At 37.4% G+C, this 54,963-nt stretch overlaps 5 protein-coding genes across 5 annotated transcripts; 3 read left to right on the top strand and 2 right to left on the bottom strand.

Annotated features, from left to right (window-relative positions):
- The first annotated feature begins 13,050 nt into the window (after nucleotides 1-13,050).
- LOC133316918 (uncharacterized) lies at nucleotides 13,051-19,523 on the top strand. The gene is made up of 4 exons (XM_061518715.1): nucleotides 13,051-13,430; nucleotides 15,129-15,750; nucleotides 17,570-17,852; nucleotides 19,221-19,523. The coding sequence occupies exons 1-4, from the start codon at nucleotides 13,319-13,321 to the stop codon at nucleotides 19,269-19,271; spliced, it is 1,068 nt and encodes a 355-aa protein (XP_061374699.1). The 5' UTR covers nucleotides 13,051-13,318; the 3' UTR covers nucleotides 19,272-19,523.
- A 6,943-nt stretch (nucleotides 19,524-26,466) lies between these two features.
- LOC133316922 (uncharacterized) lies at nucleotides 26,467-26,871 on the top strand. The gene has a single exon (XM_061518718.1). The coding sequence runs from the start codon at nucleotides 26,467-26,469 to the stop codon at nucleotides 26,869-26,871; it is 405 nt and encodes a 134-aa protein (XP_061374702.1).
- A 13,198-nt stretch (nucleotides 26,872-40,069) lies between these two features.
- Nucleotides 40,070-43,817, bottom strand: LOC133316921 (uncharacterized; the record flags this gene model as incomplete). The annotated part of the gene is made up of 3 exons (XM_061518717.1): nucleotides 40,070-40,316; nucleotides 43,518-43,634; nucleotides 43,722-43,817. Coding segments are annotated over 3 exons (285 nt in total), but the record flags the coding sequence as incomplete, so codon positions are not given.
- Nucleotides 43,818-50,765: 6,948 nt separating this feature from the next.
- LOC133316920 (uncharacterized) lies at nucleotides 50,766-51,287 on the top strand. Its single transcript, XM_061518716.1, has 2 exons — nucleotides 50,766-50,857; nucleotides 50,953-51,287. Exons 1-2 carry the CDS (start codon nucleotides 50,839-50,841, stop codon nucleotides 51,285-51,287), a joined length of 354 nt encoding a protein of 117 aa, XP_061374700.1. The 5' UTR covers nucleotides 50,766-50,838.
- A 612-nt stretch (nucleotides 51,288-51,899) lies between these two features.
- Nucleotides 51,900-53,225, bottom strand: LOC133316923 (uncharacterized). The gene is made up of 2 exons (XM_061518720.1): nucleotides 53,008-53,225; nucleotides 51,900-52,912 (listed from the first exon to the last, which is right to left on the bottom strand). Exons 1-2 carry the CDS (start codon nucleotides 53,015-53,017, stop codon nucleotides 52,080-52,082), a joined length of 843 nt encoding a protein of 280 aa, XP_061374704.1. The 5' UTR covers nucleotides 53,018-53,225; the 3' UTR covers nucleotides 51,900-52,079.
- Nucleotides 53,226-54,963: the final 1,738 nt, after the last annotated feature.

Here is a 54,963-nt window from a genome sequence, read left to right as displayed (position 1 = left end):
CCCCCGCCATAGTTGGTCTACGAGGGTCTTCACCCTAGACGACGCCCAACAAGCGAGATGGTTCTCACCCTCGCCGCAGTTGGACTGGGACGTCCTCACCCCCAGCCAACGCCTAGCAAGAAGCTTAATTCACTGGAGAAGAGGCAAGAAAAATAAAGCGGTTCTTTAGACAAAGCGTGAAAAATGACAAAGGTAAAGGAAATCCACTCGTTGATATTAATAGTCTCTACAACATAAGGCCGCTGTTGACATACCAACCACGCCAAAAAAAAAAAAATGCCTGACCGGTCGCCAGAGCATCTTAAACATCCCGATCCTGAACGGACGGGTCCCCTTCAACTACTGGGGCAACCGCCACCGACGCCTGAACCGTTTCATCCTGCCCAGCAATACCAACAGGATCGCCTGACGTTACACGCCCAGCACCATCTCGCGTATGATCACTGTCCGTGTCAGTCATGGGAAGCACGCCGCGAGCTCCTTCATCGTCATCAGTCTCTGGCGACGTTTCAATCACCTTCACCCCACCACCTTCAAGGCGCTCTACAATCTGGCCATCCTCTACATCATAAGACGGATCCAGGCCAGTCAAATTGACACCAGGATACCTCACGGCAACCTGCTTGAGGGCGTTGTTGAAAGAATCATACATCAGATCTGCCAGAGCCTCTTCCAGCTTCCCCACTTGCGCAATAGCCTTCTTATAGTCGTCATCCCTGGCGTGAAGGCTCCCGTGCGCGGAAAATAAATCTGAAGAGAGTTGATCTCGCTCTGCTGAAAGAGTCTCCTTTTCCTTCTTCAAATTCTCCACTGACAGACTCAGGTTGTTTTTATCGGCGGTCAATTGTTTCACCGCATCCTCTGCCGTTTTTAATTGCGCCATCAACGATTTTGAAGAAGCTTTCCCGTCAGCAACTTCTTTGCCAAGGCGCCCTACGTCAGCAGTCAAGCTATTCACCTGCCCCCCAAGTCAACAATAAGATCCTCTTGTCGGGTGCATAGTTCCTCAAAATCCAGGGTAATCTCTTGTTGGCCCAGGAGGCGGCCAATTATTACTTGGGTGCAGTCCATGTATTGCTGGCGGTCGAAACGCGGGGGCATTACCATCTTGGGACGCCTGATGTTGGGGAAGCCGTCGGCGAGGTCCCTCTCTGACAACCTGAGCGCCCTGCTCACAAGGATTTCTGGAAGAGGGGGTGAACCTACAGCCTCAGATGGCTCAACAGGGTGGTCACCTCCCCCAGCCGGATCGCCTTCAGAGGCACCATCCCGGGTCAGACCGCCCCCAGAACGCTCAGAGCGCCCTGCCTGGGAAGATCTTGGTGGTGTTAAGCTCGCTGTCGCGCCTTGTAACCCAGAACCAAGTGTTGATTCACTTGCAGAAGAGTGGCCAGTCACGCCAGTGGGCTCTCTAATAATAGGGCGGTTAGCCCGCTTCTCAAGTTCACCAGCAGGGATGTCAGCAGCAGACCGAACTTTCTTCTTTTTGTGGCGGACCTCTACGGCTTTACCCTTGTCCAAGCTTTTCCTTTTTGAGGGAAGGATGGTCTGAGTCTGAGGCGCTACGCCCTGCTTGGCCCTCACTTTAGCGGCGGCATCACGCGCAAGTTTCAACGCATCGGTTGCCATGTTTCCAACTACAAACAATAAGATATGAGTCAGTATAAACACAAGAAAGGGTAAACACAAGAAGTCTCAGAATAAATCGCCACAAAGTTAAAGAAAAAGGAAAACTTTGAACGCCACCACACCTCCATGACACAACACTTGCTTCGTGGGCCACCTGTCAAGACCCCCCTTTACCTCCAAAAACCAACCGATCGCCCTTACCTCCCCAGGAGACAAGACCCTTAGAGCAAACGAGTACTGACCGGCCGGCGTTTCATAATGAGCCTTAGTCCAGTACAGGGGAAACCGGCACTCCCCACTCGACGGATCAACAAAGAAAGGGAGCTCGCCCTCGCTTAGCACTGGTTCAATCCAAAAGAAGGTACGCGTCCAATTTTTGTAAGAGTTGGCGTACTGGGCAAATATTGATCCAATCGAGTTGCCCGCCTTCAAAGAAACCCAACCAAGCTTCGTCTTCTTGGATGGTGACACTTGAAAGCAGTAGAAAAATGATCGTACAGAATAGACCATGTCAAAATACTTGCATATACTCTCAAAAACTCGGACAAACGCCCAAGCGTTGGGATGCAGTTGTGAAGGCGCAACCTGTAAGTGAGATAACACCCCCATCTCGAACTCGGATAACGGAAACCTCACCTTCTGATCAGTAAAGTGCGTTTTGTACACCATAAATCGCCATCGTAATCGCTGCTCCACAAGAGGCGCGTCACAAACTCGACGATCAGCGCCGACCGCGATCGGTTGCCACTTCGCCTCCATGGCGCCATTTTCAGTTATACTAAAGCTAGGCTCACCTTTATAGTGACTGCGTAAGATGCTCTTGTCAGAGTAGCTTGAAGAGGTTGAGGCCACCACTGAGTCAACCCAATCCCGCGCCCCGAGACCATCGTCCGACGGAACAGTCGCCATAATTCTGGAAAATCCTTGAGAGTCCTACCTAGGAGCGACAAACACACAGTCAATCTTCTAAACTTCACTGACGCCAGGAAGACCATTGCAAAAGGAAACGAGATACTCCAACCCACCCTATCAACATCCTTGTCACCTCCAACACCCCCCGCGCCAAGAACAACGAAAAGGAAAAAAGAAAAGTTATACAGTTAACTCACCATCAGAATCCGAGGTATCTGATGAACTTGAATAAAAATCTGAATAGCTCAGGTTAGAAGGCCACCAAGCAGGCGGTATCTTATAAAGCCCTATATCCTCAAAAATGGCGTCCCACACGCCATACCTTGTAAGGCGACCATCCTCCGGGTGATATCTACCCAAACGATTTTCTGTGGACTCATCATACATGCGACGATGGAAAGATTGGGGAATGGGGGGAATTAGACCATGAGAGGAACGACGGGCGACTGGAGAATGGCGAGGGTGGAAATAATATTCTAAGGGACGGTTTTGACGCAGGCGGTTGATGTTGGATACAGGCTGAATTAACCGCCCAACTCCAAAATCAGAACGCCGAGAAACGCGACGGCGTGAAGCGAGCATCTGCCTCCTAGAGGCGGCACGAGAACGCCCACCAGATCTGGAGCTCTTCTCACCAACCAAATCATGGCGCCCTCTGCGGCGCCCACTACGGGGTATTAAACACGACGCCTCACCAGCATACGGTAGGATAAGACCTAAAACTCTCTCAAGAAGAAGATTTTGAATCTCCTTTTCGCTAAAACCCAGAAGTTCGGGAACCTTCCCGTGGGGAAACCTCTCAACCCCAGGAACTAAGGGACGACTTGGGGCGCAACTAGCAAGACACTCTCGCATAGCTGGCCCCACCGCACTATCCCTCAGTGCCTCAAAGGCCTCGTCAAACTCCTCTTCCTTAATTTCTACTTCCAATTCAGGGCGTATGAGGCCTGGGATAGGTTCTACCTAACCATCGGTATAGCAGAAAAAAGAGAAGAAGACAACCAGAAAGGAGAATAGAAACGACAAGAGAAGAAGAACTATACCTGAGAATCGCAGGAAAGAAAAGAAAGAAGACTGGCACTATCACACCAAACTGAGGATAGGGAATAAAGGCTCTGAGCAATGCGCAAGAGTGTAGGTTTCGCGTAAGGAAGAGCCCTAACAAGGGGGCTCCCCCCTTTTTATAAAAAAAAAGGGGGGGAAAGAGAGAGACCTCACTTAACCGTACGATGGCATGCTCATCGTGCGGTTACGCAAATCACACTAGTCTCACACAGACACGTGTAAGTAACCCACACTTAACCGTTCGATGGCATGCTCATCGTGGGATGAGCGGTTACGCAAATCACACTAGTCTCACACAGACACGTGTAAGTAACCCTCACTTAACCGTGCGATGGCATGCTCATCGTGTGATGAGCGGTTAAGGAGAGGGGGCAAAACGGTCACTTTAAAGGGACAAATCACCAGTCGCGTCGCATTAATGCGCCGAACCCTATAACGCTTGGATGCCTGCATTAAATAGTAATGATGGGATAACTCATCATTACGGCTCCTCGGAAACCGAAAAGCCTCTTAAAGTACCTTTAAGAGGTAGCTTTCCGTTTCCATCACCTACCAATCCCCGTCATCAATGACCGTAGGACAGTTATCACCAATAGCAATCGCCCGTGCTCAAGCATTTCACATCGCCAAGCGATGGGTCGCCAAGCATTTCACATCGCCAAACGATGGGTCGCCAAATCCTATCTACCAAGGCGCCAACTTATACCCATAAAGCGCCAGTAACTCCCCCTTTAAGGACGCACACCGCCCTGACAAGAACGTTCGGAGTCTTTAACTTGGCACCACCCCACGGCTGCTACCAAGCTGGGGGGCACCTGTTCTGGATGGCCCGAATACTGGGGCGGCCCAACTACACAGGCCCAACCCTCAGCTGGCCCAATCACTCAAGCCCAGCCTCAGCCTTGCCCCACGTCAGCCCTTAGGGCTGACATGGACCCCCTCAACCCCCAACGTAGCAGCAGGCCCAAGGCATACACCAAAATGTCCCATCTTGGAACGCTAACCGTTGAAGGCGACTACGACAGAAACCACAAAGGGAAACTCCCCCTTTGCCCGGCGCTGACACCGCCAGAGTGCAGAGGGCGCAGCACTGCCACAATGACAACGCCAGCACGCCTAACACTGCACCATGGGAGTAAATCCCAAGGAGAGTTGACCTCTCCCTCACCAACCCGCTCCATTTCCCTTATAAATAGCCCTCCTGGGCACACCTTAGTGGTATCTTTTATGTACTGTTGTTATGCCCATTTACTTCCAAGTCATTCTCTTGTTATTAATCTGCCCTTGCTATTAGCTTGCTTGCCTCTTGGAACTATACCTACTAGTCTGGTCATTACCTCGCCTAGTGGTATAATCCATATAGTAACGTTACCCTATAGGGTACATAGTGGGCTCACAGAACCTAACGGTACAAATATTTTCACAAAAAATCGTTGATTTCATTATTACTTATAGTTTGGAGTTATGTATAGATATTGATTTCAAAATTGTTTATGATTATGAGTACACTGATATTTTATTAAGAGTATGAAAAATATGCATTGTTTATATTATGAATAATGGAGTATGTATAATGGCATGATTTTCGCTGCTGCCGAATGAATTTTTTATACAGGCATTAGTATGAAGATTTGCATCGTTTATGTTTGTAAAAATTGCAATATGTATATTTGAAGTATGGATTGTATTGTCTTATATATACTTATTGTTAATTTTTAGTGATGCAATATATTGTGATTATGATATGAGATTGATCTGTTAGTTATTTTCACACATTATGTCATAGTTTGTTAGTGGCCAAACTAATAGTGTGTAGATAACATAAAAGTTATTTATTTGTGTCATTATGGTTATAATGTGTTAGTCACCAAAGTGGCCAAACTAGAATGTTATCGCATGCATAAAGTTGTCATTTATCTATGTACTTATGAAGTACCAATTATTGAAATAAATTGGATAAATTGACATTGCTGATTATATGAAATGAGGGGTTTACCCAAAGGTAAATCATATTCTATAATTAGTGACATTATGTGGCAAATTAGTATTTTGATTAAATATGTTTTGATTATCGAATGATGATGGATATATTTAGTAAAAAAAATAAAAAAATTATCTATTAATGTTTTGGTATTTAGTTATGATGAGTATATTGTAGTATCTACCCAAATGAGTGCTACTTTATGCTTGTATGATTTTATTTGAATCGCATTTATGATTATTCATGAACTTTTCTGTATGTTATTTCAATTGCAGCTTTTTCCATGAATTCACAAGCTTCTTATGTTACTATGTTTGTTGGTGAGAATTGCTCAGAATGGCGTGAACAAGTCAATTTTCACTTAGGTATTATGGATCTTGACTTGGCACTCCTTGAGGATGAACTCACTGCTATTACTGAAACCAGTAATGAGGAAGAGAAATCTCAGCATAAGGCATCAAATCGAAGTAACAGGTTGAGCCTTATGTTCATTAAGATGATTGTTGCCAATAACATTAAGCCAACCATTCCACAAACACAAAGTGCAAAAGAATATATAAAGTTTGTGGAAGAATGCTTCCGTTCAGCGAACAAGTCACTTGCTAGTACTCTTATGGCACAGCTCACAACTATGAAGTTTGATGGGTTGCGAACTATGCAAGAGCACATTATTGAGATGACTAATTTTGCAGCAAAATTTAAGACCTTTGGACTTACTGTTGAGGACTCATTCTTGGTTCAATTTATTTTGAACTCGCTACCTTCTGAATATGGCCATTTCAAATTAACTATAACACTATTAAGGACAAGTGGAATGTTAATGAATTGGCCAGTATGCTTGTTCAGGAAGAAGGGCATTTAAAGAACAATGTGAGTCACTCTGTTAATCTCGTGGGTCAGAAAGCTGGGAAATGATTGAAAGCAAGATCAAGACACTTCAAGAAAAAGAAAGCACCTCTGCAAGATGGGCAGGAGAAAGAAAAGAAGGAACTAAAGGACATTAGGTGCCACTTCTGTAAGAAGTCTGGGCACTATCAAGTTGAATGTCCCAAATGTATATCATGGTTCGAAAAGAAGGGTAAGTATTAATCTTTCATAAGTTTCGAATCAAATTTAATTGAAGTTCCTAATAATACTTGGTGGCTTGATTCTGGTGCTACAACTCATGTTTCCAACAACTTGCAGGCATTCGTTATGATCCGAACTATAAATCCAAATGAATATCGTTTTCTCTTTATGGGAAACAGAAAGAAATCTTCGATTGAAGGCATAGGGACATATCGTCTGGTCTTAGATAGTGGCTATCATTTAGCCCTATTATGCACCCTTTATGTACCTTCATTATCTAGGAACCTCATTTCAGTTTCTATGTTGGATGTTAATGGTTTTAAACTTATGTTTGGATCTAGTAATTTCAATTTATATAAGAATATTGATGTTGTTGGTTTTGCTATTCTAATTGATGGTTTATATAGATTGAAATTGAATGAGTCTTATGCTGAATCACTGCTTAGTGTTGTTTATAATGTTGGATTTAAGCGTAACATGGAGAATGAGAATTTTGTTTTCCTGTGGCATAGAAGCTTGGGTAATGTATCCAAAGAAAGAATAATCAGATTGGTGAAAAATGATATTTTGCCAAATTTAGATTTTACTGATCTTGAATTATGTGTGGATTGCATTAAGGAAAAACAAACCCAAAATAATAAGAAAGATGCCACAAGAAGCACCCAACTTCTAGAGATTATACACACTGATATTTGTGGACCTATGGACACTCCAACTTTTAATGGAGAAAAATATTTCATTACTTTTATTGATGATTTTGTACGTTATGGTTACATCTATTTGCTTTCTGTAAAATCTCAATAAGTAAATGTCCTAGAGACATTCATTAAGGAGGTTGAGAGACAGTTAGATAAAAAGGTGAAAATCGTAAGATCAGATAGAGGTGGTGAATATTATGATAAATATAATGAATCAGGACAATGTCTAGGTCCATTTGCAAAGTTCCTCGAAGAGATGGCATATGTGTACAGTATACTATGCCAGGCATACCACAACAAAATGGTGTGGCAGAAAGGCGTAACCGAACATTAATGGATATGGTCAGGAGCATGATTAGTAACTCCTCGTTACCCAAAATTTTGTGGACTTATGCGCTTAAAATTGTGACCTACTTGCTGAATAGGATTCCTAGTAAGGCAATTCAAATGACTCCTTTTGAATTGTGGACAGGAAGGAAACCTAGCTTAAGGCACCTGCATGTTTGGGGTTGCCCAGCTGAAGCAAGGATTAATAATCCACATGAATGAAAGTTAGACTCTCGAAGGATTAGTGGATACTTTATTGGTTATCCTGAGAAGCCCAAAGGGTATGTATTTTATTGTCTGGACCATAGTCCGAGAATTATGAAAACTAGTAATGCAAGATTCATTGAGAATAACGAAGTTAGTGGGAGTTATAAAAGGGAAATTATGGAAATAAAGGAGACCGCGGTAAATGTTTCATTGCCTATAATTGTTACTCCATCTACTAAATTCCCTAATGTTGTTCCAGTTGTTGTAGAATAAGATGACAACACTGAACAACATTTGAATGAAGAAGTACTCCCAGCAGATGCTAACTTGCAGAATGCTAATGCACAAGAACCACATGAAATAGAATTAAGAAGATCCGAAAGGGAACGTAGGCCAGCTATTTCAAATGATTATGTGGTTTACCTGCAGAAGTCAGATTATGGCATTGGAATCAATAAAGATCCAGTTTTGTTTTCACAAGCCATAGAAAGTATAGAATCCGATAAATGGATTGAAGCTATGAAAGAAGAGCTAAAATCCATGGATCAGAATGATGTCTGGGATCTCATCGAATTACCTAAAGGTTCCAAAAGAGTCGATTGTAAGTGGGTCTTTAAGATGAAACACGACTCTAATGGTAATATCGAACGATATAAAGCTAGACTTGTTGCCAAGGGTTATACTCAGAAAGATGGCATTGATTATAAAAAGACATTTTCACCTCTCTCGAAAAAGGATGCATTAAGGATAATTATGGCATTGGTGGCTCATTATAATTTAGAGCTACATCAAATGGATGTGAAAACAACCTTTCTTAATGGTGACCTTGAGGAGAAAGTTTATATGGATCAACCTGAAGGTTTTTCCATGGAAAATGAAAGAAAATTAGTGTGTAAACTCAAGAGGTCAATATATGGGCTTAAGCAAGCATCCTGACAATGGTATATCAAGTTCAATACCATTATTACATCTTTTGGATTTGAGAAAAACACTTTTGATCGGTGTATTTACCAGAAGATCAGTGGGAATAAGTTTGTTTTCTTAGTTCTTTATGTTGATGACATCTTACTTGCTGCAAATGATTTGAGTATATTGCGTGAGACTAAAGAATTTCTCTCAAAGAATTTTGAAATGAAAGATATGGAAAATGCGTCCTATGTGATTGAAATAGAAATATTCAGTGATCAATCACAAGGATTGTTGGGACTATCTCAGAAAGGATATATTGAGAAAATTCTAGAGAGATTTAATATGGGTAAATGCTCACCTGGAGTTGTTTCTATACAAAAAAGTTATAAATTTAGTCTCATGCAATGTCCAAAAAATGATGTTGAACGGAAAGAGATGGAATCAATTCCATATGCCTCTATTGTGGCAGCTTAATGTATGCTCAAACCTGTACTCGGTCGGATATCAATTTTGCAGTCGGGATGTTAGACACATATCAAAGTAATATAGGAATGGAATATTGGAAAGCTACAAAGAAAGTTTTAAGATACATTCAAGGCACGAATGATCACATGCTCATGTACAAAAGGTCCAATGAATTATAAGTAATTGGATATAGGGTTGGCAAAACGGGCCAACCCGGCCTGGGCCGGCCCAACTTGCATTCAACCCAAAAAAATGAGCCGGGTTAGGGTGGCTAAAAAAAAGAGCCAGAAAACCCCACCCAACCCAACCCGAGTCGGGTTAGGGTTGGCTCGCGGGTTGGCTAAAAAATATGGCTCATGCGTTGGCTTGAAAAAATAGTTCGCGAGTTGGCTCGAAAATTGGCTCTCGGGTTGGCTTGAAAATTGCTCGCGGGTTGGCTCATTTTCAACTTATTTAAATGACCCTATAATATTAATGCATCAACTATGTGGCTTCCATCAGCTTAAACAAAGGGTTACAAAATGAGAAATAAAAGCAAAATATTTTATTTTCGAATTTTCTTCACAACAAATTTGCATCAACATCAAGAAACAATCAGAACCACTTGCTACCAAGTGGGTAAGACATTTGAACCAAACAGAGCCAGGACAACCTAACAATATAAAATGGCAGGGATTGAGAAGATTAGGGACTTAGGTTTAGAGAAGGAAGAAAACTGATGACAACATGTGTGGGTTTTGTCCAATTTTGTATATTATAATTTGTATTTTTTTATAAAAAAAAAACTCAACTCGCGAGCTGGCTCGTTTGACCCGCGGGTTGGCTTATTTTTTCACGAGCTGGCTCGGGTCGGGTCGGGTTGGCAGCTCATTTTTGTCAACCCAACTCGGCTCATTTTTGGCGGGTTATGAGCCAACCCTAATTGGATGGGTTGGCTCGTTTTTGCCAACCCTAATTGGATATACTTACTCAAATTTTGGTGGATGTCTTTATAGTAGAAAGTCAACCTTTGATTACTGTTTTATGTTTGCCCAAGGAGCCATATCATGGAAAAGTGCTAAACAGACTATCGTTGCTTCATCCACTATAGAGGCAGAATTTGTGGCATGTTTTGAAGCCACATCTCATGCATTATGGCTGCGGAACTTTATTTCAAGGCTTGCAGTTGTCGACACTATTAGCAGGCTGCTGAAAATTTACTCTGATAATTCTGCAATAGTATTCTTTTCTAAGAACGAAAGATACTCTAAAGGTGCCAAACATATAGAGTTAAAGTATTTTTCTGTTAAAGAAGAGGTTCAGAAACATAGAGTGTCAAATATGCACATCAGAACCGAACACATGATGGCAGACCCTTTGACGAAAGGGTTACAACCAAAGTTATTTAAAGAACATGTTGAAAGTATGAGCCATGGTTGTATTAAAGATTATTGATGTGTGACACTCTGAGCTCACCTATGTGTTTCTGACATACATTATGTTTCCTTGTTATTTATAGTAGTATACACATTATGAATTTTGATAATGAAGTCTTTATAAGACATTATGTGGACCATTATGTTTCCTATATTATGAATGTTATATGACAGATTGTTGGTGTTGTAGTATATGGAAGGGAATGTACTGAATTAATAGTGCACTACCGCCATAACTCACACTTGACAATTTATCTTTTTATGATGACTAACGTTAGAGATGAACATGTATATTATGATTAATCGAGCTAAGTGGGAGAATGTTAGAAATATTAAGAGTCAATTATAATATTAAAAGGATTTTATTATAATTATAGTATTAAGACTCTTAATATTACCCATCAAACGTTATCTGGCTCAATTAATTACTGATGCATTTGATCTCAATCATTGATTTGGTATATGACGGACGTATCAAATTATAAGTTGTATATATATATATATGTGTGTAGGCGTAGGATCCTTTGACACCGGTGTCAAATTTGAAGTTTGACACCTCATTTGAGAGTTGTTAGATAAAAAAAGATCAATGGTATTACATGCTTACAACCTTAATGTCATTCTTTCCATCAGAATACATATCAAAGTAAAGAAGACTTAGAGAGAGAAACTACCCCAACACAATTGCTCACAAGATAATGACTGCTGTTAATCCTTCATCGTCGTTTCCGGATATATATATTTTCAAAATTCTTTATCATGTTCTTATTTTATAATTTATGAACATGCAAACTTACGATCTCAACTTCCATACTTAGCTTAAAAAATTAGGAAAATGTACATGACTTCTCACACTCGGGTTTCAGGTAAGATATACACTTTAATATTTTTATTATTTTTTAATTCGGAATCATTATTTTAGTTAATATAATTCTATTTTTTCTTAAAGTTAATGATTAATTAAAATTAAACACACCATTATTAGTCTGCATTGAAATCAAATTTAAATAAGAAAATAAAGAGATGATTGATTATTAAAAAAAAAATTAAGAAAAAATTAAATACCAAGTAGTAAATTATCTTTTTATTATACCCAAATTCTACGACGATGACCTTTTATATGTAGGGATAGGTTATTCTGCCTACTCCCTTCTTGTCTACCTTTTGCCTACCCCTTTGATCACTGTTGGATTACAATCTAATCCAACGGTCCATAATTGCGAAATAAAATAACCTTTTTTTTTTCTTTCTCTCTCCTCACTTCTTCCCACACCCTTTCTCTCTCCTCTCATTTCTCTCTTCTCTCATTTCTCTCTTCCTCTGCGATCCGGACACATCCTTTTGATCTATCGATACTTTTTTCCCCCTTTATCTCTGATCTCTGCCGAGGTGAACGTGCGCAGAAGCATTATGCGATTCATCTACCACAACATTTGAAATTATAAACATAAGTAAATGAATAATTGAATAATAAGAACATGCTTGTTCGACGTGAGTGCACTTGGGCTATCTATACAGTAGGGAACAAACTCATTCTGAAACAGTTGTTTGTCTTCTCCAGTGCACAAATTTCCAACTTTTTCTGCTCCAATTCCCAATCTTTTTCAGTTCTATAATTTTTCCACTATCTTACAACAATTCATCTAATTTCTTTCAATTTTGCTTGAAGAATCCTTGCGTTTTTATTTGTTAGGGACGACGTTGTTTGTTTTCTACTTTTTCAATTCATCTACTTTTTCAATAGTTGTTTGTTTTCTTTCAATTCATCTAATTTCTTTCACCAGCTATGAAGAAAAAAAAAAAGAGACGGCGTTGAGGAAGAGAGAAAGGGGGGAGAGAGAAAGGGTGTGGGAGGAAGCGAGGAGAGAAAAAAAAAAGGGTTATTTTATTTCGTAATTATGGATCGTTAGATTAGATTGTAATTCAACGGTGATGGAAGGGTAGGCAAAAGTAAGCAAGAAGGGAGTAGGCAGAATAACCTATCCCTTATATGTATATTAAAAAATATATTTAAAATCCATAATATTATCCAAAGAATCCTAAGTTTGATTCATGAGAATTACAGAATGATAGAAAAATTCAATTCCAAAATTAATTTAGTAAGATCTAACATTTTGGAAAAGAACAAGGAATTTAATCCGGATATTAAATCAATTAGACCCAGTAGGATATCAGACATTAATTGACATTAAAAAAAAATATTAAAAGGAAAGAAAAAATTGGTAAAAAAATCAAATAATGAATGGATTTGATCATATGAAATTTGTGACCCTTACACTGTTACACACCAACCCTAGCAAAAGAGACATTACGATGACCCTTTTTATCTTCTTTGTCTTTATTACATTGAAGATTTGAGGACCGATATAATCTCAATGTTCCCTCTAATATTGCTCCTCCTCGTTCTTTCCTTATGAGGAGAGAGAAATAAATTTGGGAGAGAGAAAAACAATGGCGTTTTCTATATCTTTCCTTATCTTATGGTAACGTACACCTTCTCTTCTTTTTTTCTGACCCTTTTTCTTTCCCCTCATCAAAGCGGGAGGAATTAGAGGAGGAGAAAAGAGGAAGAAGATTCTGGAAGCTGCCATATAGTTTTTTGTTTTTTTTTTTGTTTTTCTGAGCTTGAGAGAGTTGTAACCATGGATTCATCGTCTGTATCCAACGATGTCGCTTCTGGGTTTGAGGACAAGGAGTCAATGGTTGACCCTTTTTTGGTTGAGGCTCTTCAGAACCCTCGTCACCGTCTCACAAGTTAGTGCTTTCTCTGTCTCTCTTAAATCTTAATCTCGTATCATAGACCATGATGTTTGTCGTTTTTTATTTTATGTTGTTCGGTTTTTTTTTTTTTTAGTGTTCTGATTGATGGGTATGCTGCAAATTAATTGCTTGAAGTGGATTTAGCGTTTTTTTCTTCTTCAAATTTTTGGTTATGATTGTTTTCATAAAATATATTTTGGGTTTAGGTTTTATAGATATGAAACTAATTTTTGCTTTTATTTATTTTTATTAATTTTTGGGTTAGGTATAGGTATGTCATGTCAGATCTGGGATTCTTCTGGCAATATCTTATGCAATTGAGATAATTGAGATTAACATAAAATTAAGATTCTGAATGTGATGTTCAATGTTGGGGTGTTTCAATGGGAATGAGAAATTTGGACTACCGGGCTACCGTGAGTGAAACTAGATGGTAGTTGGGTGTTGAATTCCACCCATTTATATTACAGAAATTTGGTGTATGACACAGCACAATGGCATCATTTGGTCCATGTAGCGGATCTAACCCAGTAGTATAAGGCATTTTTTTTTGGGGGGGATTAGATACCAGCTAGTGTTTTGTTTCAGGTTTGAGTCTCTTCACCCTCCCTAGGAGTTGCGACTCCTAAGAATCGAACCCACTACCCTTTGGTCAAATCAAGTATTATAAGGCTTGCTTGTTGTTGTAATAGGATCATTTGCTCACCGCAGATAACTTCTTTGTGTAAAGGATAAAATGTAAGTGGTTTATGTTTGCTCCATATAAATTTGATGGTTTAATTTGGAATAATAAGAGAATCAGCTTAATTTCTAAAAAAATGGGCAGATTGGTGCTATAAAGGTGCTATAAAGCTCCCACTGTGTGCAAGATCTAGGAAAGGGTCAGACCTATTGTGTGGGTCTATAGTAAGCTGTCTTATCTTGTATTTGCAAGAGTTTGATTGCATGAATTGAACTTGTGACCTCTGGGTTACATGGCGACCATACCCTCCATGGTGCCAAGGTTCCCCTTCAATAAGCTTAATTTCTGATGTTAAAAATTTCAATATTAATGTAGCATTTTTTTGCTTTGAATTTTTAGAAAGATATCACCTACTGTTGCCCAATTACTATAATCATCTTTTCCAAGCAAAATCTGTCTTTTTGTTTCCTTTGGTACCTGTGGAAATCATGGTCATGTGGATTTTGTATCAAAAGGAATAGAGCCTGAGAATTTGTTGTTTTCCTTGTACTATATATATATATATATATATAGGGTTTGGTGTTTGTTCTTTTAAGTGAGAGAAAGAGATACACGATGGAAATCATGGGGGAGAAAGTGAGTTTTTTTTTTTAAATTTAAATTTTAGATAAAAAACACTAGTTTTAACTAAAATGACCATCCTTTAAAAGGACAAACATTTTCCCCATATTTATAAGCTATTTTGGGCCATCTGGCTGAAATCTCTTCTCTATGTATTTTGGGGCTTGAGTGGTAGAGGACTCTTGGATTAGGATTTAGGAGCTTTCTAGGAAATGAATAGGTTTATCTTTGATCATATGTTTGTCAACATTCATTTTGTTATGTCTGTAATTTCCCCTACTAATATCTTCTCTGGATGTGTTTTGGGTTATTTGTTTTCAGTTTCCCCCATTATTATATATCATGATATTTTTCTTTTTCATTGTCTACTCTTTATTCCTCAACTTCAGTTTTGCGGATGGAGCTGGATATTCAGAGGTTTCTGGGTAATGCTTATCAACAGCATTTTGAGTTTCAACATTTCCCTTCTTCCTATCTCAGACTGGCTGCTCATCGTGTTGCTCAACACTATGGTTTGCAAACAATGGTTCAAGATAACAGCTTAGATGGCCAGGGAACTAAGATTATGGTGAGAAAGTTAGCAGAAAGCAGGTATCCTGTGGTCTGCTTATCTGAAATACCTGCCAAACAATTGGAAAATGGTAAACCTGAGCAGATGAAAATTGCCATAAGGCCTAGGCCTAATAAAACCAGTTTAAGTGAAGCCAATGAAGCTGGGGGCAAAGGCAATCCTCTGAGAAGTGTAGAGGAGAGGAAAGAGGAATATGATCGGGCACGGGCACGAATCTTTAGTAGCTCTAGAAGTTATGATTCAGGTGATACTCTGTCCCAGGTCCCAATGGATGAGAAAAATTATTTACTGAGCAAGGATGAGAATGAAACTAGCAAGAACCCTATGGCTGATTATGAAAAATTCACTAGTAGTAGGGATATTAGTTCTACTCGAGTTGCCATTTTCAGAGATAGGGAAAAGGATCGTAGTGATCCAGATTATGATCGTAACTATGGAAGGTCAGTTCTATCACTGTTCTGTATTATTTGTTTGAGAGCTGTCTTGGTATTGAATTCAAAAGCTGCAAATATATGGTTATTTGGCCTTTTTGCTGTGTTGTATTCAGAATTAGAAACCTGTATGGTAATAATGCATTTATATGAAAAAATTGCACCCACAATTACCTCTAAAATAATTAATTTTTTTAATAATTTTTGTTAAATTAATTGTTAAAAAATCCTTAATTGATGAGGGAGTTAGTTTATTGCGAGGGAGTGCGGAGATGTGGGATACAACTCAAGTGGAGTGTTTTTTTAAATAATAATAATTAAGTGAGAGTAGTTTAGGTAAATTATTTTTATAAAACCTTTTGGGGTTCACTCAAGTTGTTGTGGATTTCTAAATCCTGTTAAGTGAAAGTAAAAAGCTATTTTTGCATGAGAGGGATGGAAGAGTTATGGATTGCATTCTGTTATTGGGCTGGCATAAATCAAAACCACTGATGGCTCTAGATTTGAGAACTTACTCTTCTAATGTTTATAGATGTTTTTAGTTTCTTAAAATTTTTCTCCATGTTTGGAACTTGATGTTTTAAATTGGGTTTAATTTTTTATATGAAGAGTTTGTTTATTTATCAGATTGTATTAGCTATGATTAAAATACCGCCGCTTTAGCTCACTATCGCGCTTCAGTTGTGCGTTGCGGCACCCAGTTGCTACTTCCGCACTGCAATGCGTTGGTTTCCGGTAGCGGCTGGTTTCGGCGGTGGTGGACGGTAGTTACAGGGAAAGGAAGAGGAGTTACAGACATCTAGGTAGAAAACAAAACGTCGAAAGCATGGGTGGCAGCGTTTTGTAAATTGAGTATCATTTAAGGGTATAATGGGAAAAAGCCAGGATAAGTGAGGGGTAAAATAGATATTTACTTGCGACTTTTTGGGGAGACTGAGTGCTATATGCTCACTCCCAATGAGACAATCAGGACCGTTCAGCCAACTGACAAGCATAAATGCTTTACAGCTGGTTCCCACCGCCCCAAGTCAATGTCAACCGTGGATAACAATTCATCCAACGGTTCCGCTAGCGATCCGCGTGAGGCACTTTTTCACAATCCTAGTGGTTGCCAAGAGGTTCTGGAAACTTCCATCCTCGTGGACCAACATGGGCTTCATGGGGAGGAGGATGTAGTGGATCTGACACATGTTGAGCCCATTAGTGAGATCTCTCATAAGGATAATGAGAAGACTGAGCTGGACCATAAAAGAGTAATTAAACAACCCAAGGCCGTTACCAAATAGAATAAGGATTTTATTTGGTCTCTGTAATCTCTTTTCCATGACGAGCAAAATGTAACATAGTAAAATACTGTGATACACTCTGATTAACTTATTGGTGTACCATTTTACTTGTAGGAGCTAAGTGCAGGATACCACTGTATTGAGTCTTTACCTTGGGGGAGGATTTTAGTTAGGACGCTTTCTTCTTAAAAAGCACTACCTTAGATTATTGCAAATGAGTGTTTCATACTATCGTTTATGTTTCTAGAATGTTATTAATTTTGTTACTTTCAATGAACTAGTATGTTGCTTCCTTTATGTTCCTTGAATCCTTGTTTTGAATGTGTAGTATTATACTTTCCATTCCTCATTTCCTCCTATTTTGGGTGATTTCTTATCTTATAGAATTTTATATAGCATTTATATATGTGGTATAATTTATTATAATTATTTATATGGACTTCACAGTAGCGGCTTTACTGCTACCCGCTATACCGCTATAGCGATTTTGGGGTCGACCGCTACCCGCTATTTAAAACTATGTTATTATGTTACTTATTCAGGTATGCAAGGAGTATTCCAGCCTCTTCCCTCAACTTGGTGCCTTTTAGTATGCAACAAGTTCAACCTTCATTCGCACAGTATGACACTACTTTTAATCAGCTGAGTCAGATGTCACAAAATCAAGCTTCAATTGGCTATGGACCTCCTTCAAACCTGGTAATGAGTCCTTTTGGTGTCACGGGATTGAATCAGACAACTAGGGATGCTGCTTACCTACAATGGCCGAGTGCTGCAATTATGTATGCACATTCATATGACCAATTTAGACATGCTGTTTTCCAAGTAAGCCACGGTTAATCTACTTAATTTCATTACACTGTGATGAGTGTTTCTTGTATTTTAGCTTTAAAATACCAGGGCATGTTAGAAATAAATTTATAATTTTTTTTATCAAATTTAAGTTTTGTGGGTTAAGGCTATTGATATGACCTGTAAAAGTGCAATGTCTCATTTTCTTTATCTAGATTACTACTTATTTCTGGTTTCTTCTTTCAGCTTACATGTGTGTTGGATATCTTGCCTTTGCAATCTTTCATTTTCTTTGGTCATAGATTTGTATTGTTAGTCTTTTTTTATTTCTTCAACTTCTACTAGTCAAATTGTGTTGGGGAGGTAGGTGTAATCATGGGTGTCAAGATTGAGTGCACGATCCTACGAGTTTTTCCACCATGAATGTGCCAACTCAATTGCAGAATCGTGAATGAATGAATGAGTGGGATCACATGATCATTCTGTTTCGGATGATTCACGAAAATACCCGTGTCTGAGTATGGCGAGTGTGAGAGAGAGAAAGAGAAGAGGGCAGGAGTTGGAGACGACAAACGGTTGTCTTTGGAGACCAGATCAGTGATGAAGAGGACAATGCAAGATATGGAATAATCTGGCTGCAATCTGCCATGAGAGAGAGAGAGCATTCGTTGTCGGAGACCAGATCAATGATGAAGAGGGCGATGCGAGATGTCTAGTCCTCCGGCTACAATCGGCCATTAAAGAGAGAGAGAATAATCTTTTTGTCACTTGGGCCTTTGAAGAGAGAGAGAGAAAGAGAGAATTGTCTTTTTCTCTTTCGAATAACTCAGCCACATGTTTCGAGTCTCACTCCTTTTTACTTTTATTTTTAATTATTATTTGAATTTGCAGTTTTTTATTTTTGTTCCTTTTTTCTTTTTTGTCTAATTTAATTATCAGATTAAAACTTTTTATATAATTAATAAAAAACTGATTGTTAAATTGCCCTTTATAGTTTTGAAGTTTTTAATTAAATTTAATATGACTTTCAATATTGTTTTTATTTGTTATTTTCTATATATATATATATATGTTTTAAATATAATTTTGTATATTAAGTAAGATTTTACATCCGTGTTAATCTTACAATTTACAATCTTTCTACTCCCTACAACCTTGGGTGTAATGAAGGTTGGAAATGGGAGATATTCACATCGAATTTGTGTTTCTTTGATACACATGTTGCTCTTGAATGTTGGGTATTTGATAAGTGTCAGGCTAGGTTAAAGAATTTGTTACACTTCAGATTGTTAGAATTCTGTTTACCGACAACGATTAAAACATCTTGTTTTCTCTAGAAGTTTGCAGAATTGAGTTTATCTTCTGTCATGTGTCTTATCTATATTTTTGCTTGCTTTGCAGGTTCCATTTGGTCAACAGCCATTGAGCTTTGATTATTCGCAGAATTATTAGATGACATTTAGGGGTGATTGTTTTCCATTTGGATCATTTTAGCTTTTAAGGATTTCAGATTTAGATATATTTTTTCTGTACTTTCGTAGACCCCTGTTCCTGCTGTAGTCTATATCTGTATTTGGTTTTTCAGTCTTGATGGTTGCAGTAATGAGTTTGGTATTTGGTACTTTTGGTGGCATTTATGGTACACTCAACTGTAGTGGATTACTGGATTTAAAGTATATGAAGAGATACAAGTGGTGATTTTCATTACCTTGGTTATTTTTAGGGAGGCTTAAGTTCATTCTCTTTTAAGTTCATGCAAATCATCATTCTCCATTAAACCCTGATTAGCAACAGAGTAGGAATAATGGTAATCTACAGTTTTACCCTTGGATATTTGCAACAAGATTTTTTTTTTGAATTTGAACCCGTGACTCAAATAGTGATTTTATAATTTCTTAATGCATACCATTCATTTAATTACATTATGAATTTATTGATCTGCATCCTATTCATTCAATTCCATTTTGAACTGGTTGATCTACATCCTTGTCTATGTTCTGATTACTATAGTGGTTTTGGGTGCAAAGGAACGGAAAAGAGGGAAAGGATTGCACCATCCCTTGTTTGATATGTAGTGAGGAAGAGAGTTAGATGAATGCATTATGTGAGATTCACACGTTTTACATCCCTCTCGATGTAGAGAGGAATAAAATCAAAAGAAAATGATTCTTTTTTATTTCAATGCACTTCATATAAAGTAAATAAACCCTATAATATAAACTAAATTAATTAATAGAAATAAATTAAATTTAATTCATTATCACTCCTAAATTAAATTAAGAGTAAATACTTTTTTCGGTTCTCAGCAAATTTTGCGATGCTCGTCTGGCAAATAAAAAGGATAAAAAGGTTTATCGTGATTTTTAAAAAATTCAAAATGGGTCTATTTGAGGGACTAATATGGCTCTTTTTTGAATTTGTGAAGAATCATAATTTTAACTAAGTCCATTTTAAATTTCTTAGGGACTATTTGTTAGGGACTAAAGCGGGTATTGTAAAATTTGCTGAGGATTAAAAGTGGTATTTACTTTTAAATTAAATTACTTAGCAGTTCAAAAAAAATTTAACTTAACATAAGCTAAATTAAATGAAATTAATTAACATTCCTAAAAAGTTATAAAATAATTTAAATTAATAAAGAAAAAATTAAATTAAATTAATTAACAGTTAAAAATAATTTAACTTAACATAAATTAAATTAAATTAAATTAAAGTAATTAACACTCCTACATTAAATTAAATCAATTAACACACATAAATTAAATTAAATTAACAGTCCTAAATTAAATTATTTTAACATAAGTTATTTAAAACTAAACTATTCAAATCAATATTAATTTTTCTTAAATTATTTTATTTCAAAATACAAAATTCAATAATTAAAATTATACTATAATTTATTAGACCACAATGATGCAAGAAATGAGAAAGGAAGTGGTGAATTTATAGTGGTGAATTTATTAGACCAAAAACACTAGACTGCTAGGCTACTTACACATAATATGCTATGTAGCACATCATGTATGGCCATGTGTCAGAAAAGTTGACATGTAACATGCTATGCAGCATAGTGAGTTTGATACGTTTCAGACACGTAACACGCCAAGCTACCTAGCGTTTTATGCCGCGTGGCAAGCTGTGGCAGAAGCTGTCTGCCATGTAATCTCGCTGCACTGTGCAGCGGCTGACGTGGCCATGAACATGTTGTCATGTGTCATCACCTAACTCGTTAGGTGTTGTAGCGAGTTAGGTCACGTGACATTTTGGAGAAAAAAATAAATTCAATCTGTGGGATTCAGGTAATTTTGTGAATAGTGTGGCATTTTCGTCGTTATCCCGTTATTAAAGAGAGAAGAATTGTTTTTATTTTATTTTTTATTAATACAAAAGATATAAAGAGATGAATTTTGTATTCTTTTTTATTTTATTTTCTGTTTGTGATACTAAATATTTCATGTGGGGAGTTCGATAGATTACTAAGGGAATGTGGGTTATTTAAGGGAAACTTTAGGAAACCCTTCGGTAGTTAGATTTTTGGATTAAACAATTGTTTTGAGTTTTTCTTTGAAATTCGAAATTCAGCACTCTTTTCTTTTCATCTTCTTCTTCTTTTTTTATTTTATTTTAAATGATGTTTAACCTCGCGATACTAGGCTAAACACCTTTAATTAATCTAAGGATTAAAGGCTCGTTAGATTATTTCAGAGTATCTGTTTTAACCTTTCAAATCAATTTCATTTTTTTCCAATTCACATTGAATATCAAGCGATTGTAGATATTCAAACTGATAATGCGATGGCATTCTATAAAGGAAAATTGATCATTAGATCTAATGGTCAGATTAATTAACCCAATAAACATAAGTTGAACAGGCTTAAACTATCGCGATTGCATAGTTTAAATACTGTATTCAACCAAATGCTAGGCGATAGTCTAGAGAGGATTTCCAATTGAATTTGAGGATTCCGAATTCAATTGGGGTTAATCACAAATTGATACTTTTATTTTTATCCAATGACGAAATAAATTAATGAATCCTAATTCCTTACGTTGATTGCTTTTAGTTCTGATTTTTAAATTCCAAATTTAATTATGTTTTTATTTAAATCTCAAATCAACAAAATCCCCTTTTCGCTTTTTATATTCTATTTTACAGAGTGTTTTTGATTTCTAGCAGGTTCTTTGGGAGACGATCCGAGTTGCCCTATCACTACAAACCTAAAGCTCGGTAATTTGCGTGGGTTCGACAATGCACGTCAAAAGCGTTCTTCTTCTTTCCCTTCTTCTTTTTCTAATTTTTCTGTTTTCTGTTTTTGTTTCTTCTTCTTCTTCTTTTTCTTTTAATTTTTTTTTTCTGTTTCTGTTAAGAAAAAAAATTCCATTTTCTGCAGTTTTCGTTTTGGGTTTTCTGTTTTTTGTCTTGTTTTCTGTTTACATCTGTTTCATTTTTCTGCATCTTTTTCGCATTAATTCTGCATCTGCATTCTTTTTGCGTCTGCATTTGTGTGCGTTTTGTTCGTCTTGTTTCTTGTTTCTGTTTTTGCATTCGTGTGTGTTTCTGCATCTGTGTTCTGCACCTCTGTTTCTGCATCGAATCCTGCATCTGTTACTGCATCTTGTATCAGTTATTGCTTTCTCTGCATTACAATGTGCATTTTTGGGCAATTTCGGGCGATTGGTCAAACTTTTGTCTAAGAGATTAGTCTCAGGAGTTCAATTCTCAAAAGAATTTGACCTTCTGAGCATAAGTCACGCCCTATAAGTGCGTTTGATCGCCTTATTTTTGCCAAATTCTGCCGTTTCTAACCCGTTTTGGTGTTTCTTTGTCGTTTCAGGACGTATCGTGTAATATTTAAAATAATAATAATATATATATAATATTAATAAAATATATAATAATAATAAATAAAATATAAAATATCTTAAATATTTTGATAAAATATCTTCGATATTTATAAAAGTAATGATTAAGATTCCTTATATATTTATAAAAATAATGATTAAGATTCGTTAGATATTTATAAACGTAATGATTAAGATTCCTTAGATATTTATAAAGGTAATGATTAGATTCCTTAGATTTTTATAAAAAGTAATGATTACATTCTCTTTTCAAAATCTATATAAACAACCCCCGTTTAGAAACTTAAGAAGAAGAAGAAGAAGAGAGAGAGAGAGAAAGAAAGGAAAAAGAAGAAGAGGAAGAGGAAATGAAAAAGAAAGAAAGAAGAAAAAGAAAAGGGAAGGTAATAGTGGGAGTAAGCAACACATCCTCTCCTTTACTTTTAAAGTTAATTTTTAGATATTTTAGAAAGCTATGTTGGTTCTGTTTTTATCTGTCATGTTGAAAGTTGGCATTTTAAAGTTATTTCTTTAAAAGTTATGAATAAGTTGTTACTCTGCCAAAATTATTTTATTAATTCTTTTTACTCTTTTACTTTATTTTCTATATTTGGCTTTGTGAATTTGATGAATTTACTAGATATGAGAATGATCTTGAATCAAGTTTATAGAAACTAAAGAATTTCTTTGGTGCCAAATGAATATTAATGGAATATGTAATCTTTTACTGAATGATCTGATGTGACAGACCCACAAGGGGATCAAAATGGTTATAGGGTAAGGGACGTCTTATCATGGCTTGAGCTCCGCTATACAGAACCTTTCACATACAGAACCCACATAATTTGGGCGCTCCAGAATTGAGCATTAGTCATTTCAGTTAAAGATTACATTTTCCTATATATGTTTGTATCTAGAACCAACAAAGTTTGGGTAGAACCCACAAAGGTCTGGGCTTATATTTATTGTTTATGATATTATTTTCTTATTATGGATTTTATTCATTGAGAATGATATTTTCCACTAAAGTGGCTGGATTGGTTATAGTTCGAAAACCCCAATATTACTGAGATTTATCTCACGTGTGTTTGTTTTTATGCTAACCTTCCCAGAGTAAACAGGTCAGTATGTGTAGCTTTGGAGTAGGGTAAAGCACTATGGTTAAAGACTTTGAAGACTATACGGAGCTTAGTGGAGCAATTAAATAAAAAAAATATTTCTTTTCAGTTTAGATTATGATGTATTTCTGATGTAATAGTGAACTTGACTTTTGTATAATTATATTTTAAGGGTATTTTGTCATATGTCTTATTTCATATCTGTTGCATTAGAATTTCATTCTAATTCTCGTTCTCTTATTTAAAATAAGATTTAAGAATTAATGTGATATCCTCTATCCTAGTAAGTTGTAGAGGATGTTACATATCGAGTATTTTTGCACTTGTTCAACTTGCTCTGATCGCTCTGAAAATTGGTGACGTGAAGGAGGCGATCATCCCAGTCAAAAGTCCCTTCATGTTGAATGCCCAATTTTAGCCAAATTCCTTTGTTTATTATTTTATTTTATTTTTTTTAAAAAATATTTGATTTTTGAGTCCGTAGGGTCGATTAGACTTTAGGAGAGTTGGTCCCATAGCGTTCTGAGGTCGTTTGGTAATTTTCGTAGATTTATTTTTGCTTCTGTTTGTTGTTTTCGATAGTTTTTGTGTCCTATCGTATGTTTTGTGATTTTACTGCTGTATGCCTATGCCTGTGATGCATGACTAGGAGTACTACCAGTGTTGATGATTTATATTCATATGACCCTGAGATAGAGAGATCACTACATGCTGCTATTAGAGTTCGTAGGTTGACTTACAGTAGCGTTGTCCCTAAGCATACCTTAGAGTATGAGGATCAAGAAAAGACCACCTTCACATGTCCCTTTGGCACATATGCATATAGGAGGATGCCCTTTGGCCTTTGCAACACACCAGGTACTTTCCAACGTTGCATGGTAAGCATCTTTTTTGAGTTTTTAGAGGACTGTATGGAGGTATTTATGGATGATTTTAGTGTATATAAGTCTTATTTTGATGTTTGTTTGGGTAATTTCGGCAGAATATTAAAAAAATGCATTTAGACTAATCTTGTCTTGAATTTTGAAAAATGTCATTTTATGGTTGAGTCGAGAATAGTGTTAGGACATGTAGTGTCTAAAAAGGGAATTGAAGTTATCCTACTAAGATTGATGTTATTACTGCTTTGCCTTACCCCGCCTCTGTGCAGGAAGTTCGTTCTTTTCTTGGTCATGCAGGCGCTTCATTCAGGATTTCAGCAAGATTGCCCTACCACTGTCCAAACTTTTCTAGAAAGACATTGAGTTCGAGTTTGGTGATGCATCCAAGGCAGCTTTTGATCATCTGAAGCGCTGCCTAACTATTGCCCCTGTGATTCAATCACCTGACTGGTCCCTTCCATTCGAGTTGATGTGTGATGCCTCCAAGTATGCTGTTGGAGTTGTTCTTGCTCAGTGGGTCAACAAAGCTCCACATGTCATTGCATATGCCTCCATGACTTTGGATTCGGCCCAAGAAAATTATACCACCGCAGAAAAAGAACTCTTGGCTATAGTATTTGCTCTTGATAAATTTCGGTCATATCTGTTAGATACTAAGGTTATTGTTTTCTCTGACCAAACAACTTTAAAATTTCTTTTAAAGAAAGCAGATGCTAAGCCTAGACTCATCCGGTGGATGTTACTGCTCCAAGAGTTTGACATTGAAATCAAGGATAGAAGTGGAGCAGAAAACCAGGTAGCTGATCACCTGAGCCGAATCACTTCTCGTTCATATGATCCTCTCCCTATTCATGATGAATTTCCTGATGAGCAGCTTTTACAGCTGCAAGGTAAGTCTCCTTGGTTTGTTGATACAGTGAATTACTTGGTTGCTAGTGTTTTTCCTGTTGATTCCATTAAGGCTCAGATCCTAAAATTTAAAAGTGAGTCTAAGTATTATGTGTGGGATGATCCTTATTTGTGGAAATTTTATAGTGATCAAGTAGTTAGGAGATGTGTGCCTGATATTGAATTCCAATCTATTTTGAATTTTTGTCATGCATCTGCCTGTGGTGGTCACTTTGGACCACAAAAAACTACTAGGAAAGTTTTAGATTATGGTTTGTTTTTTCCTTCTCTTTTTCATGATGCAATGAGTTTTGTAAGTCTTGCAATAATTGTCAAAGAGCAGGTGGTATTTCCTATAGGCATGAAATGCCCCAGCAACCTATACTCTTCTGTGAGATTTTTTATGTTTGGGGTATTGACTTTATGGGTCCCTTTCCCGTTTCTTTTGGATTTACATACATTATCTTGGCTGTTGATTATGTATCTAAATGGGTTGAGGCGAAAGCCACCAAGACTGATGACTCTGCTGCTGTTGTAGATTTTGTCAGATCTAATATTTTCTGCAGGTTTGGCATTCCTAGAGCTATTATCAGTGATCAAGGTTCTCACTTCTGCAACCAAACCATGGCTGGATTAATGAAGAAATACGGTGTAATTCATAAAGTAGCCACTGCATACCATCCACAGACCAATGTCCAAGCTGAAGTTTCAAATAAAGAAGTCAAACAAATCCTTCAAAAAACAGTTAATTCTAATAGGAAGGATTGGAGCAAGAGACTTGAAGATTCTTTGTGGGCATACAGGACTGCCTACAAGACTCCAATTGGGATATCCCCTTACCGACTTGTTTATAGAAAAGCATGTCATCTTCTGGTAGAGTTGGAGCATCAAGCATATTAGGCTGTGAAGCAATGCAACATGGATCTCATCCAGTCAGGAGTGGAGAGGAAACTACACCTGCAAGAATTAGAAGAGCTGAGATTGGATTCTTATGAGAGTTCCAGGATATATAAAGAGAAAACAAAGGCATTCCATGACAAGCAGATCTTGAGGAGAGAGTTTGTAGTGGGCCAAAATGTTCTACTGTTTAATTCTCGTCTTAAGTTCATGCCTGGTAAGCTCAGATCAAGATGGGATGGTCCATTTGTTATTATTAATTTCTTTCCTTATGGTGCAGTTGAATTAAAAGATAAACAGACTAGGAGCACATTTACTGTGAATGGGCATCGTCTGAAGCCCTTCTATGAAGGAACACCACAGCAGCCTGAGGATACAGAGGTGGAAGCAGAGATTAGGCTGCTTGATGTTGTTTATTCTCCTTAGGGAGTTCAAGGAGTTCTATTCCCTCTTTTATTTTCTTTCTGTTATTTGCATTTTCTTCTTTCTTTTAGTTTTTGATTTTCATAGGTAGATTTTCCTCCTCTTTCTGGTAATTATTTTGAGCATGTATACATGGCATACATCTTTTGGCCATTCTTTCTTGTGTGCTTCTGCTCTTGATCTTTGTTCTCTAGAACTTGCTCCAGTTTTTTTTGAAACTGCATTTTTCAACTAGATGCATGAATATGATTGAGGCATTAATTTTTTTTATTTTACCCACTTTAGCCTGATAGCCAGCCCTTATATTATTATCCCTTGGTGAGCCCCTTTGAGCCTATATATTCTTTGTTTCTTAAGCCACATTACAAACCTAAGTGAAAAACCAATTAATTCCACACCCTGGAGATTTACTGAGCAATGGTTTCACTGTGATGTTGTGTTTAAGAGTGGGGGTTTGCCCGAGACGTGCAAAAATTTAAGTGTGGGGGGTGACCATCTGATTCAAAAAAAAACAAAAACAAAAACAAAAACAAAAACAAAAAAAATGATTTGTAGATTTCTAGGGTGTTTAACTTTCTTTTCCATATTTCATCTATACTTTCACCTCAACCCCATTACAACCCTACATAAAGCCCTCTTGATTTGTGCATGCATGTCTTAGTAGCAGTGGAGAAGTAGAACTTGAGCAAGCCTATGGTAGAATGATTTTCTTGAGTACATTTGAGTGACACACTGATTACCTGATACACTTAAGATAAAAGAAAAAAAATGAGAGCATCCTGTAAGGAACCATTTTCTGTAATTGGCATATGCAGTTGAAATTAGCAGGTCTTGTGATTTGAGATTAGGGAATTTCTGTCCTGATTGGTTTATCAGTTGAAGACATATGATCTTTGTGTATTTTCTGTATGCTTGGTAATTGTTAAAAAGGATTGGTTGATCTTAGTCTTTGCTTTCTGTTTTAGTTTTTGCCCAGGAGTGCAAAAAGATAAGTGTGGGGGAATTGTAATTTTGTTCTTGATAGTTCATTGAATTGTAATTAATTTGGTAGTAATATTGATTTGGTTGTAGCTTGAATCCTTGACTTCTTGAGATTGTTTTGTTGTCGTCAACTTGTTCCTAGGTGTTGCATCATTTTGATGATATACAATCTTATCATAGCATACATTTTGTTGTTGTAGTACTGTTTTGCATTATTGGAAGTGATCTAGCATTGATTCATAACATCATAGTAGCTATGACCTTGTTATTATTAAAGTTCTTGTTGGAAGTGATTTTGAATTAGTGTAAAAATTTAAGCAATACATTTCACCCATCCTCTTGTATTATGGTAGAGTTTTTATCCATAGAAGGACATCTTTCCTAAAAAAAAGTCAGCTTTTTGGAAAGGAGGCATGAGAGTGCATGACACAATTTGTTACTGCCTAAAATGGTGGTCCACAGCGTTTAACTTGTGGCTAAGCAGGTGCTGATGAAGAGAACAAGCAGATCAAAGATAAGGTGTATGAGGACATGTCCAATGAGCTATTAACGCGGGCTTGCCAATGATTGGCTAAACAAGAAAAAAATGCTCCAGTTATGGGAGCTAGATGGGACAATGATGGAACGAAGAGCTACAACAGCCGAAGGATGGCATGACTAGATAGCAGTGTTATCAACCTAGAACGACTCATCAACTCGGTTAGGATACTAGATCAATGAGTTATTGATTTAACTAATGGATCATTATTTAAACCCGTTGAATTAAATATATAAAATATAATATAATAAGGAATAAATTATTCTGTCTTTTTTTTTGTCTACCTTATCTATTATTTTTTAACACCATTAGATTAGAATCCCAACTAACTTTTTTCATTTCTCTCTCCTCTTAAGATTCTGATATAATAATATTGAAGAGTGATAGGTAAAATAGACATGAAAAAAAATAATTAGAATAATCTATCTCACATAATAAATATAAAATTAGAAAAATTATAGCTAAAAAATAGTGTTGGTTTAGTGATAAATGTTATAAGTTATAATCCACATGATCTAGATTCAAATCCTATTGGTGGTATTTTTCAAGCATTTTGTCCAAAATTTCACAAAACCAATTTTTTCAAAACACTGGTACCGATTGAACACCAATGCCAATTTAACACCGGTTAAATCTAGTTCAAACCAATACACTAATTTTATACCGGCAAATGAATAACCAACCCAATACCTGAACCGAATCGATTAAGAATCCAATTTACGGGACCAGAAAATAAATAGAAACATGGTTTTTAAAAAAAGAAAAAGAAAAAAATTATCATTATGGACTATGGAGTGAATACAAAATAAGATTTCCTCTTCTCAAACTCTAGATAAAATAATAAGAAGGAAACGCGAGATGTAACAGCCCGTTACGTATCGGTAATGTTATCATTGCATACGGTATTAAGCGGAGTTACAATCACAGTAATTGAGTTAATTAAATTACGGGTAAACTTTTTCTTTTATTACATTCTTTTCTTTAAACATTAACCATTTCCGTAATCAATTAAAAACAACACCGAAATTGTAAATGAAAAACTTGCGGAAGCATAAAACTTATTTATTATAACCCCACTAAGCAATACCATTACCTCTAGGTTATAAAATGACAATTTTTCAAAAATTTCACAGTGGGAATCGATTCCCAATAGCCAGGAATCGATTCCCAGCAATTACAGAAATAGACAGAAGCTACAAAATGGCTCCCCTGTTTTTAGGAATCGATTCCCATCCTTAGGAACCGATTCACAGCCCTCATAGTGGCTGAAATTCACGTGCTCTGTCTCAGGGAATCGATTCCCAACAACAGGGAATCGATTTCCTACTGTGAAAAACAAGTTTTGACAGCTTTTTCACTTCAAAAGGGATCCATGATTTCATTCTTATCACTTTGATACTTACTATAACCCATGTACCCTATTACTAATGTAGTCTCTAGGTCCTTCCATCATGCATATTCATTATGTAATGCATCAATTACAATATTTCCCAATTCCAAAGTCATTTAAACGTCAAATGGTCACTTTACATCATAAGACTCTAAATGCCTCAAAACACAAAATATGTGGCCATGGACAAGTCCTATGATCATCAAAATACAACTATAAACAAGAGGCATAAATGTACATCAGCTACATAGACTTAGAATCTAGTCATGAACACCACAAAAGCATGGAAATCTCAACATGCAATATGTTCATGATCTAAGTCTCAAAATGCTAAATGTCATACTATGTGCATCAACTAAACTCCTCTGAAATGTTATGCTATCCATATGCACATCATGATCCAACTCCTCCACTAAGTGGGCCTCTTGCCCGATTGTCCTCCATGCTCACAATAACCTAAAATGATGTCCCCAAACGCGGGGTGAGATATACAAATATATCTCAGTAAACCAAGGGTACTAGAGGATCACTCCACCCCATGGCTCACTCAAAGTGCAACAATAACATCATGTAAAATGCATAACATACAAAATCACCAAACAACTGGGCACAAATCGAAGAATATCCACATAAGGATTTCGTTCAAGGACCCCATTATATAACTCCCGGGAAGCTTCCTGGTGCCTCTCCCATGGATGAGACGACCCAATGGAAAAACCCAACTGGAACTCCTCATGAGCCCTATCCAGCGGAAGTCCCACGTTTGGATCATCCTAGTGCCTCCCCCAGAGTCGGCCTCATGGCAAAACCCGACCGGAATCCCCAAAGGATATCTCCAATGGAAGTCCAAACCACACACATCTACTGGCCAGAGATCACAAATATTTCACACAAACAAGCAACAATGCATGAACATACATAATCACACAATGTCAAAAACACAAAATCCAACCAGAACCTTCCACTAGGTGTGGTGGAGCACACAAGGGATTAAACCGAAGTTCCAAAGGTTTACCTCAACTCTGAAGATAATGCTCCTCAACGTAAGCTCCAAGCTTAATTCTCCTCTATTCAGTCCATGAGAGGAAACCTATAATGATCAAACAACAATGATCATCAATACAATTTCAAGGAAATCAATTCACTTTCACAATACAATACCCAAACCTACTCACTTAGGCCAAAGGGCTATTTTTCATTTATTTTCCTTAACTTTCCTATAGGTCAAATTTCCACACATACATATATATACCAAACTCTTCCTTCCATTCCACAACATCACACCAGCCTACCATCCATATAAACACCATCCACAATCTTACAACATCATTTATACCACTTTTACATCATCAAACCATTCATGACCTCAATAGGTCGAATTCTTCATGCTAGGGTCCCAAAAGATTTTCAATCTATTCCAACACTTCTACACATCAACAATCTTTTAATTAACCCCTCCAATTACTCCACCACTCAATTTCACAATTACACAACATACCAATTTCACAAAGTAATGAAATTCAACTCAAAATTTTACTAAGTTACAATTTCCAAATCACAATAATTTTTATTACATCAATCATCATCATTTATCATTCTAAGCATTTAATTCGAAAGGAGACATACCATTTAATGCTCCTAACTGCCATAACTAAACACACATCATCAAAACCCTCACTAATTTTATGATCTCATGAAAAACTCAATGAGAATGAGAAAACTTACCACCAATAGCTTCTAATGGTCCAAGGAAATGATCTTCAACCAATGGTTCAACACAAAAAGTCCCCAAATTTCCCAAAAATACCAATATTTTCGTGGCTGTAAATAGGGTATATATCCTTCCACAATGAGCCCCACAAGGTGCACTCTACATGAAAGTCACTCACAATCTCAAGGGGAACAACTTTGTGGTTGGGAGTTTCTCTCAAAAACGGCTAGAAAAGGGAATTGTAGTTTAAATAGCTCAAACCACAACAATGGCTAAGACTTCCACGGGAAGAAGGAGAAGTAGGAGAGAGAAAATGGGAGGAAAATTATATTTCAAGTCACTTTATCCACTTAAGTCACTTAAGTGGGTCCCAAATATCACTTAACTTTCGTAAATCACCCAATTTAACTCACAAATTCATATCTTACATATTTTTCTCGTTCACGTCTTATTTTTACTTCCTAAAAATATTCATCAAATTTTCGCGCTTAATGGTACAATTATACGGCAGTATTTTATACCGAAAAAATCATTATTCATCAAATTTTCCGAAACTTGCCTATTCACTCGATTTTTCGTCCTGAATCCATTTCTTACATTATTTTTACCATTTGAGACCTTCTACTCAATTTTTCATGCCTAGGGTTACGTGTTTGGTAAATTACTATTTTGCTCTTTTTACATATTTTGGCCCTAATTTCAGAATTTTCACTAATCCTTCCCTTTTAATCCACATTATCACATATAATTATACATTTAGAAATATGAGGTGTTATATTCACCTCACCTTGTTGAAATTTTGTCCGAAAAATTAAATCATACATGTCCGCTAACTCAGGATACAGCCTAAGAATCTCATCCTCCCGTTCCCAAGTAGCCTCCTCATGTGTATGTCATTCCTACTAATTCTTTAACATTACAATTATCTTGCTTCTCAGCCTCATCTCACTGTGGTCCAGTATTTCAATGGGACCAATAGGAGTCTTTAGGTTCTCCCAAATTTCAATATCATCCGGTATCACCACATATGATCATCCGGAACGTAACGTCCCATTTGCGAACTATCTCTGATTGACCAATTCATTCTCACTAGTTGGGTTATCTTACCCATAGAGCCCATAATTTCTTTTGGAAGGTGTGCTAACCTAGTTAGCTTATCAACAATTATCCACATAAGATCATATCCAGTCTAAATCCAGGCAATTCAATCCATCATTTTCCTAACTTTCAATCCTTGTCTCACACTCACATATCACTCTCTGGCACATAACAACCAGCAACTATCTTCAATTGAGTTTTAATCCTGCGAACTCTAGCACTTTTGCCATAAATCCTTTTCAGTACCATTTACCACATAGTCTTACTTTGTTATACAACCAAGGTTTATAAACATCTTAGTCCACATTGAATACCATTTCGGTATCTCACCATTTCCTTGGTGTAATTTCACCAAGGTAATTACATATTTTATGCTTACAGTAAGATCATCCTCAGAGGGAATAACCCCATTTGTGGCCTCTAGCCATAGGTTGTACTTACATGTACTTCCATCCATGTTCTTAATTCAAGAACATGTTGTTTCACTTCTGCACCTAATACAGAACAAGCACCATATTTGCACCTTAATGTCGCATCTAACCTTACAGGTTTACTCAATTCTACATCACCAAAACATATTAGCGAATCAATTTCGTAACCCATTTAACTTTACCTAATGGACCACTCATCATATTTATATATCATATTGGCCATTTCAAAGCCTTCAACTACAAATCCACTCGGGAAGTTCTATATACAAGGTCATACCCATAATTTACATTAATTATTCATTCCTTCATCGACTTAGCCATCTCAAGGCTTAACATATAATCCATCAATGATTTTTCACTTTATAGGCACATGCCTAAGAATTCGACCCACAACTATGTTTACATATCATTCTATACGCATGCAATAAATTCCACATATATTTCATTCATGTATACCTCAATTTCATAATCATCACATTTAACCATTGATGTACCGTTCGGATATATCATATCATATCCCTTGCAAATAAGTCCCTTCATATAGGGATTTTCAAAACCTACTTATCCTGTCATATGGAATTAAATCCATCACTGTCATTACTTTTAAAATTCGACATCGGTGGATATACAAATCTCTCGGAATATTCCAGGCTACTACAAGCACATGACCATATATCATGGTACCTAGCCAAAAACAACATCAACATTGTGCATTTTCAACATATCTCCCACCATAAGTTGCACATACAAATATAGAAGACTCCACAAGTCACTCTACCAGTAAAGCAAAGCTCTCAACCTTTTATTTGACCAAACACGTTTTCCAATTACTAGCTATTATTACACATTCGTAGTTGACTCCGTCACAATTTACCTTTCATTAAAGGCTAATGGTTCACCACCTTAACTTAAATCTCGATCATCACTAGCCTTCCTAGAAGGACATTTACTCAGTCTTTCAACATTTAATCAAGTTATTATCTCTTTCACCTAGGGCGAGAGTCCCACCAACTTCGCAACATCATTCGAAGCAGAAAATCATCTCCTCATACTTGATTAACACATACATTAATGCCTCCACTCTCGATAAACGCACACTACCGAGTGCTTCCAAATCACACCTCAGAAAATTTCTCCTCATTATGCCTCAGACCTTATATCAAATTTGACATATTATTGTCCACTTACCAGTGCATGACATCATACCTTGCGTTATTCAAATGGCACAAACCCAGTTGTGCACCAACATACAACATCTCGCTTATACAAGTCATCTCATCAATTTAGGATACTTCCAAGGATCATAGTCCTTATAGAAGATAACAATAGTCTCCGGGAATATAATCCGCACAGAGAATACAATACTCTTCGGGCACATAAGCCGCACAGAGATAACAATGGTCTCCAAGCACATAAGCCGCACAGAGCTAACAATAGTCTCTGGGCACACAAGTCGCGCAGAGATAACAATATTCTCCGTGCACATAAGCCGTGCAGAGATAACAATAGTCTCCGGGCACATAAGTCGCGCCGATATAACGCAGAGATAACAATAGTCTCCAGGAAAATAAGCCGCCCAGAGCTAACAATAGTCTCCGGGCACATAAGCCGCGCAGAGATAACAATAGTCTCCGGGCACATAAGCCGCACAGAGCTAACAATAGTCTCCGGGCACATAAGCCGCGTAGAGATAACAATAGTCTCAGGGAACATAAGCTTCACAGAGATAACAATAGCCATAACATATTAGTATATAACGACAAAACGTGTTTTGTATAAACACTTGAGGCTACCCTCATTATAGGAATAGTGGTATACTAGTTATATCTCATATTTGCACAATTCACTGTGACTTCCTGGTTATGCTCCTTTCCATAGATGGTCCACATATTTATCTTGACTAGTCATCCAACCTAGTTCATAACACAACCACCATCACATGATTCTGTAATCCTTCTCATAATTCTGCACACCTGTCACAACTTTTATTAATTCCAGTATCCTGTTACAATTCTAATCCATTGTCTATTATGGTTCATATAACCTATGCTCAACACTGTAGAGCAACCCATCAATTTTCTCGATCACTCCTCCTCTTGGTGAATGTAAAATGTCTATTTCATTGAAAATACCACCATTTTGTCTGTCAATACTTCACTATGACATGAGGAGTGCCATCATTTACAAGTTTCCACTATCCGCGTACAAAGATCATCCGACAAGCCCAAATTTAAGCGGTGTCCAACTGGAACTTCCAAGAGTCCCACCTCTTAGGATCCAATCCCCAAAAGGAAGCCCAGGACAATTTCATTAGTCACGTTAATGAATCCTATACCAGTTGAGCGTCTAATGACACTCCAGAGAAACAACCTCTTCAGATACTTCCCATCATAGGGGATTCCATTCGACCTCATTGTCTTATCACCAAAGAATTTAATAATTTATTTCCACATGGATATTTAGGCGCTCCGGTCGTCCCAAAATGTATATATATATTGGCACTTAGGCCATCACTGAAGTATTATCCAATATCTTTTACAAATAACCATTGGCAATCCAGCCATTTCAAAATACAAAATTCATCTATTTGGATTTCCAAGAGGCGTCCATCGTGGATTAATTCTCTTAAACATCATGCCACTTGTCCTACGCAAAGGAGTCATTCGTAGTGAAAATCCAACACATTAATGCACATATGTATAAGCATGTTACATCATAACAAAGTTTCAAACCAACAGACATTATAAAAGCACACTACCACTAGTAGTACATCATATTTAGTCATAATTCCTTATATCTCATCCGCTTCCTTCATGGCATATCTGTCAGGTTAAACCATTATTCCATTATGGACAATCATACTCTCAATGAACCTTGTCCAATGCCATCCATGGCAATTTTCTAACTTCTTCCATTGTACTCAAAGCACATCATAATACCCTTACTTAGGTCAATCAATATTACATCATAGTGGACTGAAATTCCATATTCCAACATTAATGTACCTAACACGTCACTGTCATAGTCATTCCAAGGTACTCACGTTCCTCAAACTCAAATTTCGAAGATTCAATTTATTTCTACATCTGAACATCTCAATTCATAACATGTATGCCCTTCGCTAGGGACTTATAACCTTCTTATCTAACCTCAATGTACCTAAGCTGACATATAAGCATACTTATTCAAATTTTCAAGAATTCATCGGGTTTCCAAGTCACCTACCATGTCAGAGTCCGACGACTAATTCCATGTGTATCTAATTATTTTAACTACACATATATAGGGAATATTCACCCACATTATCATCATGATATCAACTCATTTCAATTATACTTACTAACCATACAACCGCAAATCCAACTATGGTAGCATTCTACCTAAAAGGGTTAGACATACCTCCAAATTATTCTCACTAAGTCCTCAACTACATATAATTTACTTACAACGTCTCTGTCCGTGGAGCAGTCAACACTGCAACCACAACCTCAGTCTAAGGACTGGCATTAGGTGCTCCAGGGTTGCCACGCAGGCTTCTTATGATTACCACATATATAACACAAAGAAATGGGCATATCAGACCCACATTAAGGAATCACATATGAAGTAATCAATAAGAGTCTACATACAACTATACAGCACTTAACACAAGCATACAATAATCAGAGTTCCCTAAAAAACTGCTCTGATACTATAAAATGTAACAGCCCGTTACGTATCGGCAATGTTATCATTACATATAATATTAAGTGCAGTTACAATCACAGTAATTGAGTTAATTAAATTACGGGTAAACTTTTTCTTTTATTACATTCTTTTCTTTAAACATTAACCATTTCCGTAATCAATTAAAAATAACACCGTAATTGTAAATGCAAAACTTGCGGAAGCATAAAACTTATTTATTATAACCCCACTAAGCAATACCATTAACTCTAGGTTATAAAATGACAATTTTTCAAAAATTTCACAGTGGGAATCGATTCACAATAGCCAGGAATCGATTCCTAGCAGTTACAGAAACAGACAGAAGATACAAAATGGCTCCCCTGTTTTTAGGAATCGATTCTCAGCCCTCACAGTGGCTGAAATTCACGTGCTCTATCACAGGGAATCGATTCCCAACAGTAGGGAATCGATTCCCTACTGTGAAAAACCAGTTTTGACAGCTTTTTCACTTCAAAAGGGATCCATGATTTCATTCTTATCACTTTAATACTTACTATAACCTATGTACCATTACTAATGTAGGCTCTAGGCCCTTCCATCATGCATATTCATTATGTAATGCATCAATTACAATATTTTCCAATTCCAAAGCCATTTAAACGTCAAATGGTCACTTTACATCATAAGACTCTAAATGCCTCAAAACACAAAATATGTGGCCATGGACAAGTCTCATGCTCATCAAAATACAACTATAAACAAGAGGCATAAATGTACATCAACTACATAGACTTAGAATCTAGTCATGAACACCATAAAAGCATGGAAATCTCAACATGCAATATGTTCATGATCTAAGTCTCAAAATGCTAAATGTCATACTATGTGCATCAACTAAACTCCTCTGAAATGTTATGCTATCCTTATGCACATCATGATCCAACTCCTCCACTAAGCGGGCCTCTTGCCCGATTGTCCTCCATGCTCACAATAACCTAAAATGATGTCCCCAAACGCGGGGTGAGATATACAAATATATCTCAGTAAACCAAGGGTACTAGAGGATCACTCCACCCCATGGCTCACTCAAAGTGCAACAATAACATCATGTAAAATGCATAACATACAAAATCACCAAACAACTGGGCACAAATCCAAGAATATCCACATAAGGATTTCGTTCAAGGACCCCATTATATAACTCCCGGGAAGCTTCCTGGTGCCTCTCCCATGGATGAGACGACCCAATGGAAAAACTCAACTGGAACTCCTCATGAGCCCTATCCAGCGGAAGTCCCACGTTTGGATCATCCTAGTGCCTCCCCCAGAGTCGGCCTCATGGCAAAACCCGACCGGAATCCCCAAAGGATATCTCCAGTGGAAGTCCAAACCACACACATCTACTGGCCAGAGATCACAAATATTTCACTCAAACAAGCAACAATGCATGAACATACATAATCACACAATGTCAAAAACACAAAATCCAACCACAACCTTCCACTAGGTGTGGTGGAGCACACAAGTGATTAAACCCAAGTTCCAAAGGTTTACCTCAACTCTGAAGATAATGCTCCTCAACGTAAGCTCCAAGCTTAATTCTCCTCTATTCAGTCCATGAGAGGAAACCTATAATGATCAAACAACAATGATCATTAATACAATTTCAAGGAAATCAATTCACTTTCACAATACAATACCCAAACCTACTCACTTAGGCCAAAGGGCTATTTTTCATTTATTTTTCCTTAACTTTCCTATAGGTCAAATTTCCACACATACATATATATACCAAATTCTTCCTTCCATTCCACAACAACACATCAACCTACCATCCATATAAACACCATCCACAATCTTACAACATCATTTATACCACTTTTACATCATCAAACCATTCATGACCTCAATAGGTTGAATTCTTCATGCTAGGGTCCCAAAAGATTTTCAATCTATTCCAAGACTTCTACACATCATACAATCTTTTAATTAACCCCTCCAATTACTCCACCACTCAATTTCACAATTACACAACATACCAACTTCACAAAGTAATGAAGTTCAACTCAAAATTTTACTACGTTACAATTTTCAAATCACAATAATTTTTATTATATCAATCATCATCATTTATTATTCTAAGCATTTAATTCCAAAGGAGATATACTATTTAATGCTCCTAACTGCCATAACTAAACACACATCATCAAAACCCTCACTAATTTTATGATCTCATGAAAAACTCAATGAGAATGAGAAAACTTACCACCAATAGCTTCCAATGGTCCAAGGGAATGATCTCCAACCAATGGTTCAACACAAAAAGTCCCCAAATTTTCCAAAATTACCAATATTTTTGTGGCTGTAAATGGGGTATATCGCCTCCCACAATGATCCCCACAAGGTGCACTCCATATGAAAATCACTCACAATCTCAAGAGGAACAACTTTGTAGTTGGAAGTTTCTCTCAAAAACGGCTAGAAAAGAGAGTTGTAGTTCAAAGAGCTCAAACCACAACAAATGCCAAGACTTCCACGGGAAGAAGGAGAAGAAGAAGAGAGAAAATGGGAGGAAAATCCGATTTCAAGTCACTTTATCCACTTAAGTCACTTAAGTGTATCCTACATGTCACTTAACTTTCTTAAATCACCCAATTTAATCCACAAATTCATAATCTACGTATTTTTTTCGTTCACGTCATATTTTTACTTCCTAAAAATACTGATCTTATTTTTGCGCTTATCGGTACAATTATATAGCAGTATTTTATACCAGAAAAATCACTATTCATCAAATTTTTCAAAACTTGCCTATCCACCCGATTTTTCGTCCTGAATCCATTTCTGACATTATTTTTACCATTTGAAACCTTCTACTTAATTTTTCATGCCTAGGATTACGTGTTTAGTAAATTACCATTTTGCCCTTTTTACATATTTTGACCTTAATTTTAAGATTTTCACTAGTCCTTCCCCTCTAATCCACATTATCACATATAATTATACATTTAGAAATACGATGTGTTATACGAGACACGATTAAATTTGTTTCTCCACTACATAACAGTATCCACATTATATAGCCAAAAATAATAATTACAAATATCAGTACTATTCCATTTACCATAATTACATGATCTTGACTACCTTATTTACATAATTAACATATACCATTTACATAGTTATCCACAAAACAATAAATAATAATACTGCTGCTATGTAGAGACTCCAATATGAACTATCAAGGTCCCCAGTGGAGGTCCTTTTTCACTCTCTTGAATTTCCTCCTCACAAAACCAAGTATCACCCACGTACAAAATTCGTCAATCTTTCACATTCCTTTTAATTTTAGCATTACCAATCAATAGCAATCATCACTGAAATATCATAACTGACAATGATTTACTTGTCCAAAAAGAAATAAACAAACAAAAAAAACTATGTATACTCAAATAATAAACCAAGAATTCATTAATGCACATACTACAAGCGGTATTTCTATAATCTATTAACACTATTAAATCCAGCGTCAGTTGGCAATCCTTATTACCCATTATTTCAGATTTCACCAGTCCCAATAGGCTGCCTTGACATATCTCCGGAGGCCCAGGCTTGATAATCTTTCACAAGCTGCTTAAAAAAATTAACTTACATAAATAAATCAAATTTTATAAATTTGAAAACACTACTTTGTTACATAAAACACCATACATTATAAATTATTTGCATAGATTTGTATAATGTAGATAATTGATCCGGACTAGTCGGCTTTTTATCCGGGTCGAATCGGATTAGTCGAGTAATCGATAAATCGATGGATAATATTCAAAAATAATAATAATAATAATAATAATCAAATGAATAGGTTAGTTACTAATTAGAAGGTAAAGTCGTATACAATCAAGCTCACGTGCATACTGTAACAAACACCGCAAGAAAATACCAGTTGCAGTGACGGCAAAGTAAAATCCAATGTCAACCAAAGTATATTTGAAATTCTGGACATAGTATCTCAACTTCGAATGCACATAGAACCCAAATAACAGGAAGAAAAAAAAGGTTCAAAAATGAGACCTGAAATGCAATACTTTATTTCCAAAAAAAAAAAAAAATGCAATACTTTCTGTCAGCAACTTTGCAGCTTGTCTTAATGCAGCAGTAATTCATTTAATAGCATCACTTAGGAGACAAGAAGGATGTAATGCAATCTAAGAAACAACTGACACCAAGAATAGCAAAAAAACATATATCATAAGCTTGCATATAACTTTTTGAGCAAATGAATAAACAGGGTTCATGTCATCCAAGTTGTTATCAAATGGTTCAAAAACAATTAAAGCTCTAGGAGCAATCTCCTCAAGAATTTTCCCAATATTCCAAATCTGAAGGGTATAGCAGTTTCATCATATCATCCAGTAAGAATCCAGAACAATAAAATGTACTGGCAAGTAGCCACATATGGTGAAATAGATACACCATAATATCAAAAGTTCAATATGATAAACTATAATAAGCAATGAATTTTTGTGTTAAAATCACATCACATTTCAGAAAAAATTCAGTGGTTGAATGTTGTCTGCAATGATTGTCTCAAATTACAGTCACTATGTCTTACCAACACCACCATTCCTTAATTCAATGTTCTTAGGTAGTACATAATTAACCACTTCTTATTCATCAAATGTAGTGATCAAACCAAAAATAAAAGTAAAGTTGGCAAAAAGTGGAAAAGTCAAAATGCAAGAGGCAGGAAGAGCAAAATCTATACTGCAAAAAGTTATAAGAAGATTCTCAAGGAACTCATGTTAAAATGAGAAAATCAATAATGCTACCATTGCTAATGTATAAATCTATTTCACCAAAGTCATATTGTATATGAAAGTTTACCACAATCCGTAAAAGAAACAATATTTTATTTTCGGATTTCATATCAAAGGGATTTCCATTTCTAGAATCAATTAACATCCTTAAACTGACAAATCAAATTGAAAGAATGAGGGCCAAACTTATATTTTTAAAATGGAGGACGAATCAAATCAAGTCGCATGATATTAGGAGTGTGAATATGATATATCGCCATCTAATGAGTTGGAAGGTGTGTTGTTTTCCAAAGTAGGGGTTCTAGGCCTTGGAAATTTGGTTCTAATAACATCGCTTAACTGGTAAATGGCTTTCGCATCTTCATTAGCTGCATCAGGTTATTTCAAGTGAGTATGGCTTAGATAAAAGTTAGATACCAACAACGCAATCCAATCCTCTCAATTTAGTCCATGGAAATTCATCCCCATGATTTTGCTTCCCTTAAAGATGGGCAAGGGCTCACATGTCATCATTTGGGAGGACTATCAGGTAGGAGATTTCCCTTTTAGATATCCTTTTCCACATCTTTATGTCATTCTTCCCTATACAATTCTGTGCTCAATTTTACAGTATTCAAGATTCTAATTTTTCATGTAACTTCCATTTTTTCATAACTTAAATAATAGGGAATTTTCTGAATTGGAGTCCCTATTGGATGTCCTTGACTTTGTAAAAAAAAAAAATCCAAAAATCCACTTCCCGTTAAACCCGACTAGTGAGTGTGGGGTGAAGGTAATCCTTGTACGCAGCCTTACCCTTGCATAATTGCAAAAAGGCTGTTTCCTGGATTCGAACCCATTACCTTTCAGTCATGAAAGAACAGCCTTACCCTTGACTTTGTAACCTAAATAAAATGTTTTAGTCCTGATCAGGTGTGTTACCAAGATAAGTTGTGATGTTGCTTTTGAATCTACTTCTATGGCAATCTGATGGTTGTTGAGTGTGGCTCCTTCATGCGCTCCAGTGGGCGAGGTGGTTTTTCACTTACACAAACTTCAACGTTCAAGTCAGTACATTAACTAAAGTGGAGTATAAAATGTCAACATGTATATGAGAGGTCCATTTAAAGGAAAGAGAATATTGTCCGTTGCCATGTGGAATTATGGCGGAGATTGTGGATCTTGGAGATGACTAAAGGCGGTTATTCATGGGGATTCTAGTGGTGTGGGATCGTGGATATAGGACCAGGTGGCGGGCCAAGAATACTGGTCCAGAACAAGTCCCTTGACCCTTCTGTGGTGTTTTTGTCCAATTTCTTGCTTATTCTTTGAATAGGGTTACTTTCATTCTCGATATACTCCTATGAAAGTCCAAAACTCCCTCTGAGGTCAAGTCTTTTAGTTGGACTACAGTGCTTAATAGAATTAATACTAACAACATGATGCAAGTTTGTAGGCCGCATAAGACTTTTCCCCCTGATGTATATAATGTGTGTTGCCTGCTCATAATCAGCTCCACGTATGTTCTTAAATTGTTCTGTTGCTGTGTCTTTATGGAAATTCTCATTCAGCAAATTTTTTGAATGTTGGGTGTGTCCTGGGTCCCTAGACTAATTTAGGATTATTAGCTTTGATAGCTTTGTTTAAGCAGAGAGGTAAAATTTCTGTCCCAATGTGCAACCTGCCACACTTTGGTGCATTTGGTCGGTGTATAACTATCATATTTCAAGGTTTCTATTGCACAACATTTGATTTGGGACAAGATTAGGCATTGGGCTTTTATTTGGTGTAAAGAGCATGGCATTTTTAATGGGGATTCCCTAACAGATAAGTCAAGGATTGGGTAGCTTAGCTCCATGGATTTCTTTCTTTGTTGTTTTGCATTTTGTTCTTACATTAAGGAGGAATCCTTATCCTCCCATATCTTTGTACTTTGTTTCATTTTGTTAGGCGAATTTCTTCTTTTATTAAAATAAATAATAAAAACCTTAAAAATTTGAATTTGTAAATAATATATTAAGCTTCAACAAACCTGTGACATAAACCGGGGAAGCATAATCCTGAGTATTTGTTCAAGGACTTGAGTCCCAGCCGATTCAATTGCTTGCTTTGGTATTGCTTGGAAAGCAAAAGGAATTTCAATGCTTACCTGGATTCCACATTGCAATCCAAAGACAATTTTAACTGAAATGTCTGAAATAAAAAAACACAAAATGGTAGAAAACTAGAGTTCTACCTCAATTATAGTGTCTGAAGTGAGTTGCTGCACCAATGACTTATCAGAGTCGCTATCACACGATATCCGGTTCACCATTAAAGCTGCATTACCATATTAAAGCATTGAAAAGGCATTTGTGAAAGTAGCATAAACCAAATGACATGAAATTTTGTAAGAAGGGTAAAAGAAAATTGTCTCAGCTTCTGCAGTAAATAAGGAAGTCTACATACAGTTGAACAATCATCACATTTACTGCTTTCAATGCATGGCTAGTAAGCTACATTAAAAAACATTACTAAGGAGAACAAGCATAAGCTTTTATACCAGTTTAGCTATTAACAGTAATACCATGTTTTGCTTTGTTTTGCAACCAAATTGACAAGAACAGTAGTTTCAAACCAAGAACTTCCTTAGATATAGAACCCACCCATCCCTTCCAAATACTAAATATGGTAGATCTCAAATAGCCCTTATCCATTTCGAAGCTTAAAGTAAGATAAAATGACTAGCTCGTCATTTTAAACAATGAAAGAAATTATGAAATAACTAGACTCATAATCGGGAAGATTAGTTCCAAATAGTATAATAGATACTGTTATCAATATAGTATAAGCGGTGTCTCTTGTACTTATCAGATTAATCCTTTGGTGAATAAACAACTGCAGTATTTCCATTTTTGTGCTCTTAGAATGTAGGAAGAAACATTTTTGTTTTATACATCCCATAACAACCTTAACTGACCACATGCATGTATTGTAGGTTATTATCAAGAGATATTTGAATTAAAATCTAGTTGAAGCATTTAATCAACGTTTTTAAGGGTAATAGTAGAATGCCAAAATCCCTGAGGGAGAGACAGAGAAGAAGGGAGAATAGAGGAAAGAATGAGAAAATGATCGTAAGAAAGTAATTGCTTGCATATTCCATCAAGCCATTATGGCTTTTATAATAGCATATTAAAAGGACTTGAAATACAAAAAAGGCAATTGATATTAATATGGACTAATTGATACCAATATTTTATTAATGGAAGCAAACGAATGCTAATTGATACTAATAAATACCAATCAGTAAATGCCAATTGACACCAATGAACATGTGGTTAGAATTTTCCCTTGCCACTTTTAGGAATTTTTTTGTGCCTAGAGCGACACGAAGACATTGGTGCATAACATTACACTCCCCCCATCAACACGTAACTCATTGAGTTGTCCTCAAGTTGAATAATATCCAATGCTTGCTCATCTTCCGAACTAGAGTCCTCGAGTGCAGGGTCCTAATCAATACTTGCAAGACTTGTTGAGTACCTCTCATAATAACTTGTCGGGCAATAATAACAAGCAGTCTGGAAATTGGTCAGCTAAATCTGATTCGAGAGGCTCGAGCTATAGCAAGTTGTCCTCCATATTGCAAAGACCCTCTAAATATAAAAGGGCCAGGCAGCTTTTGCATCTGTGCTTGTGGATGAACTTCTTAACGTATTTGAACTATAGTCCTTTGTCATGCCTACATCCGCCAGACATTACATAGGACGCCGTGTGAAAGGGGGATAGGCAATGATAAGGGTTGCTAGGCTTGGTGTTGCAGAGGGCAACAATTGAAATTGCAAGTTGTTGAGGTGCGACTCGCTGAGTTGAGACTCATACATCCATGCCAACATGAATGCGTCATGCAAGTCAAGGACGAGGAGCTTGGACCACCATGCGCACTTGGAGTTGTAAGCTAGATATAAACAAGTTGTGGAAATGCTCTTCAGAGAGTCCAAGTTGGCTGGCAAGGTTCTTGAGGTGGCTTGGTTATCGAGGATAGAGCTCATTTGAGACAGCTTGGCAAGGAGGGTGGTGGTATCCTGTAACTTGGAGGGACCAAAACGGCAAAGTATGGTAAGGATTAATGTGTCCTAATTGAGCAAAAGGTTATCGGTTGCCATACCTTGGTACCAAATGGCCATAGTGCAGTGGTTAGCAGCAATCGATCCTTTGGGTGCATGTGATAACACTAAAAAGAGCGGTGTACATTAAAAAGTTGATAAACCTATGGTTTATCATGTTTTAGGGCTAATAGTACATGAATTACACAATCAAATGCATGAAAACTTAGGTTTTATTGTGAAAAAGCATGAAAGTTGGATTTTGAGCTAACATAAACTGTTCTTGTGTGCTTTGAAAGTGAATTAACATAAAATTGGGTAAAAATGAAGTAAAGGACTTAGAGGAGAAGGTTGAAGATCAAAGGAAGTCCACAAAGTGCATTCCATAACATTATTAAAGACTGGAAGAGTGCGCTTTAGCGCCCTACAGCGCACTAATGAAGCAAAAAGAGACAATGCCCTGGAAGAGCACACTTTAACACCCTAAAGCGCGCAAGTTGCCCAGAAACAATGAAATTCCCTAGATGAGCGCGCTAACACGTGATGTAATGAAGAAATTTCCTTTCAAAAAGTGCCCTAAAGCGCGCTCTGGCATAGATACAAGGCGTTATCAACACTATAAAGCACGCTAATCAGTGCTTTAGCGCGCTAACACGATCCAAATTAAGGCCCAATTCGTGAATCCACTTAGGGCACGAACCAATTGCCTATAAAAGGAGATTTCCAACACCAATTAAAGAGCTTTTTGATAATTCTGATTAAGGAATCCTACTTTGGTCATAGAAGCGCGTCTTTCATACTTTGGAGCATCGGGAGCCGATTGTTTTCAAGAATACGCTGGGAGTTTTGAGGATTCATCACGCTATCACACCAATAAAGTTTGGGGCATTTTCTTTACTTTCTTTTGTCTTTGATTTCGCTATGCTAGGCTAGATTTTTATGTAGTTAGGTGTAGATGGAACCCAATTGAATTCTTATGTTTATGGATTAAATTGTCTCTGTAATTTTTTCTTTTTATAATTGAATGAATTTATCTATTATTAAAGCTTTCTATGAGTTTGCTTCTTGTAGATTGATATAGGGAAATTGTATGACAATAAGGATAGTGGTGCATGAATGTTGAATTGATAAATTCATCATAATCCATGTGATCTAGAAATAGATACAGGGTAATTATGCAATCTTTAGATTCTTGAACTTAATGCATGTTTTCTTGAGGAATAACCGAGGAAATAGGGTTCTTTCAAGATCACATAGAATTAGGGTAACAAGGGATTGAGCCTTAATTAAATTAAAAGAATCGATTGGCAATATATTAAGGACAATCACTTAACAATTTAATTCATAACATAAGAAGGATATTAGGGGAAATCGAAACCCTAACTACGTTTTCTCTTGGTTGTCAAAACACTCTCTTTTTAATTGCTTGCGTTTTAATTTTGAATTCTTATACTTTTGATCAATCTTAGTTTTAATTCAAAGTTCTCATAATTGTTTGTCCAAATAAAACGTGAATAATGAACTAGTGCTTAAAATCTAATCCTTGTGGGAACGATCTCGTACTCACATACACTTTTATTACTTTTACGATCGGTGCACTTGTCGAAGTCGCAACAAAAGTCATGGTCAGGTCACCCAAGGAAAAACTCAAAAACGTGAGGCGAAGAGTATGTCCATGTATTGGCGTGTTGTCCGAAGGTGGGGACTTGTGTGGAACTCTACCAGCAATGCCCGACAATGGATAAGTCGACAATAGTGAAAGTGATGGTAGCTCTTGTCAGAAGGAGGCAGAAAGGTGTTGATCATGCTTGCTCATTAAGGCCATGAAACTTTCTATTGTCACTTGATTGGATTGAAAGTCCAGGAAATCTTGGGAAAAAATTTCAGCGGTAGCTGCTGCTGCACTGACTAGTTGTTGCACCACTTACAATTGAACCTCGTGCACTTGAAAAAAGGTTGCTAGTAAGGTGGAGGCAAGAGTCGACAAAGCACCAATTGTAAAGGGTAAGAGTAGAAGGGAAAAATTCCAAATAGGGAAGAGACACATAAGGGAGATATAGAGGATAGGATGAGAGAATGATTGGAAAAAAGTAATTGCATGCTTCTTCCATCTAACCATTGAGGATTTTTTAACAGCAAATTATAAGGATTTGAAGTACTTAAAACGTAATTTTTACTAATTTGGACTAATTGATACCAATCTATTGATATCCATATTTTATTCAACGAAGCTAGCAAATGCAAATTGATACTAATTGGGACTAATTGATAACAATCCAATTATTTTTATTAATGGAAGCTATTAAATGCTAATTGATACCTACGAAGATGTAAATAGAATCTTCCTTAGCCACTTTTAGGAATGTTTTTGCACCTAGAGTATACATGAACACCTTGGTGCATGACAAAAAGATTCAAGAGGTTTTGAGGCTTGAAGGTGGAAAAAACTTAAACAACACTACAACAACCAGCCATTAACATGGCTACCACCATTGGCATGGTTGCACCAATTTTTCCTTGAATCTAAATGACCACTGAAAGGTTCATGGAACTATCGAACCAATACGACTAGCATCTTGTTGCAACACTTCGACTAAAATTCACCACCAATCCTCTCTCTCCCACCCATTCAGCAAGTGGCATTCTAGGCCAAAGACCACAAACAACCATCATTATAGACGAGAGTGACAAAGTCGCATAGCCTATCATAAATCCTTATGTTTCCATGATTCTCTTCTAAGGACCCATCTATTTGGTTGTTCAATGTTAACCACTATTTTCAATATTATCATACTCACCCAGACGATCAACTATTGTTGACTGCAATGCATCTCAATGCACTTGTGGACACTTGATACAAGGGTTTGAATGCTAAAAAACTCTTGCCCAATTGGGACACATTTGTCTGTGCCATCCATCACCACTTTGGTCGTGCCGAATATAAGGATACCACCACCCTCCTTGCCAAGCTATCTTTAGACTAGTTGTGTCCTTGATTACCAAGCTACCTTCATTAAACTTGCCAACTGTATGGTCTTTCTCAAGAGCATTTACGCAGCTAGTTTATCACTAGCTTGCAACTCTGTGCGAACATGGTTGCCCAAGCTCATTGGTCTGTGTACTTGCATAATGCATTCGCATTGGAACACATGTATAAGTCTCAGCACAACGAGCCACACCTCAACAATTGGTCACTTTAACCATCGCCCTCAACAACACCACGCCTGGCAACCCCTACTGTCTCTCAATCCCTAGTTCCTATCAAATGTTTGACAAACGAAGAGATGCAACCACGACATGACAAAGGACTATGCTTCAATTGTGACGAGAAGTCGTCCAACCCATTTATATTTGGAAGGTCTTTGCAATGCGGAGGATGACTTGATATTGCCCTATTCATAGGCCGCTAACAATTTTGACAAGTTATGATTCATAGACAGGACCTTGCACCTGAAAACTCTAGTTGGGAAGATGAGCAAGCATTGGATATTACTCAACTTGAGGACAAGTTGTTTCTTGTTGGGGAAAGGAATGTTACAACACCAAATTAATAGAATTAATTGGTTTGACTTTTCTTTATCAATTTAATTTATCTTACTATTATTTCTATTTCAAATTAGTTTATCTCATATTATATGGCTTTTTGACCCTTATGACCCTTAATTAATAATTAATTACCAAATTGCCCTTCATTTAAAACTATTTCGAAAATTTAACCCCTCTCAAAAACATAACACCAATCTGCCCCTGTTTGACCGTTGACCACGAAGCCTACCCGGGTACACCCTTACCTACCCGGGTATTTTTTGAAAAAAAATTTCTACCCGGGTACAAGTTCTTGAATCTGGGAAAATGGTTGAATTATTTACCCGGGTAGGGAGGAGTGTACCCGGGTAAACATCGACGGTAGGGTTTTTAAATACCCCAACAGCCCCATTTCGAAAACCCACAAAGGGGTACCCGGGTAGAGCTGCTGGAGGTGTGTCTTCTTGAGCGATTTCAGGCATAATCTTGCACCAATTTGTCTTGTTTCTGATCATCATTCGTGGACCTTGCAACCTATCTGCCTTCTACCGATTGAAATCGATCTAAGGTGCATTTTTTTTTCGTTTTTTTCAATTCTGTTCTGATTTCTGTTCTGATTCATTGTATTTTCGTTTATATCATTTGATTCTGTCCGAATTATTTTATCAATTTGTATGTCATACCCTTACCCTAACCCTAACTCTAACCCTAACATGTATGTATCTAATTTCTGATTTTGGTTATTTTTTCAGTTTAATAGTGTAACGCAATGACCTCTAGATGCGTTTCAAAGCTGCCAGTGACCCATTCCGAGAAAAGAACCAAGAGTCGTCACGATGGGTCTTCATCCTCTCAGCCCCAGGCTGCTTCGAGTCAGGCTCCGGACTTGAAGTTTGGATATTTGTTTGAGGATGACATACTTGCACACGAGACGTTCGTGAAGTTTTTCATGACCCGGAAGATCTGCGAACCGAAATCACTGGATTCGGCATTCTTCAACCTAGAGCATTTCGACATTGTGCCGCTTCTTCAGGAGACACATTTACTTGACCTGGCGGAGATGCGGTGCCCATACTCGGAGGTTATGGTAAGAGCCTTCTACCAGAACCTTGGCTACTCGCAAGGCGAGCTGACTTCCCGTGTCTGCGGGATTAATATCATCATGACTGCTCCTATCTGGACGGAGCTACTGGGGTTCGATTTTGATGGTGTCACAGGAGCAGCACTATATGATGGAGACAGCCATCATATATTTGGTGATTATAACCGGGAGGCCATTGTTACAGAGACTAGGAGAGCAGACGCTGAGCCCGGACATTTTGCTCATTATCCTGTGAGCAACTTGTCAGTTTCTGCTCGCATTCTTCATTATGTGGTGACACATATTATTTTCCAGCGCCCGCATAATCACTCGAAGGTGCTGGAAGGGGACTTTGTCATCCTGTGGGCCCTCCTTCTCCGTCAGCAAGTGAACTGGAGGCATTATATATGCATACTGATGTGGAAGGCAGCCAAGTCAAAGAAGGCTGAATTGCCTTTTGCATTCCTAGTGCAGAAGATTCTGCATAGATTTGGAGTGCCTATGGCAACAGAGAGACCTTGAAGACCGCCAGAGGCTGGAATGCTATATTTGGTGAGAGGCTCCTGAAGCAGTGTGGGATCCTGTCGAACAGAGCGGGTATCTGGACGTGGAAGAAGGCACCAGAACCACCTGAGATCCCAGTCCACCACGATGCTGAGATGGAGGATGCACCTGCAGGTGATGTTTTGGTGTTTATGAGTTTATGCATTTTTGTGTTGTTTATTTTTTAATGTGGTATTTATAAGATGTGCTTTTCATGGTTTATGATGCAGGCCTTGATGATGATGACGATGATGATGGCGTTGCTGAGGTTGATGTCAGACAGACACGTCCCACCCGCAGTCGGCGACCACCAGCTCCTCCTGAGGGTGGATGGACACTTGATCATGTCATGGCATCCATAAATGATCTGACTACTGACTTTAGAGGATATAGACAGAGCACGAGCAAGTGGCGGAACCAGATGGACACAAGGGTTGCACGGTTGGACACAAGGGTTACACGCTTGGAGGGTTTAGTTGGCGAGGGTGCCCATACTCAGGAGGATGACAATGGGGACGACACACAATCGGATGATGAGAATGGGGATGACACGCAATCGGATTAGTGTGTCCATAGGGTTTCATATCATTGATTTAGTTGGCAAGGGTGACCATTTTGGATGTAATGTAGTCATTTTGGTACATTTAGGAACTTTACCTACATTGCATAGATCTTTTTGTACTGGATGTTCAATATTTGAATGAATGAAATTTTCGTTTTGCGCATGTTCAGACTTGTTGGTTATGCATTAATATTGTCATATGTAATTTGGAAAACAATTCAACCCAAAGTACTTTAATATGGATGTTCAACATTGATTGGCGCACATCATGATTCCGGCATCCTATTTCTACGAAATCAATCCACCCCCAAGTCATATTGTATGTAGGTATTACACAACAATTCAAAAAATGCTAAAAAAATGGCCAAAACACAAGCTGCAACTGCATTAACAACTGGTCTACCCGGGTACCACGAACTGGTGTACCCGGGTAGGTTGTACTCGGGTATATCATTACGAGTTACCCGGGTAGACCAGTTGATTATGCAGCAGCAGCTGCTGTTCAATCCATTTTTTTTGCATCTTTTGAATTGATGTGTAATACAATAACCTTAACTGACTCGGGGAAGAGGTAAATGGGTATGGTAGACATTTGCACAATACGGAACGAGTGACTCGCTAAACTTAACGGATGTCAACATTTACGTTATGCAACACAAGAATACAGTTCAACAATACATTTCAACAACACAATACATAACTAATACAAGATAAAGTTTAGGGTACAAGGAAACAAAACAATACGTAAAGTGATTGTCATTACAAAACAAAGTACTACACAGAAACAATACGTAATCATGCTTGTCTTAGTCTCAATGGACATGTACGAATGTTATGTCCAACTTGCTTGCAAAGCTTACATCTGCTCTGACTGCTCGAGGGTTGAGACTCAACCCAATCCATCTCATTCTGAATCCTTGAAGACTGTGGTCTTCCTTTTGCACGTACCAACCGGGCATCCGGAATTACAGTAGGCCCAACAACGGATGGAATCAACAATTCATTGCCAATAGGAAACCAGTGTGCAGCATATACTTTAGCAATGGTTGGGATTTTGAAAACATGATCCACATAATCATAATGGTTTAACTTGGCTACCTTGCAAACTGCTAATACATGACTGCAGGGATACCTCCTTGCTGTAAACCTACCACACTGACATGTACGATTGATTAAGTCCACTCTCATGGTGTCACCAACCTCGTGTGTAGATTGATTGTAGGCATCCTCAACCTCAAACAATAACAGCTCACTATCATATATCCTCACACGATAAGTGCCGGCCAATTCATCATTTTTTTGCAAAGCTGCCTCAACCTTCTTTGAAATTATCCAACCTTGTGAGATATCTTTTTCAATCCCTTCACGTCTCTTGACGAAATACTCAACGAGTCTACTGAATGTCATCTTGACCAATGCAGTTATAGGCAGATTACGTGCTCCACGAAGCACCTTATTCACACACTCAGATAGGTTGGTTGTCATATGACCAAACCTACGTCCTGTCTCATCATACGACCTGCACCATTGCTCTTTCGGAATCGCATCCAACCATGAAGCAACTTCAGGATTGTTCTCGATAAATTCCTTATATCTAATGTCGAAATTTATCTTTGAACATGTGTACCCTGCAAAACAACCATGACATATGCAATTGGTTAGTGAATTTCATCAATGTTTTCTTCAAATGGTTGAAAATGTGAGTAATTATATCGTACATTACCTAATTTCATCAACGTTTTCTTCAATTCCACATTCCTAAAACGGGTATTGAAGTTGCTTCCGATGTGACGTAGACAAAATACATGATAAGCATATGGAGGCTGCCACCCTCTGTGATCTTTCACCGCCCTTATGATGCTTCGATGACGATCGGATATTAGACAAATACCATGCCTATGTGTAACATGAAAACGTAAAAGGCTAAGAAACCAAGACCAATCATCCAACCTCTCACCTGGAGGAACAACAGCAAAGGCAATAGGGAGCAGAAATCCATCTTCATCCTGAGATGTTGCAATCAAGAGAGTACCTCTGTACTTCCCATACAGATGAGTGCCGTCAATTTGAATTATAGGCTTGCAGTATTTGAATGCTTCAATGCATTGGTGAAATGTCCAAAAAACCCTGTGAAATACGGCCCTGTCTGTATAAACCCGACGTTCATCAAAACATTGATTTGTATCAAGTTTGAACACAGAACCCACATTCACTTGCGTCATATACGTCAGCCAATTTGGCAAGAATCCATACGATTTCTCCCACTCACCATACAGCTTAACAATGGCCTTCATTTTTGCCTTCCAGGCCTTCCTGTACGATATGTTGTATCCATATATTCCCTGTATTCTCTCTTGAATCAGAGCGGGTTTTGTAGATGGATCTTCCTTTAACATATCTGTAAAAAAAAAAACACAACTTTACCATATTCTCAATAAGAATTTCCACTAAGTAGACAGTAGAATACATACTCATTATAGTCGCACAAATAAAATCTGAATCCAACTGTCTATGATCCTGTGACAGGCCCTGGTTCAGGCATATGTGATCTTCACCCCATTTACGAACCACCCAATTAGCTCCCTTCTTCGGCTTGATTGCCCTCAGGTACCAGGGACAACCGTCACCATGGTTTTTACACTTCATAACAAATCTTGACTCGTCGCTTTTTTCGACTATGGTTGTCCTACGCCCCTTCATACAATGTATCTTCACAGCATGTTGCAATTCTGGTTTGGACCCAAATTCTTGTTGCACAAATAACGGATCTCCTAACTTCCAACCTCCGTGCAAGTCATCATCGCCATATAGGATCTCCAGCTCGTCATTAGGGTGCGCCCAGTTAATGAATGAATAATGTTGGCTTTCATTCCAGAATGGCTCCACCTCAGTCCCAGCATCTAAAGATCAACTCTCATTTGTCTGAATGAATACCACCACAAATAATAAATTGTCTAAAACAAATGTTCAAATTTAATAACTTACCACTACTGACTGGGTCGACATGAAGTGGTGACAAGGCTGGGGTACCCAGACATACGGCGCTCGTGTCAGCCTCAAAATTTCCCTCCACGTCAGTGTCTGACGAATCACCTTCTGGAATAGCACTTCCAGGTTCTCCCTCATCTTCGCTGTCCACATAGTCCTCGTCTTCATCCTCTTCATCCTCATCCAATGCTACCTGAGGAGGTGCAGAAGATCGTACAACTGTATCTTCTTGACCGGTACAATGTGCAGTAGTGGTTGTATGCACCGGTAAAGATGAGATTGACCAGCATCAACTTCAACATATATCTCAATATATTTTAATACTTTCCATTCAACAAACGCATCTGTTACGAACTCCACATCTTCATCATCATTTATATCGTTACCAATGTAGTATATTGTATCCATATCCACTACAGTCTCTAACCTGGCCATCATGCGGTGGATGGAATGGATGCCTTCTGACCCCATTTTTTGAAGAATTCTCTCCTTCAGTTCATTGCATGTAGTGCCCACTTTGATTTTCATCGTTTTTGTTTTTCCTTCAAATCGGACACCGTTCGGACCTTCAAAATGCCTCCCATTGTAGTAAATAACTATAGGAACCATGTTTGGACTTGAACTCATCTTTCACACAAAAATTAGATCTAGGTTTTGGGTTTGGAGGTTGGTTCGGATTTTTGAGCACAAA

This window comes from Gastrolobium bilobum, unplaced genomic scaffold (genome assembly GCF_033153095.1).
Source record: "Gastrolobium bilobum isolate Gb01-03AN ecotype WA unplaced genomic scaffold, APGP_CSIRO_Gbil_v1 utg200721, whole genome shotgun sequence".
NCBI lineage: Eukaryota > Viridiplantae > Streptophyta > Magnoliopsida > Fabales > Fabaceae > Gastrolobium > Gastrolobium bilobum.
The sequence above is the reverse complement of the archived record's forward strand: the minus strand, read 5'-3'. Positions and strand labels throughout refer to the sequence as shown.

Excerpts from the sequence above, each read along its gene's own strand:
- LOC133316918 (XM_061518715.1), top strand. The coding sequence starts at position 13,319 with ATGGATTCATCGTCTGTATCCAACGATGTCGCTTCTGGGTTTGAGGAC. Across the intron at positions 15,751-17,569 it reads TATGATCGTAACTATGGAAG|GTATGCAAGGAGTATTCCAG; the intron begins GTCAGTTCTATC and ends TTACTTATTCAG. Across the intron at positions 17,853-19,220 it reads TTAGACATGCTGTTTTCCAA|GTTCCATTTGGTCAACAGCC; the intron begins GTAAGCCACGGT and ends CTTGCTTTGCAG.
- LOC133316922 (XM_061518718.1), top strand. The coding sequence starts at position 26,467 with ATGGATCTCATCCAGTCAGGAGTGGAGAGGAAACTACACCTGCAAGAA.